At 57.7% G+C, this 67747-nt stretch overlaps 2 protein-coding genes and 1 long non-coding RNA gene across 9 annotated transcripts; 2 read left to right on the top strand and 1 right to left on the bottom strand.

Moving 5' to 3' along the window:
- Nucleotides 1–8723: 8723 nt before the first annotated feature.
- Nucleotides 8724–33127, top strand: CARD10 (caspase recruitment domain family member 10). 4 transcript variants are annotated; one of them, XM_042947742.1, is made up of 21 exons: nt 8724–8773; nt 8900–9151; nt 10048–10185; nt 11691–12016; nt 16136–16333; nt 17248–17403; nt 18260–18385; nt 19453–19644; nt 20852–20986; nt 21335–21450; nt 22027–22055; nt 22522–22645; nt 27259–27418; nt 27832–27943; nt 28379–28622; nt 28820–28889; nt 29931–30033; nt 31423–31581; nt 31677–31792; nt 32252–32364; nt 32482–33127. In XM_042947742.1, exons 1-21 carry the CDS (start codon nt 8767–8769, stop codon nt 32714–32716), a joined length of 3111 nt encoding a protein of 1036 aa, XP_042803676.1. In that variant the 5' UTR covers nt 8724–8766; the 3' UTR covers nt 32717–33127. The 4 variants fall into 4 exon arrangements, with proteins under 4 accessions (XP_042803676.1, XP_042803672.1, XP_042803675.1 ...); XM_042947738.1 differs by having other exon boundaries at nt 8738–8773; nt 32255–32364; XM_042947741.1 differs by lacking the exon at nt 32482–33127 and adding an exon at nt 31995–32135 and having other exon boundaries at nt 8738–8773; nt 32252–32326.
- Nucleotides 15563–16342, bottom strand: LOC122225102. Its single transcript, XR_006205118.1, has 3 exons — nt 16259–16342; nt 15769–15929; nt 15563–15602 (listed from the first exon to the last, which is right to left on the bottom strand). It is a non-coding gene; the product is annotated as an uncharacterized LOC122225102 (long non-coding RNA).
- Nucleotides 33128–36783: 3656 nt separating the features above from the next.
- Nucleotides 36784–64346, top strand: MFNG (MFNG O-fucosylpeptide 3-beta-N-acetylglucosaminyltransferase). Of its 4 annotated transcripts, none has more exons than XM_042947737.1 (8): nt 36784–37247; nt 42397–42445; nt 42765–42867; nt 43290–43443; nt 45642–45727; nt 47403–47568; nt 56397–56489; nt 63789–64346. In XM_042947737.1, exons 1-8 carry the CDS (start codon nt 36993–36995, stop codon nt 64041–64043), a joined length of 1161 nt encoding a protein of 386 aa, XP_042803671.1. In that variant the 5' UTR covers nt 36784–36992; the 3' UTR covers nt 64044–64346. The 4 variants fall into 4 exon arrangements, with proteins under 4 accessions (XP_042803671.1, XP_042803670.1, XP_042803668.1 ...); XM_042947736.1 differs by lacking the exons at nt 56397–56489; nt 63789–64346 and adding exons at nt 49145–49230; nt 51110–51268; XM_042947734.1 differs by lacking the exon at nt 56397–56489 and having other exon boundaries at nt 63789–64343.
- The last annotated feature ends 3401 nt before the right edge of the window (nt 64347–67747 follow it).

Raw genomic sequence — 67747 nt, 5'->3', positions numbered from 1 at the left:
TGGAAAGTTCAGAGAGTTTCCACGTGTTTCTTACATGCGGAGCTCCCCCCACTGTCAACATCCCGGTTTATCGAGCAACTTGACACATTGTTACCCAAAGTCCGCGGTTTACATTAGGGTTTGCTCATGGTGTTGAACGGTCTATGGGCTTGGACGAATGTGAGCTGATATGTGTCCGCTATCACGTACCCCACAGAACAGTCCTCACTGTCGTAAAAATCCTCTGTGCTCGTCTATTCACCCCTCCTTCCCCTGCCCCCATCCCAGGAAACCACGGATCTTTTTTGCCGTCCCCACAGTTTTGCTTTTTTCCAGAATGCCGTAGACTTAGAATCCTATAGTATGTAGTCTTTGGTTTCTTTCATCTAGTAATATACATTCGTGTTTTTCATGGCTCGATGGCTCGTTTGTGTTTGGCATTGAACAATATTCCATTGTGTGGCTATGCCACGGTTTATTTACTCATTGACTTACCGAAGGGCGTTTTGGTTGCTTCCAAGTTTTGGCAACGGTGAATGGAGCTGCCGCAGACGTCCATGCTCAGGTTTTCGTGTGGACTCACATTTTCAACTCCTCTCGGTAAATACCCAGGAGTGCGCCCGCTGGGTCTTATGGGAAAATTGTGTTTCATTTTCCTAGAAACGGCCAAACTGTGTTCCCAAGTAGCTGTAGCGTTTCCGCGTTCCCACCAACCAACTGCGAAAGAGCGTTCCTGTTGCTCTACGTTCTCATCAACGTTTGGTGTTGTCAGTGTTTTGGATTTTGGCCCTTCTAATGGGTGGGTGATCTCATTATTGTTTTAATGTGCCGTTCCGTGCTATATGCTGAGCATCTTTTAAAAAAATTTTTTTTAACGTTTATTTATTTTTGAGAGACAGAGAGAGATTGAGAGCAGGGGAGGGACAGAGAGAGAGAGGGAGACACAGAATCGGAAGCGGGCTCCAGGCTCCGAGCTGCTGGGGCAGAGCCCGACGTGGGCTCGAACTCATGGACCGTGAGATCATGATCTGAGCTGAAGTTGGACGCTCAACCGACTGAGCCACCCAGGCGCCCTGATGCGCATCTTTTAAAAAAAAATAGTTTTACTTCTTGTTTGTTTTTAAATATCTTGGAGTAATTAATATCCGTATTAATTAATTAATATCATATCAATCCATATCCACATCCATATTAATTAATTAAGCAATTAATAGCCAACATCAGTATATATAGCTCTACTCCACCTTTAATTTTTTTAAATGTTTATTTATTATTTAAAAAATTATTTTGAGTTTATGTATTTATTTTGAGAGAGAGAGAGAGACAGAGCACGAGTGGGGTAGGGGCTGAGAGAGAGGGAGACAGAATCCCAAGCAGGCTCTGCACCGTCAGCAGAGATCCTGATGTGGGGCTCGAACTCACCAACCATGAGATCATGACCCCAGCCACAGTTGGACATTCAGCTGACTGAGCCATGCAGGTGCCCCAAGTTTATTTATTTACTTAAATATTTATTTATTTATTTTGAGAGAGAGAGACAGAGGGCGCGTGAGCAGGGGGAGGGGCAGAGAGAGAGGGAGAGAGAGAGAGAGAGAATCCCAAGCAGGCTCCGTGTCTGCGCTAAGCCTGATGTGGGACTCGATCTCGTGAACCGTGAGATCATGACCTGAGCTGAAATCAAGGGTCAGATGCTTAACCGATTGAGCCACCCAGATACCCCAAGTTAATTAATTTTTTTTTTTTTTAGTAACCTCTACACCCCACCTGGGGCTCGAACTCATGACCTAGAGATCAGTGTCTGTGTCTGTTCAGATCTTTTGTCCCTCCTCCCCCCCTCTTTTTTTTTTTAGTTTTCATTTGAATAATCTCTACACCCAACGTGGGCTGTAACTCGTGACCCCAAGATCAAGAGTCCACCGACCGAGCTGACCAGGTGTCCCTGCCCCCCCTTTTTAAGCTGGGCTGTCTGTTTTCTTTTTGTTGAGTTTTAAGAGTTTTGTATAGTTTGGATGCCAGACTTTTATCGGATATGCCTTTAGGACTATTTTCTCCCAGTTTGTGGCTTGTCTTCTGATTCTCTTGAGGTTGTCTTTTGCAGAACACACGTTTTAAATTTTAACGAAGTAACACCTTGGAGTAATCACTTCTCTCATGGATTGTACCTTTGGTGTTGTATCTAAAAAGTCATCACCGAACCCAAGGCTGTCTAGATTTTCTCCTATCCTATCCTCTGGGCGTCTAATGGCTTCAGTTTAAAAATGTTTTATATTTGTGGCAAGTGGACAGAAATGTAAGGTGATTTTGTATACTGACCCCATATTAGTGACTTTGCTAAATTCACATAAAGTTGTTGAGAGATGTGTTGAAGTCTCTTTCCATGACTGTAGTTCGTCTGGTCCTCCTGTTAGTGCCATTAAGGTTTTTTTTCTTTCTCTTTTTGAGTTGGTTTTTTATTTTGAGAGAGGGAGAGAGAGAGAGAGAGCGAGCGAGTGTAGCGGGGGAGGGGCAGAGAGAGAGAGAGGGAGAGAGAGAATCTCAAGCGGACTCTGCATTGTCAGCACAGAGCCGGATGCAGGGCTCGATCCCACAAACCGTGAGATCATGACCTGAGCCGCAGTCGGACGCTCAACCGACTGAGCCACCCAGGGGCCCCTGTGTTCTTATGTTTAAATCGTATTTATTGTAGGTATGTTTGTATGTCCTTATTTATAGCGCGAGCAGGGGAGGGGCAGAGACAGACAGGGAGAGAGAGAATCCCAAGCAGGCGCTGTGCTGTCCTTGCAGAGCCCAACGCTGGGCTCGATCCCCAAATCAAGAGCGGGACACTCAATAGGTTGAACCATCCAGGCGCCCTGAAATTGTGTCTCTTGTAAGCAGCATGTCTTTGGGTGGGTTATTTGTATCCAGTCGGCCATTCTCATCTCTCCCTTGGAATATTTGGAGTGATGGGAAAAAAAAAAAAAAAACCTACATATTTCAATTTAATCAGAATGAACCGACTCTTTGAGGTGGAAGATGGAATGACCCTTGCCCTTGAACCCGCTTCCCTCCTTCCTGCTTCCCAGTTAATGTTGTTTATATTATTTTTGCTCTGTTGGCGTTTATAACACTTGAATTTTGTGTGTGTGTGTGTGTGTGTGTTTCCGCCGTAACCTCTTCCCTTGTTTAGTTTTAATTCTATACTGAAGTGCATTTCAGGCTGGCCCCAGTCCCCACAGCTTCTCCATTTCTGAGCTCATTTCTTTAGCGACGTCCCTGGGGTGGCTAGGGTCGCGATTGTCTGCAGCGTTTGCTTTCGCTTTACGTCCCCTTTCATTTGTCTTAGGAACTGGCTCGTGGTGAGACTTCACTCGAAAAAGTGGTTTCCACTTCACCTCCAGGGGGTTGGCTAGAATTCAACTTACTGCCGCCTGTGTTGGTGGGGATGTGGAACTCACTCGTGTGGCAAGACTGCCTGGCGGGTGGCCGGGGCCGAACAGAGGCCCCCCCCCCCCCCCCCCCCCCCCCCCCCCCCCCCCCGTGACCGAGCAAGCCCAACCTCGAGTAGGAATCCGGCAGAAGCGCCTGGATGCCTGTAGCGCGAGAAGTGGCCCCGAATGTCCACAGCAGCAGCCGTCGGACAGCGCCCCCAACGGGATCTACCGCGATGCGCGCTCGAAGGTATAGTCCCCCGAGGGAATTCTCTTCCGGAGCAAGAACAATCTACAGGCGCACGTGCCCGCATGGAAGGTTCTCTCTGACACGCGGTGACTGAAAGACTCCAGGGACTAAAGAGCGGACGCCGGGTGCTTCCATTCGCGTGAAGGACAAAAATCGTTGGAACGAATCCCCGGTGATGAACGACGGAAGAGTTGTTGCCTCTGGAGGTGGTCTTGGCCGGGCCATTGGAAACGCTCCGTCTCTTGGTTTGGGTCGTGGTCACCTGGGTGAACACTTGAGGAAAAAATCGACTGAGCGTTTGCTCAGGATCTGTGCCCCTTAGTGTGTTTTATGCCTCAGTAAGTAATCTCTGCCTCCATCGTGGGCTTTGAACTCACAACCCTGGGACCAAGAGCCGGATGCTCCTCTGAATGTTACCAGTCCTTCGTCGAGAGGTGCAGTCCGTGCTCTGTGCCCGTCCCCCCCACCGCCCCGTACCTGGGTGAACTTACGACTGCTCTGACCAGCGGAGGGTGACCGAAGGGACACTGGCTGACTTCCAAGGCTAGGTCGTAACGTGTGATGGTTTCCCCTGACTCTCTTTAGACATGCGTCTTTGGAACCACCATGTAGGAAGCTGGCTGTCCCGAAGCCACCGTGCCGTGGAGACAGACTGTGCAGGGAGACCGCAGGTGGAGGCGCCCGAGGGGCCCCAGCCATCCAGCCTCTACCACCCTTTCATGGGTCCCAGCTGATGCCACGTGAGCAGAGACCAGCTATAGGTTCGCCAACTAAACAAGCTGGCTGCTGTTTATGTGGGGGTGGGTTGATATGCGCCAATAGGCGACTGGAACACCCAGTGACTTCATTCCCCAGGGCTCCCTCCAGGCCCTCTCTGCTCCACTCATGCCAGCTGCACCCGGGCACACTCAGTTCCTTGCTGCGGGAGCCAGCTCCCCAGTCTGTGCGCACAAATCTGCTCCACTCTCCCAGGCTCAGCCTCTGCCCTGCCTCCTCCGGGAAGCCTTCCTCTCTGCAGCGTTGAAAAGCAAGCTGATGATAATGGGGGGGAGGTGGGGGGTATATGGGAAATCTCCGTACCTTCCACTCAGTTAAAAATTTATTTTTCCTAATGTTTTATTTATTTTTGAGACAGAGCATGAGAGGGGAGGGGGGCAGAGAGAGAGGGAGACACAGAATCCCAAGCGGGCTCCAGGCTCCGAGCCGTCGGTGCAGAGCCCAACGCGGGGCTCGAACCCGCAAACCGCGAGATCATGACCTCAGCCGAAGCTTGACGCTTAACCGACCGAGCCACCCAGGTGCCCCAACCTTCCACTCAGTTTTACTGTGAACCTAAAACTGGTCTAAAAAACAAAATCCATTTTTTAAATGTTTATTTCTTTTTTTTTTGAGAGAGAGGGGGGAGTGAGGGAGAGAGAGAGAAAATCCCAAGCAGGCCCCACCCTCGGCACAGAGCCCAACATGGGGCTGGAGCTCATGACCGGGAGATCATGAGCCGAAATCAAGAGTCAGACACTCACCCGATTGAGCCACCCAGGCGCCCCTAAAACAAAGTCTATGAAAAAGAAACTCGGGGCGCCTGGGTGGCTCAGTCGGTTAAGCGTTCAACTTCGACTCAGGTCACGATCTCACGGTTTGTGGGTTCGAGCCCCGCGTCGGGCTCTGTGCCGACAGCTCGGAGCCTGGAGCCCGCTTCGGATTCTGTGTCTCCCTCTCTCTCTGCTCCTCCCCTGCTCATACTCTGTCTGTCTCTCTCTCTCAAAAATAAATATTTAAAAAAATTAAAAAAAAAAAAAAAAACCCAAGCAAACTCAAGCTGACTCCAGAGCTAGACCGTGTCTAGGTTATATTCCCAGATCCCCTACTCCCCGTTGGGTGCCCTTAGGCAAGTTACTTAGCTTAGAGCCTCAGTTTCTCCATCCATCAAATGGGGTGGTAGGAGTGGCTTACTTCCCAGGTCGGTGGTGAGGGCTGATCTATGGAAAGCACTCAGAAGGACCCCAGCACGCAAGAAGCCTTCCACTATGTTGGCGAGTATGGGAGGCGGAGACAGAAAGATGACGGGCAGGGCCTCCTTTCCTCAGGGTGGACAGGGAAACCTCTCTGAGGAGGGAGCATGTGAGCAGAGAATTGAAGGGTATGGAGGAGAAGGGAGGGAGAGCGTTCCGGGAGGAGGAGGAGTACTCCAGAGAGACTAGCGCGGAAGTTTCTTTGGAGCTCAAGTGTGCACGCACTGAAGCCAGGAGGGGCGTGTCGGTGGGGTGGCCGGGCGGGGGGCAGCATATCCGCTGGGGTCGCGGGTTTCCCCAGAAGACAGACCTTTGTGGATTGCAACAGCCGCTACTCTAGTGAACACCTGTTACGTGCAGGGCACGGGATGCGTTAACTCATTGCACCCTCAGAATAGCCCTACTTGATAGGTACTATTATCCTGGCCATTTCACGGGTAAGGAGCCTGAGGCACCGAGAAAGGGGTTCGAGGGGGGCCTGGCTGGCTCAGTCGGTGGAGTGGCCGGCTCTTGATCTTGGGGTCGTGAGTTTGAGCCTCACGTTGGGCATAGAGATTACTTTATTATTTTTAAAAAAATGTTTAAATATTTATTTTTGTTTATTTATTTTTGAGAGAGAGAGAGAGACAGAGCACGAGCAGGGGAGCGGCAGAGAGCGCGGGGGAGACACAGAACCGGAAGCAGGCTCCAGGCTCTGAGCTGTCCGCACAGAGCCCCGTGCGGGGCTCGAACCCACGAACCGTGAGATCGTGACCTGAGCCGAAGTCGGGCTCTCAACCGACTGAGCCACCCAGGTGCCCCGAGATTCCTTTAAAGTAAAAAAAAGGGGGCTTTTGAAGGCAGGTAGTCAGCTTCCAGGGTCCGCGCCATGGGACGGGTTCCTTTTGTTCAGGCCGGCCCCACCACCGCATGGGTAGGGAAAATGAGGCCAGGAAAGGAGGTTCCAGCTCCCCGGAGCCCAGTAACGAATGAGGGGCAGAGCACGGGTTTCAGCTGGGTTTCCTCGTCCACACGGAGGCTGCTCCTTCTCCCCAGGGCGTGCTGACGTCATCGGTTTCCTGGTTGGGATGGGACAGTCTGCCCATAGCCTTACCTGAGCTCGGCTTCCTCATGCTGGGAGAGCGACAGGCCTCCCCTCTGGGTTTGCGTGAGATGGAATGAGTTCAGATCGCTGCACAGGGTCAGGGCTCCCTGGGTGAAGCCAGTGGGATGATTATTCACCAGCCTTCTGGGCAGGACCGCCCACTCACCTCATCTCTACCCCTGGGGGTTCTGAGTCACAGGGACTTTGGTGAGCAGGACCGATGGCTTGGAATGGCGCAAGTTGCAGCAAGCGAGGGGAACGAAGGGCCCTTGGGAACGTAAAGTGAGATTTCCCGCCCCTGGGCCTTTGCACCGGCTGTTCCTTCTGCACAACCGCCCTTTCTGGTCATGCCTCTTCCTCAGTTTTAGTTTTTCCCTATTCTTAGTGCTGCAAGCAATTTAATTTGCGGTGGTTAGCCCAGGGCACCGAACAGGGCTGCTTGCTCCAAGAGCCTGGGGAGGCACCTGTGCTGGCAGGTGGCGGGGTCTCCCGCAGGGCAGGGCAGACTCCCCCCCTTCCCCCCAGGCTTCGCACGGCACCACCGGGATCACCCACGTGGCTCCCTATGTTTTCGCTGTTTCCTCACCTGGGAAATGGGGATAATAGGAGAAGCGACCTTGCGAGGTCGTTGATTTAAGGAGCTCGAGTCTGGAAAACGAGGGGACACAAATACGTTCCATACATAATAAGAGCTCAAAACCGTTTGCTCTTGTTGCCACTGAGTGCCAGCTTCGTGCCAAACACTTTACAAAAATTCTGTTATTCACGGGTTTATTACCTCTGCTTCTCAGTCCCGCCCGGGATGATGACTTCCCCGAAGGGTCAGGGTTGGGATTTGCCCCCTCCTGGTCTTCCCTCCCAGCAGGCACCACGGGCAATTTCTAATTCGTGGAGAGATGATGGCACATGTGTCAGTAGATATGGGTATCGACTTTATCTTGGTAAGTGACCATGAGTTTCCCAAGGCGGGAGGGGGGGAGGATGGCCGCAGTGTTTCTCAAATTTACTTGACTTTGACCGCAGAACCACTCCCAGGCGTTTCTGAATCCAGCCTCTGGAGGCACACCCTTTGGGAAACATGGGGCCCCTGGCCCCCCGTGTTCTTCGATGAGACTTCATGCCTGGGACGGGCGTTAGTAGTGGTGTCCTGAGAGTTCAGACTCCCATCTCTGAGGCGGCCTTGACCTCTGTCCTTTGGTGCCCACCCAGGGGCTGCCCTGCAGCTTGAGGGAAGGTGCCAGAGCTGGCAGTCTCTTTGGGGACACTGAGGTACAAGAGGGGAAGCGCTTGCCCGCTTGGGCAGGAGGCGGTCAGAGAGGGACCCTGGTGGGAACCAGGAGGGAGTGCTCCCAGGCGGTGCTCCGGCACCGAGGGCCTCGGTGGCCCCACTCTAGACCCGGGAGGGCTCTGGGGCTGGGGGGCGGGGTTCTGTCGGCCCGCGAGCCCTCGCCCCACGCTTCACGGCCATGGCCACGGAGCACACAGGGATTGGGACTCGGCGCGCGGCGTCCGGACGGACAGAGCGGGTGCGCGGTGGAGGCTGGGTGGGACCGTGGCGCCGTGGGAGCCCCGGGAGAGTATCCGCCGTGTGCGGGCCCGCGTGGCCGCGGTGCGGGCTGCGAGCCAGGGGCGGCCGGTGCGGCGCGCCGCGGGGAAGGTGTGTCGCGGCGTGGGCGGGGGGTGGGGGGGGGGTGGTGAGCGTGCGACGCCCGCCCCCGCCCCGCCCGGAGGCCGGGCAGGTGTGGGCGGGCCGCCCGGACCCCGCCGAGCCGGGGCCGGGAGCGCCGGCGGGAAACAGGAAGCGGGGGGGAGGCGCGCGGCCGGAGGGCCGGGAGGCAGGGCGTGCGGGCGGACGTGCGGGTGGCTGGCGGGCCGGACGCTCGGGCCCGGGCCGGGGCGGCGATGTGGGGGGGCCCGGGCAGCCCCGGCGGCCGCGGGGACGGGGGCGGGGCCCGGGGCGCCGCGGACGCCGCCCCCCTGCGCCGGCGGAGCCGCCGCCCGAGCGCGGAGCCGGGAGCCCGAGGCGGCTGCGGCATGCGGGGTGAGTCCCGGGGGCGCGGGGCGGGCGGGCCGGGCGCCGGCGACGCCCCCGAGGCGGGGATCGGCCGGCGCACCCCGGCCCGTGGGCGACCCTGCTGATCGGCCCCCTCGCGCCTCCGGCCCGCAGACCCCGAGGACGCGGCCATGCCGGGCGGGGCCGAGGCTGGCGAGGCGGAGGACGAGGCCGGGGCCGGCTCGGGGTCCGAGGCGGAGGAGGACGCTCTGTGGGAGCGGATCGAGGGCGTCCGGCACCGGCTGACCCGCGCCCTCAACCCGGCCAAGCTGACGCCGTATCTGCGCCAGTGCCGGGTCATCGACGAGCAGGACGAGGAGGAGGTGCTGAGCACCTACCGCTTCCCGTGCCGCGTCAACCGCACCGGTGAGCCGCGGGGGGCGCGTGGGGTCGGGCCTCTCCCCCGGGGCTGACTGTCCTCCGAGCGCGAGCGCGGCGCACGGAGCCTTGGAGCCGGAGGCCAGGGGTTCTGGTGCCTCCCCCCACCCCCATCCCGCCTCCGCCTGAACCACCATCACGACCCAGCGGATCTTGGTGCCCAGACGGGCATCTGGGTTTTGTCTGCCTTGCAGTTGCCTCCCGCTTCCTGGGCCCACTCTGGAGCAGGGAACTTGGATTGTGGTTGTCAGCCGCAGTCTCGATCTGGGACCTAGTGGATGGACGCGGCATCTTTCTTGTGCCCTTTGATCTCTTGGGTTGTCTCTGCCCTCTCCTGCCCCTGTGCCACGCATTCCTTGGAGAGTTATTTCGCCCTAAGTGCTCAAGACCCGTCACAGCTTTGTGAGGGTGCCCTCTCCCGCAGGGTTGTGTCCTTGAACCAGAGCTGGCAAAGGGATGAGGGTCTAATGGTGGCATTTCAGGCCTTGGCCGGTGGGAGAAATACAGTGTATTACTTTGCGTTTGGGGAGGGAGGGGACTCCTCTGTGCCATTGAAAAGGCAGGGAGTGTTCGCTGGCCCTGTATCTGTGTGTGTGTGGGGGGGGGGTGGGGGGGTGGGGTGGGGGTAGGCCGGGGGTTGGGAAGCTGTTGCAGCACAGGTACCCTGGCGGGAGGGTCCTGGCTTTCCTGCCTGTGGCAGACAGGCTCTCCCCACCGATGTGTCGAGACAGGCCCCTGTGTGTGTCACTGACTCAAAAATCTGGGGAAATAAAAAGTCTGGGGAACGTGGGCCCTGGAGCATTGGGGAGGGAAAGGGGAGGAAGTGGCTAGGCACTGGGGAAAGTCCTGACCTTGACCCCTGGGTATCCCCTGCCACTCCCCAGGGCGCCTGATGGACATCTTGCGCTGCCGCGGCAAGAGGGGATATGAGGCCTTTCTGGAAGCCTTGGAGTTCTACTACCCCGAGCACTTCACGCTGCTCACGGGCCGGGAACCTGCCCAGCGCTGCTCCATGATCCTCGGTGAGTTGAGTCCACAACAGGTGCTGGTGCCTCGGACACCAGTACAGAGTTTCCTTACTCCATCCCTGTCGGGAGGCACTCTCATTATTCCTGTTGAACAGATGGGGAAACTGAGGCATGGGGCGACCTGAAGCAGTTTGCCCAAGTTGGGATTCAAATCCGTTTAGTCTGAACTCAAAGCCTGAATACTTTAATTTTTTTGAGAGAGACAGCGTGCGAGTGGGGAAGGGTCAGAGAGAGAGGGAGAGAGAGGGAGAGAGAGGGAATCCCAAGCAGGCTCTGTGCAGTCAGTGCACGGAGCCTGACACGGGACTTGAGCTCCTGAAACCATCGGATTGTGACCTGAGCCGAAGTTGGATGCTTGACTGACTGAGCCACCCGGGTGCCCCCGGGAGGGTCTTTTCTGTGTGCACGTTTGTGCACACGGGTGTCTCAGGAGGAGAGGATCTGGGAAGGAAAATTTCTCAGAGACTCCTATGTATTTTAAGTGTTAAATCAACGTTCATCCCGCCACCAGTGTATGAGTGCACGTTTTGCTCTAGTGTCACGAATCCTGGGGATCATGTGAAAACACTCTGGCCAATTCTGATGTGTCAGAAATAATACCTTATTATTTTAAACTTGTACTTCATTGAGACATGTAGTTCACAGCTTACTAGTTAGTAAACCTTGGGCAAATCACCTGACCTTTCTGTGCTTTGGTGTTTTTGTCTTTATTTTATTTTATTATTTTTTTTAATGTTTATTTATTTTTGAGACAGAGAAAGAGAGAGCATGAACAGGGGAGGGTCAGAGAGAGGGAGATACAGAATCTGAAGCAGGCTCCAGGCTCCGAGCGGTCAGCACAGAGCCCGACGCGGGGCTCGAACTCACGGAGTGTGAGATCGTGACCTGAGCCGAAGTCGGATGCTTAACCGACCAGGCGCCCCAGTGTTTTTGTCTTTAAAGTGGATGTAATAGCAGTACCTACCTCATGATGTTGTCATGCAGTTAACTAAATTAATTTCTTTAGCACAAAGAATGAAGCTAAATGTTAGTAGCTGTTACTGTCACCATTATGATTATTATTGCTGCTGAGTTGGAGCTTATTTTCCTTTGTTTATGAACCGATTTTGTTTTGGAACTCGCCTATTCATAGTTGTCCCTCATGTATTTGTTTGCTTTTTCTTATTGATTTGTAGGAGCTCTTTATATATCGTGGCTCCCAGTTCTCTGTTATATTTGTTATACTTTCTCCCGTTCTGCGGTCTGTCTTTTAACTTCTTTGTTACATCTTTCACTGTTCAGATCTTCAACAGACTTTTGTACGGACTTGTCCAATTTCTCTTTCCTAGGGTCTAGATTCTGTACCTTCTTCAGGAAGGCCTTCTCCACTCCAAAATTAGCAAACTACACGCCCGAATTTCCACCTAGTGCTTTTGTGGTTTGGGTTTTTCTGTGCAGGCTGCCATCCCGCTGCATTTTTATCTGCTCGCCCTGACTTTTCTCTCCCCCGTCCCTGGCAGATGAGGAGGGGCCCGAGGGCCTGACCCAGTTCCTGATGACGGAGGTGCGACGGCTGCGGGAGGCTCGCAAGAGCCAGCTGCAGCGGGAACAACAACTGCAAGCTCGGGGTCGGATGCTGGAGGAGGAGCGCGCAGGACTGGAGCAGCGGCTGCGGGAGCAACAGCAGGCACAGGAGCGCTGCCAGCGGCTGCGGGAGGACTGGGAGGCGGGCAGCCTGGAGCTGCTGCGGCTCAAGGACGAGAACTACATGATCGCCATGCGCCTGGCCCAGCTCAGCGAGGAGAAGAACTCAGCCGTGCTGCGCAGCCGTGACTTGCAGCTGGCGGTAGGCCCTGGGGAGGTGGGCAGGGTAGAGGGGGGAAGGGGCAACCTTTGCAAAACACTGACGGCACTGCGGTACCCAGCGTGTGTCCCCGAGCCGCCGTGTGCCAGCCGTCGGACAACGGGGCAGGTCCCTCCACCGTCCTGTGCCTCCGTTTTCTCACCTGCGTCACGGGGATGTCGGTGGCGAGCGCTTCTTTCATTGGGTCATGGTGGTGGCTGTCAACCAGGGGTGATCTTGCCCTCCCCTGGAAACGTGTGGCTGCGTCCGGAAACGTTTTTGGGTGTCGCGACGAGGAGTGTGTTAGCGGAGCCCCGGGACGCTGCTAACCAGGACGGCCCCCACACCCGAGAATTATCTAGCCCCAGATATCAAGTGCCGAGGTGAAGAAGCCTTGGTTAATGACGGTTCCGTGATCGCTTCTCGGCCTTTTGGCTAAGATCAAGTGTAATGACGGTTCCGTGAGTTGAAGACCCAGGGTTCTAGACACATTGAGTGCCTGGTGCTGTTGGTGTTCCAACCCGTGTCGTCATCAGTCGCTGATGGCATATGAAGCGCTGCTCTGCGCCACGCAGTTTACACGCGTCGCGTCACGTGACCCCGCTGCGCGCGATTTCATTTTGAAACGTACACACTGAGGCTTGGCGCGTGGAGGCCCTTGCTCAAGGTCACCAAGCCCGGAAGCGGCACAGCCCGGCTTTGCACGGGTCCGCCTGGCACCGGGGCTGGCCTCCGGCCCCTAATGCTCTGCTTGCTGCCTGCTCCCGTCCAGGTGAGAGCTCACCAGTCCCCCCCTGAGCGGCGGGTGAGGGGGCTGAGACACCAAGCCTCGCTTTCTTGCTTTCTTCCTGGGGCTTAGCGGAGGGGGTAAAGCCGGTGTTTTATTGCTTCAGGAGTTGTCCAGAGGACTTCCTGAGTTCGTGCTCGTGGAGGCTTTAACAGGTGCCAACAGCACACGGTTCGCTCTCTCCCAACAGTCCTGTACGAGGTTCCCTGGGGTGGGTTCTGACTGTGTGATCTGAAGCCCCCCGATCTGTGAGCCTCAGCTGTCGCCGTGATGCTGCAGGTGGTGGGTACCCGGGGACGGAGGGTGGCAGGTGGGAGGTGCCGGTGCCTTATTGCACCAGAGCCCGTGGCCGTGCATGCTCGTGGGTGGACGTTTGGGGAAGAGAATCCTGATCGGAGGCATCGAGGCCACAGGTCGAAAGGCAGCCAGGCCCGCTTAAGGGTGCAGGTGGCCGATGGGAGGGTGTGAGGTGAGGTGGCTGGGAGGTGGTCGTCTGAGGGTCTGCTTGGTGTTTAGCACGAGATGGGCCAGCTGAGGCCTCTGACTGTCGGCAGATTGACGAAAGGCTGGCACTTGCAAGGCGCCCCCGGTTGCCTTATCCTGGCGGGAGGTCACGGACGAGGATGCCCTAGGAGTGGTTCGGCACCTCCAGTCTCCGGGCTCAGTCCTCAGCGTTGGCCCTGTACCAACTCCCTTACTTTTTCAGTTAACTCTCTTGGGACAGGGTGGGGGGCACGCCGCTCTTGTCCCCGTTTCTGGATGAGGAAACTGAGGCACGGAGAGGCTGGCTGGAGCATTTCCCAGGATCCGAGGAGTGAAGAGGGTGGCCTAGGCTCCCCCCACACTTCACTGTGTCTGCTTCCTCTGACATGGATGTGGGGTTTGCTGTGAGGTTTTCCTAGAAGAAAGTTCTGCTTCTCAGAGAGGAAAGTGTGACGGCCACCGGTCCAGCAGTCGTCAGGAGGGGCGTGGCCTGTGTCACCGTTGGGTTGGGTCCCCTGAAGTGGCAGACGTGTGCCTGCGACTGGGGCGGGGGGGGGGGGACGTCCTGTGTGTGCACAGCTGTCTGGGATCCCCTGGGGTGCGGTAGAGGGTTGGAGAAGAGGTTCAGTCCGTGTTATCTGCACGTTGGCTGGCCCCCTGGGGGGGGGCAGGTAATCTGCCACTTGCCAGATAGGGACTGCTTTTCCCTAGTTTAGGGGCCAGAGGGTCAGGGCTGAATTCCGATGAACAGATAAGATTTTCTTTAGACGTAGCTACCGTACATTTGCCTGAACTTTCTGGAGCTTTTCTGCCCCAGAATTAACAGAGGTGTTGCAGGTGGAAACGAACAGAACAGCTGAAGGTGCCTGTCTTGGCCGCTTGGGTCGCCTCCCCCTCCCTCCCCCCTCCCGGGGCAGGTGTGTGGCGGCCGTGATTTAATACTGTGTTTTATAAGGTGCAAATTTAATGAGCTGTTATTTCTGAACAACATCAACTTAAGGACCGAACACTGTAATTTTGTGCTAAGTGAGTTTGTACACCGGGATTAAATGTATCCCTGCTTCCTGGTGCTCGGGGAGGGGGTGGGGGGGGGGGAGACTCCCCAGGGCCCCGTCCTCTGAGCTCATCAGGGGCGCCTGCTGGCCGCGGGTCAGGCCGGAGGCCGCGGTGTGTGGCCGCAGTTCGCTGGAGAGGGTGTGACCACACTTGGCCCTTGGAACTAGCTGTCTTTCTCTGGCGGTTCACAAAGCGTGTTTTGTGAGGGGAAAGGAATGTGAGAGTCATGAATTTCTTTCTGAGTCCTTTGTGGAGGAGTACAGCTGCTTGACCCGGCATCCAGACCCTCATGGGGTGGGTGTGTGTGTGTGTGTGTGTGTGTGTGTGTGTGTGTCTGTGGGGGGGGGGGCGTGGCATTGCCTGGCGCTGGGGGGGGGGGGGGGGGGGGCGGGGCGGGGCTGCAAGCCATTTTCCAAGCGAGGCCGGGCACTCCCGGGGCACCAGACGTTGACACGCCTACGCGGGGGACCAGAGGTCATCGTGCCCTTACCCCAACAGTGACTTCCTTTTGCGGCTTGCCACCTGCTGCTGCTCTTGTCACCGTCCAGACGCCTCAGACCCCACGTGGAAAGGAGCTCTGGCCAAGTGCACCGATAATCCAGCAGGCTGCCCGTGCAGCCCTCTCTGCCGGGCCACCACTCGGCCGTCCGCCGCCCACCCCGGGCCGGCTTCTGGCTGCACACACTAAACTGGTGGCAGGTTGGGGCTCCAGGATTTTACTTAAAGCTGTGAAGACAGCCACTGTCACACCCCTGGCAGCTCTGGAGGCAGCCTCTGGTGGTTTGAAGGCTTCTACCCACCTACGGTCTTGTTGAATTCTTTTTTTTTTAATGGTTTTTTTTTTTTTTGAACTTTTTAAAAATGTATTTACTTTTAAGAGAGAGAGAGAGAGAGAGAGCGCGAGCATGGGCAGAGCAGAGAGGGAGACACAGAATCTGAAGCAGGCTCCAGGTTCTGAGCTGTCAGCACAGAGCCTGACGCGGGGCTCGAACCCACAACGGTGAGATCGTGATCTGAGCCGAAGTTGGGCGCTTAACCTACTGAGCCACCCAGGCGTCCCATGAATGTTTTAAATTTACTTTGAGAGGGAGAGAAAGAGAGAGCGAAGAGCGTGCGTGTGCCACACACACACAGAGACACACGCGGGGCTGTGCCAGTGGGGCAGGGGCAGAGAGAGGGAGAGAGAATCCCGAGCAGGCTCCACGCTGTCAGCAGGGTCTGGTGCGGGGCTCAAACTCAAGAACCGTGAGATCGTGACCTAAACTGAAATCAAGATCATGACTTAAACTGAGCCAGCCAGGTGCCTCCCCGCCCCCTGCCTGCCTCTCCCCCCCCCCCCCCCCCCCCCCCCCCCCCCGTCTTTGTGGAGTTTTACAGTGACTTTGGGAGGTAGGATGTGGAACAGGGGGATCAAAGGGGCCCATCTTACTGGTGAGGAGATTGAGGCACTGAGAGGGGCCACGACTTGCCCGGGTCATGCTGGGATGGAGGCAGCGCCGGGCCTGGACCCCGGCTCCCCCGATTGCTGGCGTGGCCCTCCTCCTCCGTCGTGCTGGCACTGGGCTGAATTGCCTGTGCTCTGTGTCCCAGCTGTGGGGCAGACGAGCCGGATGGAGGACACCCACCCGAAAGTCCTGGCAGCAGATTCCCCGGGGACAGCCCAGCCCAGCCCCAGCTGCTCAGGGAACCCCAGAGGCACCAGGAGTCAAGAGAGCAGAGCCTCTCCCCATGGCCTTGCCGGTGGCCCCTCCCTGGGCCTTGTCCCTCCTTGGGCTGACCCATGTCTTGGGCCCCAGGTGGATCAGCTCAAGCTCAAGGTGAGCCGGCTGGAGGAGGAGTGCACCCTATTGCGGAGGGCCAGGGGGCCGCTCCCCGGGTCCGAGGACAAGGAGAAGGACAAGGAGCCAGACGGTGTGGACCTGGTCTCGGAGCTGCGCGCGGAGAACCAGCGACTGACGGCGTCGCTCCAGGAGCTCCAGGAGGGTCTGCCGCAGGTGTGAGGGGTGGCGAGGGGGAGTGGGGGGGGGGGGGGGTCAGACCGCCTGCCGCTCACCCATCCTCCTGAGACCTGGAGAGCGAGGATTCTAGAACCAGAGGCGGAACCCCGGCTAGCCTCTTGTCTCCAGCTCCGAGCGGAGGGCTCTCAGCGCTGGGCCCTCCCCGGGTGTTTGGTCTGGGGCCCGTGGGTGACCCCAGGAGGTCTCCGAACTCCCTGAAACGGTGCACCTGATTTTGCGTGTGAACGTTTTTCTGGGGAGAGGCCCCCAGCTTTCCTCAGATTTGTAGAGGAGCCCGTGACCCTGGAAAGATTCAGACCCCTGAGGTCTGGATGGCCCTGGGGCTGGCTTGGGTGGCCCCCGGCCAGTCAGCAGGCCTGTTGCCTGGCCGGTGCTCCACACAGGAAGTGGGGGATGGGAGCCAGGACTCCCACAGGGTCGGGGTGCCCAGCTGGGGTGTGGCTCTGTGGGCTGGATCTCGGGCCCGTGGGCCACCTGCCTGGGCCGGGCTCAGCCCCCCGTGAGGAACCAGTGTCAGAGGGGTGGGGCTAGGCTTTGGAAAAGGCACCCATCTGCTGCCCTGGGCGGTCTGGCCGGGGGGCCGGAGCGAGAGCGAGCGGGCCTGGTTCTTGTTTAGGAATAAGATCCGGGCCAACTTGGGCAGGCACGTCCTCATTCACTTCATTTCCACCCCAGATGTTCCCTCGAGGGTGCGGGGCTGTGGGCCACACCTCCTGCACAGACTGGGACAGGGAGGTCCAGAGAGGTCAAGGCCCGTGGCCACGGTGGCAGAGCTAGTGGGGCGGGCCTGAGGGGGCGGGGGCGAGGGCTGTGTGTCCCCCTCCCTCCTGCCACAGTCAAGGTGGGCCCTGGGCCGGAGGCTGAGGCGGCCTCTGAACTATGACCCTCAGGAGGCCAGCAGGCTGGGGGCCCCAGGCTCGGAGCGCATCCTCCTGGACATCCTGGAGCATGACTGGCGGGAGGCACAGGACAGCAGGCAGGAGCTGTGTCAGAAGCTGCACGCCATACAGGGGGAGCTGCAGTGGGCCGAGGAGCTGCGGGACAAGGTAGCGTCTGCCTCACGCCCCACCCTACCCCTGCCCCGTCCCCGCCCGGTTCCCGCTTCCTCCTTGCTCACAGACCGGCTCCTGGGGAGAGCAGGGGGGAGGGCGGGCATCACCTTCTCTGACATCTACTGTGCGCCAGGTGCCTACCGGGCTAAGAAAGGCGCACTCGTCTGTTCTCAAATACTGAGGCCGTTAGCGAACAGAACAAAGGCTTCGGCTCCTGCGGAGGCTAAATCCTAGCAGGGGAGACCAACAGCACTCTGCTCACACGATCCCGGGTCCGTTACTTCACGTAGCAGAGGGTGATAAGTGCTGTGCATGAAGGAGAGCAGCAGGGGGAGGGGGCAGATTGCAGTTTAAATGGGGAGGCCGAGGGGCGCCTCGGTGGCTCAGTCGGTTGAGCGTCCGACTTCGGCTCAGGTCACGATCTCACAGTTTGAGGGTTCGAGCCCCGCGTCAGGCTCTGTGCTGATGGCTCAGAGCCTGGAGCCTGCTTCGGATTCTCTCTCTCTCTCTCTCTCTCTCTCTGCTCCTCCCCGACTCACGCTCTATCTATCTCAAAAATAAATAAACGTTAAAAAAAAAAAAAAAAGATAAATGGGGAGGCCGAGGTTGGCTGGGAAGGTACCATGGTTATGGTCGCCCCTGTTTTACAGGTTGGGCAACTGAGGCCCGGGGTGGTGAAGTCGGTCGGTGGCCCAGGCCACTCAGCCAAGGGAGGTGGGGCGCTTGTTATTGAGGCTCAGGCCTCTCTCCCTGGACCCGCCGGGCACCTGCTGGTGAGCTTGCCCGGGGGGGCCCCAGGCCTGTGGTCTGAGCCGGGCACGCCCCGCCCTGCCCCCTCCCGGCCCCGCAGTACTTGCAGGAGATGGAGGACCTGAGGCTGAAGCACCGCGCGCTGCAGAAGGACTGTGATCTGTACAAGCACCGCATGGCCACTGTCCTGGCCCAGCTGGAGGAGGTGGAGAAGGAGCGCGACCAGGTGAGGGCGGCCACCGCTGCTCCCACCCGGGAGACGGGGGAGTGGGCGGGGCCAGAACCGTAGCCGGAGACTTCCGCCCGGCCCGGAGCGCTGATTGGTTTAGGAGGGGCGAGTGGGCCGAGGTACCGGAAGCACTCAGATAGGCCAACCTTCCCCCCCCCACCCCGCACTCCCCAACACACCTGCCTCACCCCAGCTCCTGGTCGAGGAGAGGGGGTCCCGGCACCCATCGCCTCCGGAGCCCTTGTTCCCTTCACGTCGAGGGCAAGGCCCACACAGGGCGGTGCTTGCTAATATTTGCCGGTGAAGGAAATTCACCGAAGTTGTGGCTCGCGGGCCCTGGGTGCCATGGCCTTCACCTCCTGAGGCCACAGGGTGAGCTATTTCCTCCAGGTCACCGGCCCTCCTTGTACGGGGCTCCCCGCGCGGGGGGGAAGGGTGGGAGGTGCTGCCGTTGCACCAAGTTCGAATCCTACTAGAGGAGTGGAAGTCTACGTGTTAGAATGGGCCTCGGGGCCCCCTGCTGGGTCGGGGGAAGGTGCAGGTGACCCAGGTGGTCTGGAGGAGGGGGGGGGGGACCCAGGAATCTGCACCATCTCTGGCTCCCGCTCCTTTTGAGACATTGGGTGGCAGGTCCCGGCCATGGCCCAGCTCCCAGGGACCCTGGTCTTCCTGGTGGGGAAAAGCGCTTTGGGTGGAGTGGGCTGGGTTTGAACCCTGGTTCCCCCGGGAGCTGGGATGCTGTGAGTAAAGGCCGAGGCACACAGGACGTTTCCCAGAAGAGGCTTCCGTTGCTCTTGGGAAACAGTAAGAGCCTGGACCTGACTCTGGATCCCAGCTCTGTGCCCGCTGGCCGGGCTGTCTGTAAAATGAGGACAAAGAGAATCTCCACCGTGGAAAGCTGGTGCGAAGATTGAGCGGGCGGCCTGATACTTAGCACAGGGCCCGGCGCCCAGGAAGCGCTTGATAAACGTTAGCGGCTGGTCTTGTGCCGGCCCTGCCCGAGAGGGCAGGACGGTTGGGTCAGGGCGGCCCCTGCACCCTCCCTCTCTGGCCGCTCTCCCCAGGCCATCCAGAGCCGTGACCGGATCCAGCTGCAGTACTCACAGAGCCTCATCGAGAAGGACCAGTACCGCAAGCAGGTGCGGGGCCTGGAGGCCGAGCGCGACGAGCTGCTGACCGCGCTCACCAGCCTGGAGGGTGCCAAGGCCCTGCTGGAGGCGCAGCTGCAGCGGGTCCAGGGGGGCTCCTGCCTCAAGGTGAGCAGGGGGCAGGAGCACGAGAGTTCCGGTGGGAATGCTGGGATCCTGGCAGGAGCTCTTGGCCGGGGCTGGGAACAAGCAGGACCTGGTGGGAGACCTCAGTCTGGGGGGTGGGACCCCCTGGGATCCCTCAGCTGGGCTTGGGAAGATGCAGTTTCCAGGAGGCAATGTGTGGGTCCTGGCTGGAGCCCTCGCCCTGGGTCAAGAGCATGCCGGTCTTGGAGGGAGCTCTCGGGCAGGACGGAGAATATGCAGGCCTGGTGGAACTTTCGACTGGGGTGGGTGTGGGTCGGTGCGTCAGGGGACAGGAAAGGGTCTCCGAGTTTCTGGGGTTGCTCCTGGGGCACTAGGAATAGTTTGAAGTTAAAAAAAAAAAAGAAAAGAAAAGAAAAAAGAAGGGTTTCAAGTTTGCTTTTGGATATTCTTGGAGAAGCCCGGCTGCATGAGGCCCGAAGGCCGCTCAGAGACCAGCTAGTTCAGTTCCCTCACTGTATAGTCAGAGAGTGTCAGGGGCTTGCCCAGGTTCATACAGCCAGCCAGCACCCCTTGTCAACCAGATAGGAGTCCTTGGACCTCTGTTAGGAGCTCTGCCTTTTCCTCTCTTGGGTTTGCTTGAAGATGATCCCTTGGCCAAGCATTTGATGCATGGAGCCTGGAGGAATAGAACAAAGGAAGCATGAATCTGTCATTTGTCACTTTTTAAGATCCTCAGTGGCTTTTTTGCTCTTAGGTAAAGACCAGACCCCTTATCAGGCCCTGGAGGCCTGAAGGCTGGGCCCTTTCCTACCTCTAGCCTTGTTCTCTGGGTCACAGTCTTTTAATTCCTGGACTGTGTCACAGTCCTGCCTCGGGGCCTTTGCACATACCATTCCAGCTGCCTAGACCATCCTCCCCAACTTTATCTGCTTAACACCTACTTATCGTTGAGTCCTCAGCTCAAACCACACTTTCTCTGGAGAGCGCTCTGATGCCCCCAGGCTGGGTGGGCCCTTGGGAGTGCCTTCCCCACACTAGGCACCTTCCTTCCCTGGTCTCTTGGCAGTTTGGGGTTATTTCCTTAATCTGCCTGTGTGTTTATGGTCGGTCTCTGCTGGGCTGTGAGCTCCATGAGAGCAGGGATCCAGCTGTCTCATTCTCTGCCGGGTCCCCGGTGCTGGCCCTTGCCCTGCACCGCTCACCTCCTCCCTCCCCCTTCTGTTGCCAGGCTTGTGCCTCTTCCCATTCCCTGTGCTCCAACCTGAGCAGTACCTGGAGCCTCAGCGAGTTCCCCCCGCTGCTGGGAGGCCCGGAAGCAGCTGGGGAAGCAGCCGTCATGGGGGGATCTGAGCCCCACACCTCGGTAAGACACCTGCCCTCCCTGAGCGTGTCGGGGGTGGGGTGCGGATGCTGACAGCATTCGTGTAATGTCATTACCGACCTGTGGGTGCTTTCCAGTTCGCCGACAGTCCCATTTCTCATGTGAGGACACCGAGGCCCATGAAGGCCAAGTCCCCTACTTAAGCTCACCCAGAGCCAGCTCCGCGCTAGGCCTGGGTGCCAGGAGCCACGGGATCCCCACTGTACTCGTGCAGAGCCCACGCTTCCACCCCGGGCCCTACTTGTCATCTGGGGAACGGGCACAAAGTAGGTGCGTTGAGGTGGGGGAGGCGGATTGGAGGTGACCCAGGCCCTGTCGTGGCGTTGGCAGGAGGAGGCCACAGATAGCGAGAAGGAGATCAATCGGCTCTCCATCCTGCCCTTCCCCCCGAGCGCCGGTTCCATCCTCCGCCGGCAGCGTGAGGAGGACCCCGCACCCCCTAAGAGGTAAGCAGGATGGGGAGACAGCAGTAGAGGCTCAGGGAGATGCTGTTGCCGTTTCTGAAAACAGCCACGTCCCAGAATCCCTAGCGCCAGCACCAGCATCGGAGCTAGGTGGGCACCTCCCCTTACCGCCTTTAAATGGCCGGGGCTCTGGGGACCCCGGTCCGCAGAGTCATGGCCATGACCCAGGTCGGGGGCGGGGGGGGGGTGGGTGATGAAGTCACAGTCTGGTATGGGAGCAGATGTGGGAGCCACGAATGACAGAGGCAGAAAGCAGGGGTGAGATGAGGAGTGAGAAGTCCAGGGAGGCTTCCAGGAGGGGGTGGCGTTCAGGGACAGGCCAGGGCATTCTAGGGGGAGGGGCGTGGGGCAGAGGTCGGACTGTTAGCTTCTCGCCCTGTGAGTTTAGGGGAGCTGGTTGGCCCAAGTGCCCACTGCCTGGGACCCCTGCCTTGGCTGTAGCCTACCTGTGCTTGGGGGCGGCAGGACCTCTTGGTGGCCAGGCGGCAGGGGAGGAGGGACGGGGGCAGAATGCCCCCTGTGCCTCAGCTCCTGCCTCCCCTGCCCTCCTCCCCCCAGGTCCTTCAGCAGTATGTCGGACATCACAGGTAACGGCCCTCGGGGACTCCGTGGGGAGGGCTCATTGCCGGGGTGGCTTTTTGGCCCACCTGAGGTCTGTGCTGCCTGCTCTGCCCTTGCCTGCGCCCCCCTTCCTGAGGCCCCCCCCACCCCGCGCCCTGACCGGGCGGGGCGGCTGTGCCCCGGAGGCCCCTGGGGAGTTGGGCCACGCCGCTCACCCGTTGCCCAGGCCTGCTCCTCTCTCCTGGGCCTGGCTTCACTGTACCGGCTCCTCAGTCCCGGCCCTCCCTCCAACCCCTCCCAGGGAACCGAAGGGTCACCTTGGCCCCGGCCCAGCCCCGAGCCCAGTGGGTGCAGTGTGTTCCTGGGGTGTCAAACCTGCCAAGGTCCTGGGAAGGCCCTGGGCTCGAGCACCTCGCCCCCTTCTCACGGGCCCCGGCTTGCCCTGGTTGCTTGGTCTGGAGCCCCGGAACCTCCTCCTTTCTCCCCACCCAGGGAGTGTGACGCTTAAGCCCTGGTCTCCTGGTCTCTCCTCGTCCTCGTCCTCTGATAGCGTGTGGCCTTTTGGGAAGTCGGATGGCCTCCTGGCCAGAGGCTGTGGCCTGGATCTCCTCAACAGGTACTGCGGCTGCCTAGGGTGGTAGAGCTGGGCCAGGCAGGGCTGGGTGGGGGTGGCGTCAGACCCCTGGAGCAGGGCGAGGGGGTGGGAGGGATCAGTAGCTCAGCTTTAGCCTCAGGCAACCGTAGAATATTCGGGCTTGTAGACACCTGGGATTCAAATCCTGTCACTGCTGCTTATCGTCTGGGTGACGGGCTGGTCACTTCCCCTCTTGGCGCCTCCGTATTTCCTCATCTGCTGAAGGTGGTCAGTGATCTCTTCTGCGTGGGGGTGTTTGGGGGTTCAGGACTCGTGTCAGTAAAGCACCCTGCTTTGCCAGCTGTTAAGTAGGTGCTCAGTAAATGGTAGTCGTTACTCGTACCCCCCTCTGCTTGCCGTCCTCCCGGCGCTGAGCCCCCAGCAGGACCGAGCCTCCCGGCAAGGCTTCGTGCTGTGGGTGGGGTGGGAGCCCCGCCGCCGCCGCCGGGCTGGCCACAAGCCCGTGACAGGAGTCGTGAAGCAGACGGGCCCAGCATGCGTTGCGGTTCTGTCAGTGTTGGTTGTCGAGTGACCTCCCCGGTCGGGCTCGCGGATGGGTCCCAGGAGGGCGGGCGATAGATGAGTCGAGAATGTGCACTTCGAACTCCAAGTAGGGAGGGCAGCTGGGTGAGTGGGGAAGAGCAGAGGGCAGAGGCTGTCCAGGGATGGCCCGGAGCTTGGCGGTGACTGGAGCCGGAGGGGGAGGGGGCCAGGGCGGGCTTCATGAGTCAGGCTGGCCGTGTGAGTCAGGGGAGAGTGTGGACTTCGGCTTGTGCCTGCTGGGAAACATAGCAAGATGTGGCTGTTACTAAACGCGAGGCCAGCCGCTGGCTGCCTCACAGCGTTCTCTCCGTCCTGGGAGGCGGGTGTTATGATTACATCCCTGTTTTATAGAGGAGGAAGCTGAGGCTCAGAGAGGCTGAGCGACTTGCCTGAGGTCACACAGCTGGAAAGTGCCAGGGCTAAGACCCACAGTGACCTCAGCAGGTTTGCGTTTGGGGAAGGGGCCTGGGGAGCACTGAATGTCAACAGCCGCAACGCGGGGGTGCTGGATACAGAGGGCAGATCACCCGAGAAATGGGGACAGAGCAGGACCAGGGGCCCGAAGCAGCTTGACCAGGCCCAGGTCCAGGCCACTGCCCCCACTCTAGCCCTCCGGCAGCGGGGCCAGCACGACATTGTTTCTCCCGGTGCAGGACGTGCTTCTAGGGGAAGGGGTGGAGGCGCCTCCCTTCCTGCCTGCCTTGGCCCTTCCTCCAGCTCGGTTCAGCCTGCAGCAGGGGTCCTGGCTGCTGTCCAGGGGGCACCGGAGCAGGAGGTTCTGGCCCCGTCCCTGCCCCCCCCCTCCATGTGATCATGGGGCCACCTCTGCAGTTCCTGGGGAGGAGGGAGCTGAAGGGAGGACACGCACCGGGGCGGGGGCAGGGACGGGGGACTGAGACAGCAAGATGTGGACAGATGCGGGGGGGGTGGGGTAGGGAGAGCCTGGCTGGTGCGTGGGGTGGTGACTGCGCGCGTCCTGGGGCAGTGTCCCCGCACAGAGCACAGTGGGAAAGAACAAGACACTGGAGCCCTGTCACTTGCTACCGAGGGGCTTGGGGCAAGTCACTAAATTCCCCAGGGCCTCGGTTTCCTGCTCTGTAAAATGGGGTTGTCACGGGCTTCCGGTGTCCCCCTTAGGGTGTTTTGAACAGTGCCCGGCTCAGAGTGAGCGGTAGTGTTAGCCCTTTGCTGTTTTTATCGCTGCTGTTGCTCAGGTTCCCCGAGTAGCCCGGCAAGGCTGGTGTTTTTAGCCTCATGATACAGATGACCAGAAGGAGGCCCAGGGAGAGTCGGGAATTTGTCCCAAGGCCACTGGGCGGTGGAGTTGGGGATTCCGATGGACCTTCCTTCTGGTTAAGCTGCTTTCAGCTCCCGGTCATGGTGCGACCTCACCGTGCGCTGGGCCTTTGCAGCGGTCCGGCCTCCCCTGCCCTTCTGGGCTCCTAGGGCCTTGGGGGCAGGGCAGGGGTTGCTGGGGCGGGCTGAGGGCTGGACGGACAGACGGACAGGTGGGAGAGAGAGCGAGGAAGGGCCAGAGAATGCAAGTGGGGCGCTGAGGGGCGAGTGCTGGGTGAGGGTCACTAGGGGAGGGTCAGTGTGAGTCTCCCTGGCAGGGCCTGCCCCCCGGTCAGTCAGACTGTGTTGCTAGAGACCCAGGAGTCCAGAGATTGGACTGCCCCCCCTCCCCGGCCTTGTGTTCCTCTCTCTTCCCTCATCCACTTGTCTGCTGAGGCCTGGTGCTGAGAGGGACCCGACTGGACCTGGGAGCTGCCAGGCGGACTCTCCCCCCTTCCCCAGGGGGATTCTGGAGGCCCAGAGAGGTCACTGGGTCCCTCAGGAAGGTGGGCAAGGGTGTCCTGAAGGAGGCGGTGCCTGAGCCAGGTTGGCAGGGAGAGCCTGAAAACTTGGGGTGAGTGGCGGGGCTGGGGGTGGGGCTGGTGTGCCAAGGCAGGGGGTAGGGGGCAGGGGGCCGATCAGCTGGTACCAGGAAGGGCTGAGTGCAGGCTGCCTGCTGGGCTGCCTCCTGGGGGAGCCCTGATGCTCGGTTGTCTGTGGCTTTGAAACAGGTGGGGGAACTGCTGGCCACGGAGAGGTGACTTTTCTGAGTCACCCCTGGTAACAGTAGCTGTGTAACCTCTCTCGGGCACCTAGTTAACGTGGCACCGTTCTAAGAGCGTCCCACGCTTAATTCCCTGAGTCGTACGTACGATGAGGGAGGCGGAGGCCGATGGGGCTCTTGAGGACCACAGGCTAAGCAGCCAGGCCGTCTGGCCCCGGAGTCCCTGCACGTGCCACTTTTCTCAGAGTCCCCTGACCGTACCCCACCTGACAGAAACTCAGGACACGTGCCCGGAACAAAAGGGTCACGGGACGATAGTTGGGTTTACTCGAGGGGAGGCTGGTGTGCGTTTTCTATTCTGTTCCGATAAAACACTGCGTTGGCCGTGACCTTGTGAATTTCACAACCCTCTTAGGGGCCAGGCCTGCAGTTGGAGGTTTCCTGGAGGCCTCTGGTCTCCACCTCCCCTGCATCATCTTTATGTTGGTCCGACCCTCACACCCACGGTGGGAGACAGTGTCCTCATCGTCCTGGCTTTATGGATGTGGTGACAGAATCAAGCGGCCAGCTCGCTCGTCCACATCTAGGGCACAGTTAAGGCTGGGGTCTGGAGTGGGACTGTGTTTCTCCAGCCAGGGGGCAGCATGGCCAGACCCAGCTTTGGGCCTCCCATCTCTGCCCTGGCCCATCAACTCAGCCCGGACATTCCCAGGGCCGGGGGAGCCTACGAAGGTAGGCTGGCACCCGTGTCCGGTCACAGCCCTGTGGGCGTGGCTGTTTGTTTTGACTGAGAGGGTGGAAGCCGAGAAGGGCTCCTGGGGCCAAAGATTCCCCCCCTCCACATGCGCGCAGACGGTGTTAAAGTCCTTATAGCCTTGCCCACCCTGGGCGGACAGCAGGGGGCAGTGTGGCTGCGTGGGCAGCAGTTGCCAGGGTGGGTGGGGAGGCGGGCGATGGTGGGGGACGCTTGGGCCTCTCCCCTGCGGACTCTGGCCTCCCCTCTTCCCTAATCCTCCGGCCAGGGGGGCTCACAGAAGGGAATTTCAGACGGCTGTGTCTGCGCCGGCCGCAGGGCCTCACAGGTTCTCATCCAGGGACAGGAAGAACCCCGCCACGATGGGGATCTGGGTGACTCTTTGTCTTAACTGTCAGTGGTTTCCACTGCCCACAAGAGGAAGGCCAGACGCCTTCCTTGTGTGCCCTCCACAGGCTGGCTCCAGCTTGCCTCTTCTGGGAGCTGTTTCCCATGATGTTCAATTAGCTAATTAGGGCAAAGCGCTTAGCATGGTCTCTGGCACACGGGGAGCACTCGGTAAGCATTTGCTGCCGCTGTTATCACTGTTGTTATTAAATCCTTCCGCACATCCTGTATTCTGTCCTCCACACCTCTGCCCCTGCCAGCCCTTCAGCCTGGAGCACCACCTTCCTCTCTGTCTATTCCTGAAGCGCCTCTATTCGTCACCGCCGGGTAGCCCCGCTGCCTCTTCCTCTGGGAAGCCGCTCCCCTCGGTGCTCCCACGGCCGCCTGTAGCCATCTCTGGTCTGTGTTGTGTCCTAACGGTGACCTCCCCCGCTAAACTGTGAGCATAACGAGCTTTTACTTGTCGTCTGCCATGTGCCGGACGCTGTGTTTGGGGCTGGGGACCCAGAGCTGAGCACGATGGTGGGCTGGTCCTGAGGGTGTTCTTTCTGGGCAAGCGCAGAGGGTGCGATCCTGCAGGAAGCTTCGCCTCAACCTTGTGCGGGGGTCGGGGAGGGAGAGGTTGCTTTGGAACTGAGCTTTGAAGGATGAGCAGAATCTGCCAGGCAGAAGAGAGGGGGAAGGGCATTCCGGGCAGCAGGCACAGCGGGTGCAATGGCCCTGGGGTGAGTTGGGGGAGGGTTGGTGAGAGTCGTGGCTCGGTTGGGGAATTGCTGTGGTTCTCCTGGGAATGTCGCACTGAGTCGAAATATTGACTGAACTCTAATTCCTGGTTCCCTTCTCTCTTCCCAGGTCTCTGGCCATCCGAGTGTCTTGCCGGAGCCCCCCGGGGGGGCCTGAGCCCCAGGACAAGGGCCCAGACGGCCTGTCATTCCTTGGGGACAGCTGGTCTGGGGCCGTGGTGCGGAGGGTGCTCTCCGGGCCAGGGTCTGCCAGGGGGGAGCCGAGAGAGGTGAGACCCCCTCCCTCTGAGTTGGGGGAGGAGCCAGTGCATTAGCTGGGGCTGGATGCCCTCTGATTGGTGGATCTAGGTCACTGGGCGGAGTTTCTGGGGGTTGCCCCAAAGCAGAGGCAGGCTCAGAGATGTCACCCAGGTTGGCCTGCCTCAGCCAGCAGTAAATTAAATCTGACTGGGCAGGGGCTGGACGGATCCCCACCCTTAAGCATGGAAAAGAACAGACACCCTGGGGGAGGACGACGCCTGTTGATGGGGGAAGGATCTGATTGGCTAGGTGCCCTGTGAGGTGGGGTATCTGAATTACCGGGATATGTCACCACCACCCCAGTCTCCCTTCAGCCCCAGGGCTGCGGTGGCCTGGGAAGCTCACTTCCTTCCTTCCCTGCCTGCCTGGGTTTCTTTCCCAGCCAAGGGCAGAGGCTGCTGGCCTGGACGGGGCAGGCCTGGAAGGTGAGGCCCAGCAGAGAACCTTGCTCTGGAGCCAGGCGTCCACACTCCCCTTCCTGATGGACTTCAAGGGTAAGTCTGGCCGAGGGCCGAGGGACTGGGGACTCCTGGGTCCCAGAAGGTCAGAGCTGAGAGCCCACAAGAGGGCTTGTCCAGCCCGTGATGCAGGTGGGACAACTGAGGCCTGGCTGCAGCCTGGCTGTCAGCAGTGCCCTTCCCTCGCCCACTGTTGGCCCTTGCGGGCTGTCCTTTGTCTCCTCCTTAAGGAGCTTATCATGACAGGAGTCCAGAGACCCGGGTTCAAGGCCTGGTTCTGTTCCTAGTGGGCTTGGTAGCCTCGGGCAGGTCCCTGTCCTCTCTGGGCCTCAGACTCTCACTTTAAGAGGGGGGAGGTAGGGTTCTGGCAGCTCAGGCCTTGAAAGGGGCGTGATGGAGCCCGAGGCCGATCCCTGACTTACTTAATCCTCCTTTTGCCCTCCCTCCTGCCCCCGCCCTGCCCACGTCCAGCCTGTCAGTCCTTCCACGAGGCCCTAGATGCCTGGACAAAGGGGCTGAGCACTGAGCCCTTCTATATTCGAGCCAACCTCACCCTGCCCGAGCGTGCAGACCCTCATGCCCTCTGTGTGAAAGCCCAGGAGATCCTGCGGCTGGTGGACCCGGCATACAAGCGGCGGCAGGAGTGGTTCTGCACACGGGTCGACCCCCTTACGCTGCGGGACCTGGACCGGGGCACTGTGCCCAATTACCAGAGGTGACGCAGAACCGGGAGTCTGGGGGCGGGTCCCGCAGGGAGCCGGGACCAGGATAGGAGGCTTTTCCCCTCCCCCTGCAGTCCCTCACTATCCTCCGGGACAGGATAAGGGGGCTGGAGGAGAGGAGGTGAGGGGCTCCCTTTCTCCCTACAAATGCACCATGTGACCCCACCCCACCCCCATCCCTACCCCGCAGAGCCCAGCAGCTCCTAGAAGTTCAGGAGAAAGGGCTGCTCTCCAGCCGGCACCGAGGGCCCCGAAGTAACGTAAGCAATGCTGGGCGGGCTGGCAAGGGTCCGGGGAGAGGGCCTGCCAAGGGTGGGGTCCAAAGGGGGAGAGGCCAGGTTCCGTTGTCTGACAGCCCTGGGGGAGGAGAGGAGGGAGGCTCCCACCTCGCTCCTTCACCCGGACACGGTTGATCATCTCCTACATGCCCAGCAGACAGGACAACGGCAGGGCTCACTGTCCAGGGTAGTTGAGAGGATTAAACGAGGCAGCTCAGGAGCAGGCCTGGCCACGGCCAGCACTTGACAGAATGGCAATCACACCCCCTTTTCCAATCCCTGGGTAGGGGCTGGGCCGGGTGAGCCTCCCCCGGCCGCCCTACACACGGGCAAAGTGAGGCTCAGAGAAGTGAAATCACTCAGAAGGCCAGAGGGGCTGAGAACTCTGGAGCCAGACTGCCTGGGGTGGAATCCCAGCTCTGCCACGAGCCAGCCAGCCCACCGCGCCACCTTGGACAAGCACCTGACCCTCCCTTGAGGCTCTGTTTCCTCATCTGTAAAACTGGGGAAGTTACGTTGCCTGCCTCGTGGGTAGAAGGCTTCAGTGAGTTCGTGACATCTGGGGCTGAGTGTCTGTCACGTTCCCTGCTGGCCGCTGGTGTCATCGGTGCTGTCATTTGTCGGTGCCGTTTTTTTTTTTTCGTACCCAGGGTCATGTTGCTAATTCATTGGAAGAGGTTCCAAAGGTTGCCTCTCAGGCGACATTAGGTCGCTCTGGTCTCTGGGCCTCAGTTCCCCGTCTGTAGACCTAAGGCCCCTCTAGCTCTAACTGGCTCCCACAGGCTTGCTTCCCTGGGCCCATAGGGATGGTTACCCTCAGCTGCCTGGGGAGAGGGGGGCTGTGCTGGGCCGGGTGGGGGCAGAAGGCCTGGTGGGGAGGGGACCTCTCGGGCTGACCCAGGGGGCAGCCGGGCCTCCTCTGCCGGGGTGGGGGGGGTCCCATTCATCTCCTCCCCGCTGAGGGTGGGATGGAGGCTGGGCCCTCAGGTGCTCCTCTCTCCGTGCCCCCCTCTCCCCCGCCAGCTGAAGAAGCGAGCCCTGGACCAACTCCGGCTGGTGAAGCCCAAGCACGTGGGAGGTTCTGCCGGAGATTGTCCAGAGCAGCTGCTGATGGAACCCTGCTCAGGTGAGCACACAGCTGCAGAGGCGCGTCCCGTGCTGGTGTCTGGGAGGGTGCACGTCTGGGTGTCCTTTGGCCCTGGCGGTCCGTTCTGCCTGCAAGAGCCCGTTGAAGGGCTTCCGGTGGGGAGCAGGGCAGGGTGTCCGGGGCCTGAGACATGGGCTCCCCCTGGTGGGAGACGGGCCACTGGGGTTGAGGGAGCCAGTCGGGGGGAGGCACTGGTGTGCGAAGGTGACCGTGGGGGTGTAGGATCCCGGGGCTCACGCGGGCCCGGGTCTGTTCTTGTCTGGCGGAGCAGTTGTAGTGGTGTTTCTCACGTGTGTGTGCCGGCTGGTGCCAGCAAGATCCCCGAGCGGGTGTCTGAGAGGCAGTAGTGGGGAGGCCTTGGGTCAGATCGGGGAGAGGGGTTGGCGGAGCCCGGAGGAGGGAGTCGGCAGTTCCGAGGGGCAAGAAGACGGTGGTGAGGGAAGACTTCCCGGAAGGGAAGTTGCCTGAGGTGGGGTTTTCGGGGATGAAGAGGAGTTCGTTCCCGGCACAAGGCGCAGCCGTGCAAAGGCACAGAGGTATGGCTGTGTGTGACGCGCGTGCAGAACACCGGGTACAGCGAGTGCGAGCTGGACGCCAGGTCTGTCACAGAGTGTGCTTGGTCCAGGGGACACAGTGGTCCCTCCCCTTGGAGCATATGGCCCCGGGGGTGGGGGTCAGGGGGAGGCAGCTGCCCGCCAGTCAGATCATCGTACCCGTAAACATAATTTTGAAGCGTGACACGTGTAATAGAGGAGAGCTGGGTGCCTTGGAGCGCACGCCAGAGGCCCTGCACGTCTGGGGACCAGGGAAGGTGCAACCTGGGCTCTGAGGGGAGCGTGGGGTCTAACTGGGCCAAGAGCTGCCGGGCTGGGGCTCTGGCCTCCCCGAATCACGCAGAGGCCCTGTGCTTGGAGGCAGTCGGTCCGTGTGCTGGGGCACGTGACTCGCTGCCCCTCTAGGCTCTGACAGGGCTGGGTCACCCACGTGGGGGATGTGCCCTCTTTCCTGAGGGCCGCGGGAGGTCACTGGCACGTTGAAAGCAGGGGACTTACGGGATCTGACTGTAGGTTTAAAGCCTCTGTCTGGCTGTTGAGAGGAGAAGGACCTGGAATTGGGGCTGGGCAAAGGTGAGGCGGGCGGGGGATTGGGGGCAAAGCTCCTGCAGGGGGCTGATGTGTGTGTGTGTGTGTGTGTGTGTACATGCGTGCACGTGCACAAAGGAACAGCAGCAGGTCTTAGGGGAAAAAAAAGGGGGGGACTTGAGAAGAGCGGATGGGGTTTTGAGGCTCGAGGGGCTGGCCACCCTAGGACAGAGGAGCTGGGGCCCTGCCTGCACCCTCACCTCCTCTGCCCCCCGCCCTGCCGTAGAGCCAGAGCGGAGCCTCAAACCCTACAGCCTGGTGCGGCCGCTGCTGGTGTCCGCCCTGCGGCCTGTGGTGCTCTTGCCTGAGTGCCTGGCGCCCCGGCTCATCCGCAACCTGCTAGACCTGCCCAGCTCCCGGCTGGACTTCCAAGTGTGCCCGGCGGGTGAGCCTGGGTGCCCGGGGAGGGGAGGGCCGGGCGGCACCCACGGGCGGCCGGGCCCACGGGGCCCTTCACCCCTGCCTCTCGCCGCTCTGCAGAAAGCCTCTCTGGGGAGGAACAGTGCTCGTCCTCAGCACCGGGAGCCCCCAAGGCCCAGCCCGCCGCCCCTGGGCTGGGCAGCAGGATCCGCACCATCCAGGGGTCTGTCGGGAAGGTAGGTGCTGGGGCGGCGGGGAGCTGCCCCTCTGGGGTAGAGAGCCGGTCTGAGTGTGGGCTCTCTCGCAGAGCCGCCGGGCGAGTCCCGTCCCTTCCACGGGCCTGTCTCCTCCCCTGCGGGTGGGGGGGCCGGGGCGGTGGAACGCGGATCCCCTTTGAGGTGTTGGGCTGGTACACCCCACCTGTCCGTCCCATCCCAGACTCGCTGCTACCTTGGGGGCCGGCTGGGGGCTGTCAGACATGGGAGCGCCGGTGGGGTCCGCTCCATCCCGTCGATGGCGAGGCTGAGGTCCAGAGCGGGCACGTGACTTGTGTCCCCAGGTCTCCCACCTTCCCCCGGGGTACTTTCCTCGTTGCCAGGGCCCTTCTGGTGGGGGACACGGGACCCTGTAGGGGGCTGTGCCTGGAGGGCCTAGTGGGGGCAGGGAGTGAAATGTCGCCTCCGTGTCCTGAAAAGAAGCACTGCCTGTTGGAGCTGGGCGCACGGGGCGTGCGGGAGCTGGTCCAGCACGAGATCTACCCCATTGTCATCCACGTGGAGGTGACGGAGAAGAACGTCCGGGACGTCAGGTGAGGGAGGGTGAGGCCAGCGTTTCCTCCTCCTTGAGGAGGTCCCTGTCTCTCCGCCTCCGTCCGCCGCGGTGTCTGTCCCCTCCTCTGACCGCCGCCTGTCCCCTCTGCCGGCAGGGGTCTGCTGGGCCGGCCGGGCACCCGGGACTCAGAGCTGCTTCGGCAGTGCCGCAGCTCGGAGCAGGCGCTCTGGGAGCTGCCCTGCTCCTGGGTGCGGGTGCCGGCCCACGCGTGGGGCCACGCCGAGGAGCTAGCCAAGGTGGTGCGCGGCCGCATCCTGCAGGAGCAGGCCCGCCTCGTGTGGGTGGAGCAGGGCAGCGGCAGCAGCATCGGCGGGAGCAGCGAGGCCTGAGGGGCCCCTCCGGACGCCTGCTGCCTCCTGGCCCGCTTCAGAAGCCGTCGGCGGCGGGGACCCCGGTGTCCGCGGTGGAGCTGGGGCCCCGGCCCATCGCGAGCCCTCCTAGACCCTCGGACCCTCCCACAGTGGATCTGTGGGAGCCCTCAAGGCGGAGCCCCCCCCCCCCCCACTCGCTGCTCTGGGCCTCCCGAGTGCCCCCGTGTCCCCGCGATTCCACTCGCGGGCCCCACGCGCGGGCCCGCGTCCTCAGCCTATCGCTCACCCGGAGCTTCCGAGCTCTCACTCCTTCGCACAGGTTTACGCGCCCAGGTTCTCAAAGGCAGGCACCTGAGGACTCCTGGGTTCTCAGCCAGTTCTGCTCAAGGAGCCCCGAGCTCGTCCCGCGTGCCCCCGCCCGCCGCCGGCCCCCCCCCCCCCCCCCCCCCCGCCCCTCTCGCCTTTCTGCTGTGTACTTCCACGTGTGGGCGCCGCGGCGTCCCCGGCCCTCCGTGCCCCTCGCGTCTTCCCGTCACACGTGTGTCTGTGGTTCTCTCCCGTGTAAATGCCCCACCCCACCCCGTGACACTTGGGCACCGACACTCCTGTGTTCCTGGGGAGCACACCGAGGACCGTGTTCTCACAGCGCCAGCTCCCTGCGGTGACTCACCTCTCAGAGGCACCGGTGGGGAGAAGGGCCGCTGCTCCGTCACCAGAATGTATGGCTCGTTGAGTTCCGAGCGGGCCTTTTTCACTCAGAAGCTGCACATGATGTAACATTAAACGGTTTGTCATAGAAGCTGGTGGCCTTTTGCTTGCTTGCCTCCCTGGCCCCGGGGCCCCCTCTCCATGCTCCCGACTTGTCCCCACCCCCCGATCAGGCTGATAACCACCTCTCAGGCCCCTGCTTGCCCACGGGGAGGGTCAGATTTCGTTCCTGACTCATCCCAGAGCCGCCTGGCATCTGTGCTGGCATCACCTTACCTGCCCCCGAATGACCGGAGAAGGGCCCCACAGACGGGCCATCTCCATGCTCAGCCCTGCCCGTGTCTGATCATCAAAGGAGGGTCCCCTGGAGAGGGGACACCAAGGCTAGCAGGGTCCGGTCTTGGCTTAAGGGGCCCAGCTGCTGAGCGGAGGGGGCCAAGCGCCAACCCCCCCGTGCACAGTCAGGTCCCTGAGACAGTTGGACCAGAGAGGATGGTCTAAGCAGGATGACCACGGGGGCTGCCGCTTACGCCTAGGGTCTGGGATTCCTTTCTTCAAGAAGTACTTACTGGGCCTGTGTGCCAAAGTGCTGTCCTTGGTCATCCTATGACCGTCCTCTGTCACAGTGATGAACTTGGGTCGGCCCCTGGAGATTTCAGGGGGAATGTTTACTAGGTGGAAGGAGCCTCCAGAGCAGAGTCTCAGAGGCTGAAAATGCATTGAGTGTGGCCCCCTGGGGAGTGGTAGGAAACGAGGCTGGGAAGTCCAAGTTCAGAGGTAGGGGCTGCCTAAATCGTAGTGTCCTTTGAGGTCTGGCTCAGACACCGTCTCCATGAAGGCCGCTTGATTCTCCCAGGCCTTGGGACTTCTCTGTCCTGCCGTGTTCTCTGCCTTGTGGCAGGACGGTGGGTGCCTGTGGCTCCCTGGGTGTGGAGACTGGGTAATGATGCTCATTTGGGTCAAGGAACCTCCCCACTTCCTTGCTGTGTGTCTGGCCCAGTGCTTGGTCTATGGACATAAGAATCTGGGTGACGTTGCAGGATCTCAGTAAGGCAGCTGCCTTTGCCTGGTCTCATGTTAGGTGTCCTTCCACTGGGGTGGAGAAGCCCACTAACCCCTTAATCCTCACCGGGTCTTATTTTTGTCCCCACTTTATAAATGATGAAATTAAAGTTCAGAGAGGTGAAGCAACTTGACCGAAGTCACATGGCTAGTAAATAGCCCCGTCAGGATTTGAACCTTGGTCTGTGTGGCCCAAAGCCTGGGATCAATCCCCCGGAGATGCTGTTCTGGGAAGATGGGCCACGAAAGGGGCTTGGCATGGGGCCAGCCCACAGGAGGGTGATTCCAAAGGGTTGGTTTTCTTTTCCTCTCCCTCAACAGCCACAGTGCAGGTGTGGGTCACAGCAGGCCCAGGCTAATTCACCAACCATCTGGTACTTTCTTGTGTTTAACGAATATTTCTTGAGCTCCTACTATGTGCCAGGCACTATTCTAGGCAGTGAGGATTCACTGAAGAAAAAAGAATTCCCTGTATATACTCATGAGAAAGACAATAGAGAAGTAGAATATACAGGGTGTTGGGAGATGAAAAGTGCTGTGGAGGGAACATAGCAAAACAGGATAGGTCTGGGGGGCTATGAATGAGGGGAGAGAAAATATTGTAATTAAAAAAATTTTTTTTAACATTCATTTTTTTTTTGAGAGAGAGCATGAGCAGGGGAGGGGCAGAGAGAGAGGCAGACACAGATTCCAAAGCAGGCTCCAGGCTCTGAGCTGTCAGCACAGAGCCCGACACGGGGCTTGAACCCATGAACCGTGAAACCATGACCTAAGCCGAAGGTGGACACTTAACTGACCGAGCCACCCAGGAGCCCCAAATATTGCAATATTTTTTAATGTTTATTTATTTTTGAGAGAGAAAGAGCACGACTAGGAGGGGGGCAGAGAGAAAGGGAGACACAGAATCTGAAGCAGGTTCCAGGCTCTGAGCTGTCAGCACACAGCCTGACGTGGGGCTTGAACTCACAAGCCGTGAGATCATGACCCAAGCTGAAGTTGGACGCTTAACCGACTGAGGCACCCAGGTGCCCCCTCAAACATTGCAATTTTTAAAAAAATGTTTATTATTTTGAGAGAGAAAACACATATGTGTGCAAGCAGAGGGGCAGAGAGAGAAAGAGAGAGAGAGAATCCCAAGCAGGCTCCACACTCAGCACGGAGCCCGACGCAGGGCTTGAACTCACGAACCGTGAGATCATGAGGTCATGATCTGAAATCAAGGGACGCTTAAGTGACTGAGCCACTCAGGTGCCCTGACGTCGCAGTTTTTTAAAAAGTGGCCTGGGAATGCCTCATAGAGAACATGACATTTGTGTCAAGAAATGAAGGAGGTGAGGGAGCGAGACATGCAGACCTCTAGGGAAAGGTCCAGGCAGGAACAGCACGTGCAAAGGTCCTGAGGTAGGTGTGCACCTGGACTGGCCAGAAGCCCAGTGGGTCTGGAGGGGACGGAACAAGGGGAGAGTAGTAGGAGGTGGGGTTGGGGCCTGCAGGCTGCCGTATGATCTTTGGCTTGTGTTCTGAGGGAGATGGGGACTCCGTCAGAGGAAGGATGAGACGTGAGTGGCCTTGTGTCCAGCATGATGGAAAAGGTGGCTGGAGAAGGCCCTCTGTCCACAGCTGGCCAGGAGAAGGGCGGCAATACAGACTGCTGAGTGAGATGGGGTGCGGCGGACTACGGAGGAGAGATATGCTTCGAGGCCTCCTGTGGCCCAGACGAGGCCCAGAGACCTGGGTTCCACTGGCTCTGTGGCTGAGCTGCTAGATCCTTCCACGCCTTTTGTGCTCAGCGATCAACTGGGAATAACTATCCTAGCGCCGGCGGCGTGAGGAGCAAAGGAACTGAGCCACCTACCGTAGGTGCCCCGGAGACGGGGAAGGGGGCAGCAGGGAAGGCTTTGTGGCGGAGGGGACCCTTCCTTGAGCCGAGCCTTGACGTCCCAACGGCATGAAGCTTGGCCAGAGGAACCTGGGTGACGACGGGGAGGATGGGGGAGAGCACGCAGGAGGAGGTGCATACAGCCAGAGGACACGCCGGGAGGCTGGCGAGCGGGAGCCCCGAAAATAACGGGTGTTGAAGGGGCTCAGCCGACGGTCTCCGGGGAGTGGGGAGGCTGGGGCGGCCCCTCCCTTCCACGGGGCGTGGAGGGTTTGTTGTCGCCCCCGCCCCCACTAGAGCAGCTGGCCGGGCCGGGGGCTGTCCCTTCCGCGGTGCCTGTGTCGTTTCCAGCCGCCTCGGGGACTCCCCAGGGCCGGCCCCGCCCCTCGGGCTGCGCTGGAGGCAGGGGCGGGGCCCGGCCCGAGCGCCGGGGCGGGAGCGCGGCGGGAGCAGGTGGAGTGGCCGCGGCGGCGGCGCTGCCATGGCTCCGCGTCCCGGCCCAGAGCACCAGCCCCCACCTCGGCCCTCCTCGCCTGCCCCTGGGGCCCACCAGACTTTGGCCTTTGCCGGCGCCCCAGCCTAACCAGCCTCCCCTCGCTGTCCGGTTGGGATTTGGGGGCTGAGCCGTCTGGGGTCCCGGGGCCAATGCAGTGCCGCCTCCTCCGGGGCCTGGCGGGAGCCCTCCTCACCCTTCTGTGCACGGGGCTCCTCTCCCTGCGGTACCACTCGAGCCTGTCCCCCGACGGCGCGCGGGAGGCCGCCGCGCTGGGCCCGCCAAGCCCTCTGTCCCCCGAGCTGCAGTTGCGCGATGTCTTCATCACGGTCAAGACGACCCGAGCCTTCCACCGCTCGCGCCTGGAGCTGCTGCTGGACACGTGGGTCTCCAGGACCAGGGAACAGGTGACAAGTGGGCAACTGTAGGCCCCCAGAGTGGCCCCTGACCCGAGGGACTCGTGGAAGCCTTTCCATTGGGCTGGGGTCCCCGGCAGCCTCCAGGGAGAAGCTGCCTGCCCACCTGCCCTGTCTGGACTCCACTCGCGGCTCCTCCTTCCTCCCAGGATCAAGGGCTCCTGCGGCCCCTGCCTGTGCCCCTCACTGGCTCTGGAGCCAGGTGGTCCTCATGCCCACTCCTCAGTCCCTCCTGGGGCAGGGTGGGGGGTGTCCCTCTGTTCCCTGGCTGTTCTGGCACAGGCTTTGCTCCTGCCCACCTTGGCCCAGCCCCGCGATGGGGACAATGCGGGGGGCGGGGTGGGGGTGGGGTGTTGGGCGGCTGGGGTAGAGGCCTCTGAGAGTCCTGACTCTGACATGTGCCCAGGCCAGGCTGCACCCAGTCCAGGCCCCGGGTGCTGTCCTACCGCCCTGGCTGGGAGAGTGGAGGACAGGGGCTGAGCTGCCGAGGACACGGGAAGGTCTAGGTGGGGCCTGTTTGGGAGGGAGAGGGGCGGGGGGCATCCTTTCAGAATTGCCGACGACCCCTGTCCCCTTGCCTCTGCTGCCCAGGGTGTGTCCAGGGCAGCGGGCCCTCATCTCCTGTGCTCCTTTCCTGTGGGGCAGTTTCTGAGGGAGGGAGGGAGAGAGGGAGGTGTGCTGTGGGGGTGGTGGTTGAGGCTGCCGTGGGGGAGAGGTCAGAGCGGGGGCCAGCTGTGGGATCGTGTGTGTGTGTGTGTGTGTGTGTGTGTGTGTGTGTGTGGCGGGGACATGTGGCTTATGTCTTTCCGGGCACAAGCTGAGTCCCTTCTGGCTCTTGCCCTCCCCAGACCTGGTGCCCTCCCCAAGCAAGGTCAGTGATTTGGGGTTGTTGGGGAACCATCTCTGGGAGAGGTGGAGGGGCACATTTACACACACACACACACACACACACACATACACACACACACACACACTGTCCCTACGGCGGGCGGCTGGCTCAGTGGGAGGAAGTGACTGAGCCTTGGGAGGGGGTTGGGGGCTCCCGGGACACTGAAGAGCCGGGAAGGTGATGTCTGCAAGAGCCCAGGGCCTTCTGGGGAGAGGGCACCCCCACCCCTGACTTCCTGGCCGTGATGTCCTGGCACCCTATTTAAACCTTTCTCCACTGGGACCCCAGCACCCAGGTTCTTCCCTGGGGCGCCCCCACACACAGCTTCTCCTCTTGGGGAGAGTCTGGTTCCTCCTGCGGAAGCCGCTGAGCCTGGCCCTCCCCGCAGACCTTCCTGTTTATGGTGCTGTGTCTGTGTGTACCCGGGAGCGTGCCTCACGTGGTCTGAGGCCCTTTCCTGCCTTGTCTTGATCGCCATGGTGGTGCCCTTGCCCCGGATGAGGAAACTGAGGCCAGAGGGAGGAAGTGCTTGTCCGCAGCACCCTGAAGGCCTGGGGGCGCAGAGCCCTGGTCCCACCTCCCGGTTGGGACCCTTCCTTCTCTGTTGAGACCCGGGATCTCAGAGCTGCCTGGTCACTGGGCCCCAGGAGAGGGTCCTTGGGTGCCCAGCCTGGGTGGCTGGCCCTGGCAGGACCAGGTCTGCAAAGAGAGGAAGCAGCTGCCCACTCCCTGCCTCGAGCTCAATCCCAGATGCCAACTAGGCAGCCAGAGGGAGTACCTGCCGGGTAGCTCGGCAGCCAAGGGGCTGCACATGCCTCACTCCGTTTAACCCTCACAACAGCCCCCGAGGGGCAGGCACTGAGGGTCCTGTTTTATAGGCCAGGAAACTGAGCACAGTTAAACAGAGGTAGGAGATGAGTTCACTCATCACACTCTCATCTTCCGCCCCCAGCACGAGGGCAGAGGCTAGAAACCTCGTCCTTTGAGGCAGAGTTGAAAAAAGGCAGGATGCTCAAATTGAGGAAGAGGAAGGGAGACCGGGGGACACCCTGCCATCCCACTGCCTCTGGGTCCTCTTCGTCTCCACCCTTTGAGCTCTTTGGCTTATCCGTCTCTGTGATCTTGGCCAAGGCTCTCTCCCTCTCAGGCCTCAGTTTCCCCGTCTGCACAGGACAGGAGGGTCTCGGAGCCTCTCTCAGCTCTGCCAGCAGGAGCAGGCCTGAGCTGGTTAACTCTCCAGGGCTGGGCGCCCGCCCCAGCTGGTTAAGGGCGGCCGGGTGGCAGGTGGGCCTTTGTGGCAGCTCGCGTGCGGCCTTTGTCCCGGGGAGAGGGGGTGGGCTGGGGGAGGCCCTTTTTTGTGATCCATGGGGAGCCTTTCCCTTCCCCACAGTCCCCTTGAGGGCGGTGGGTGGGGGTGGGGGGAGCACTGTGGGCCCCACATCTCCCCTCCCCTGCAGCAGATGGCCCCCAGCCGCCCCCTCCCCTGACCCCAGCAGGCTGACTGTCCTTTTGTTTTCCTGTGAGGTTTTAACCATTGTCAGAGTCTCCTCCTTAAACAAATTAAATGCAACCCTTGGCCCAGAGGAAACTCTGCCCACTGCTCTGTGCCAATCTCCGGGTTCCCAGGGACGGGAACACGGGCCTCATGCGCCCCGCCCAGCCCCCCGGCCCTGCTGCGGGACCCTCTCCTTCCCCCTCCCCCCACCGATTCCGGCTTATTCATCCATCGGCAAACATCCCTGACCCATTTGGCCCATGCTCCCAACTCGAGAGAGTTCCACTATCTGGTGGAAAGTTTGCCAAGGAGCAGGGCAAGAAAAGCCTGATTTATTTTACTGGCTCTCTGGGGGCTGTGTGGAAAACAGGCTCCCGGTGGGGGCAGGACCGAGCAGGGAGACCAGGGGAAAGGTGACTGCAGCCAAGCAGGCAGGAGTGGGCTGGGCCGCTGGGTGGCCGTGGAGGCTGGTGAGGAGAGGTCGCATCCTGGGTAATTTGTAGGTTGGGTGAGCAGAATTTGCTGACACGACTGGATGTGGGGTGTGAAGGAAAGAGAGGAGGCATGGTGACCCCAAGGTGCTGGGTCCCAGCCAGATGGGGAGGGCCCAGAGGAACACAGGTGGGTGGGGGGGGGCTCCGGCACTGAGTGTGAGGCACCTGCTAGCCCCCCCCCCCCGAGAGGTCTTGGATGAGGTGGGATTTCATGGTTTCTTGATGGTGTTTAAAGCCAAGAGGCTCGATAGCATCCCCGAGGCAGCGGATGGGATAGAGAAGGGGACCAGCACCGACACTTTCTGCGGGGATATCCAGGGACCTACAGTGTCAGCTAAATCTGAAAAGGTGGGGGCCAGACCCGAGGGAGAAGGGCTCAGAAGGTGGATGCCACCCAGGCCTCCCGGAGGTGAGCCAATGCCGGGACAGGGGGGCGTAAATCAGACCAGGCCCGTGCCCTTCAGCGTGTCACTGTCTGGTGGGAGAGACCAAAGGGTAGATTTCCATAACCGAGGGGCTGCTGTTACCATAAGGAGGGACAGGAGGCTGAGGGGCACATGGGAGGGGTGTCGGGCAAGAAGAGGGCACAGTATATGCAAAGGCTCAGAAGGGTGTGCGTGTATGTGGCACATTTGGGGAACTGAAAGGCCTTTGAATTTAAGAGAAGAGGTGGGGCAGGAAGTGATGAGATAGGCTGCATCAGGCACAGGGACTGGGTGGCCCCTCATGGCCGCACTTAGGACGCTGGCCTTTATCCCAGGGGCAGTAGGGAGCCACAGAAGGTACTAGGTAGGGTGGTGGGTAGGGGGTATTATCTGGTTTTGGTCCTGACAGGAAAAGAGATCTGACGGTCTTGCAATAACCCGTTGAAAGATAATAGTGGCTCAGAACAAGGGCCACGGGTCCTGGGGAGATAGGACTGGTTCCCTCCTGCCTCTTCCTGTGCCCAACCCTGGCTTCTGGCCTCCTGTGCCTCAGTTCCCCCCTGAGATAAGAAGCTGAGCCTGACTTCATTGCCAACTCTTTCTCGTTCTTTCTCACGCTATTTCACTTTGCCCTCACAGCTACCACTACTCCCCATTTTCCGGCTGGGTAAACTGAGGCTCAAAGCCGGCGCTGATCTGATCTGAAGGGCTGGTTCCTGGAAAGCAGGGAGGTGTTTGTGGCTGAGCGGGGAGGGGCGTTGCGGTCAGAGGCCCTAAGTCTGGAGGGAGGGCAGGGCTAGCGTGGCCAGAGTGACAGATGGGGGTGTCGAGGCCCTTTGAACGGGTGAGATGCTTTCTCCTTGGTCCTCACTTGGAAAGAGTTCAAAGTTGTCAGGACCCTGGGCAGGGCCACCTAAGCGTCAGAGGAGGCCCTCGCTGTGCTGGGCGGGTGAGGGGACCTGCTGGAGCAGGGAGAGGCGCTCGTGCTCTGCTCGGTGTGGAATGGGGGTCAGACCAGTCCCCGGCCGCCGGTCTCTGTCTTGCCATCAGCTGCCCGTGGAGGGTTTGTCTCTGCAGCTCATTCGGTTTGTGTTCAGTTTCTTTGGGGGTTGAGCGGCTTCTACCTGCCTGGGAGGTGGGGAGGAGAGGTCCAAGGCCTGTGGGCTCGAATCCCAGCTCAGCAGTCGCCAACTGTCCGACCTTAGTCTGTCACTTAGCCTCAGTTTCGCCATCTGCGAGGGAGACAGATCACAACACCTGTCTTGAGGTTAAGTGAGGTCCTCAGGGACCAGGAGCGTGCAAGCTGCTGGTGGGGCGCCTCGCCAGTCTGGGAGAGAGCTGGACTGGATCACGATGTAAAATTTCTGAGCTGCGCAAGGGCCCTGTGGCCGCCCAGAGAGCTTCCGTGGCTCTGAAAGCCGTGACTGTCTCCCCAAGCAGTGCGGTGTCCCCGTGCGTGGGTCTGCACAGAGTCTGTCTCCTGTCAAAGCGTCTAGGGTTGTGTAAGTGTGGTTAGGGAGGGGCCACGTGGGACTGCAGTGTGTGCATGTGTGTGAGATAGAAGACGATGTGACTCTGGTAGGGTCCCCGTGGGTGCTGGTGTGCACCATGAAGTCGTGTGGCTTTGACAGCTGGGTTGTGTGTGTTGGGGGGGGGGGGTGCGTAGCCGAGAAAGTCATGTTGTCTTAAAGGCACGTGTGATGGTGGGAGGGGGTGTGTCTGTCACTGATGGAGGACAGGGGTGTGGACAGGTGTTTTAGCAGGGGCTTGGCTGTGAGCGACCCCCGGGGCCTGCCCTTGGCTGACTCTAGTCCTGACTCCCCTTTCTCCTTCTTAGACCTTTGTCTTCACCGACAGCCCAGATGAAGGCCTCCAGGAGAGACTGGGTAATTCTGGGTGGGGTGGGGGCCCCTCAGCTGTTACCAGGGAAAGGTGGGGTGGCTGTCCCCTGGCCCGGGGCCCTCAGGAAACAGGGCTGCCCACCCTTAGCATGTGGGGATCCCCCTTTGCCCAGGATGAGGGGCAGGCTTCTTTGTTGGAGACGGGTATGGGTTTGGGGAGGGTCACCTCTCCCGGGCCTCAGTTTCCCCGTGTGTAGAATGAGAATGCTCCAGGCTGTCTGAGGTCTTGCTCTGTATTCTCACAGGGTGCGGGGCTGTGGGAAGGACCTGGGCAGGGTCCTCTGACTCGTCCCCGCTTCTCCAGGGTCCCACCTCGTGGTCACCAACTGCTCTGCTGAGCACAGCCACCCCGCCCTGTCCTGCAAGATGGCTGCTGAGTTCGACACCTTCTTGGCCAGCGGGCTGAGGTGAGTGTGCCGGGTCTCTGGGGACAGGTGTGGCCTGTGCCTCAGGCTGGCTCCTGAATAGGGTTTTGTGTCAAGAAAGTGAAGTTTGGCTGGGTCTTGTGAATTTCATCACGTAGGGCCTCCTGGGGTCTGTCTCTGGGCAGACTGTCTGTGGGTTCAAGTCGTGCCCTTTACCGGCTGTGGGATCTTGGGCAAGTGTCTTAACCTTGCTGAGTCTTGGTCCCCACGCGTTAAGCGGGCACACTTTTCTCGGGAGCTCACACGAGATGCTGTCTGGCTCAGACCGTGTGCCTTAAATGTCAGCTACTCTCCCTGATTTTGTTGACTTATTATGGGGGGGGGCTCAAGGGGAGCCTGGTTGGCCAGCAGCCCTTGGGAACCCTCCTCCAAGCTTAGCATCCCCCCCTCTTGGATCCCCACAGGTGGTTCTGCCATGTGGATGACGACAACTACGTGAACCCAAGGGCACTGCTGAAGCTGCTAAAAACCTTCCCACAGACCCGCGACGTCTACCTAGGCCGGCCCAGCCTGAACCGGCCTATCCGCGCTTCGGAGCCCAGGCCGCACAACCGCACGGTGCGTCCCTCCCTTCCTCCTTGTGCAGCGGAGGCCACGGGTGTGGGCTGCAGCCAGGCCGGGGGCGGGGGGATGGGCAAGGGCAGGCAGGGCAGGGCTCGGAGCCCCTGGTATCGTCATGTATTGTACCAGCTGTTCAAGTGCCCAGTGCTGCTGGGCCAGCTGGCCGATTGCGCTGCCCGCAGCCCCTGAGCCCCTCCCCTGCGCACCCCTCCTGTCCACAGACTAAAGAGGTGACACCTGGCCCAACGGGGTCCCCAGCTTCAGCTCCAGACCTAGATGGGCACTAACGAGGACTGTCAGATTTGGGGAAAAAACCAAGCCCCGAACCAGGATGAAAGTTACATTTGACTTTCAGATAAATAGGGACGCATTTTTTTAGTAGCCGTGCGTAGCATGGTTCTCTCCGGGTCCCCAGGCCCCGCCAGGCCCCTAGGGGGCTCCCTTGGCCCCAGGGAAAAGGCTAGTCAGGGGGTCCCCCTCCCTGGAGGCAGCGTGTGGAGCAGGAGCCCCAGGCTGTAGGGCTCTCTGCCTCCCCGGCTCACCATCTGCTTCATCAGGGAAACCAAGAGCAGGAAACACAAAACCTTAATTATCAGCGGCTAATGGGGCCTCTGAGCCCTAATTAAATCCTCCCGGGCCCTAAGGGTGTGTGTGTGTGTGTGTGTGTGTGTGTGTGTGTGTGTGTGTGAGAGTCGGCTCCGGGTGCCCCAGGAGGCCCCCGCACCACCACACGCTTGGATGGAGGGGTTGAGAACTCTGCTCTGGAGCCCGACTCCCTGGGTCCACGGGCCACCTGTGCCGCCTCCTGGTTTCGTGACCTTCGTTGAAGTCGTCCCGCCTTTCTGTGCCTCAGTTTCCTCACCGGTGAAACGGGCGATCAGCGTCCCCACCTGACAGGGCGGTTGTGAGCAAGATAAGAAACAATTTAGCGAGGTCACCCATCCAAGTGCTTGGGATGGGACCCGACATGTGATGACACTAGTGAGTGTTAGCGACCAGCTCGGCCTTCCTCTCTGAGCCTCGTGCTTCCCGAGCAGGGTCAGTACTGCTGGGCCCGCCCAGGCCCCGACTCCAGGACGTGCACGAATATTCTTCTCGCACAGACTCCTAGGCGGGATTCCCTAGACTCCGCCCCAAAGTGTCCCAGCCTGTTCGGATTCTGGGGTACCCTCTGGGTTGTGGGGGGGAGGGCAGCAGAATCGGGCAAGAGCTCCGGCTTGGGCTCAGTCCCAGCTCGGGGACCTCGGTTCTCTGCACCTCACTTCTCTGCGCCTCGTCGGCTCATCTGCAGCACAGGACCCCATATATCCGTGCGCAGGGTTAAGGCACGTATACAGTGACCTGCTGTTGTTACTTTAATTATCTGGGAGCAGAAGCCCTGAGCCCACAGTTCACCAAACAAGCATCAATTGGACACCTACTGTGTGCCAGGTCCTTAAGAACCTGTTTACCCTGCTTTATCTAAGAGGGCGGCATTTCCAGAAGTAGCTCGTTGAGGTGGTCAGGAGGAGGGCACAGGGCCAGGAGAACCCTTGGGTTTCACAACCGGGGCAGATGCACTCACAGGTGACAAATCTGCGATCCAGAGGGGAGCGGTGACTTTCTCAAGGTTACACGGCTGTGCGGCGGAGGAGGCCGAGGCCCCAGACTCAGGCTTCCCGACTTCCTGCCCAGGGTTCTCACTGCTGCATCAAGAGGGATAACCCCCACCCAATGCCGCATGCATCAATTAAGCACCAACTGTGTACTCGGGAGAGGGTAACCTCAGGGAACTTGTTAGTCACGAGCGGGTGTAGCCGAGAGGGTACGGTGCTTGCCGAAAGCCTTAGAGAAGCTCAGGAGTTCTGGCTTCACAAATCCCCACAGAGGAGGTGGGGGCAGAGAGTGGTTTACACCCCAAAGGTACACTCATGATTCCTGAGATTGCGATGTCAAGGGGTTTGCTGGCCCCGGGGGCTCGCGGGCCCGTCTGTCCTTCTCTCTTTCCTCCACGGGAGGCCCCCTTCTCTCCTCGTGCAGAAAAGCTTTCTCCCTCCCAGGAGCTGTAAGTGGCGAGGCCAGTGCCCCTGGCCGGTGATCGTGGTGTCGCTCCCAAGCCTGGAGCCATGCTGGTTGGGGGTGAGGGGTGGTCTGGCCGTTGCCCCCACCCCCCAGGCTCACCCTGAACCTTGGCCCTCCCCTACCTCTCCCCCCAGAGGCTGGTACAGTTCTGGTTTGCCACTGGGGGCGCTGGCTTTTGCATCAACCGCAAACTGGCTTTGAAGATGGCCCCGTGGGCCAGGTAAGCAAAGCCCCAAGGTGGGGCGGGGGGAGGGGGCAGGGGGAGGAGGGGAGGGCCTGGTGCGGGCGGCCTTTGCAGCAGGAAGGGCTCGGGAGTGAGCCCCTGAGGAACTGTCTGGCATTCATGCTGTGTGACGGAGTTACACAGTTAGTGGTGAGCAAGCCACCTGCCTTCCTGCCCTCAGGGATACACTCACAGGCGAGTTGTGTCATCTCTGGGAGCCTCCGTGCCCCCCTCTGTAAAACCTAATAATTTAATAGCTAAGGGCTGTTGTGGGGGCTAAATGGGGAAATGTTTGGGTCGGCACCTGGTCTGAGCCAGGCAAGTATCAAGTCCCACGTGCAGCCCTCTTCTTCCGGGTAAACGTCACAGGGGAGGTGAAGGCCAAGTTTAGGGGCATTCAGAGGAAGGAAGATGTAGGGCGCCTTCTGCCTGGAGACGGGAGGAGGGCTTCCTGGAAGAGGTGGTGTTTGGACTGGGATAGCCCTAGAGGCCCCCAGAGTGGGTTTTTGGTGAGTACGTGGCAAAGGCCTGGCCTCTCGAGGTCTGCTTGGAGAGGCTGCTGAGAGAGGCTCTGAGCCAGGCCTGTGCTTCCCCAAGAGTAATCACAGCCCCTGGGAGGAAGGTGTGTTAGCCTCCTTTCCACAGCTGAGGAGACTGAGGCTGTGAGAGGCCGAATAAGTGACTAGTCCAAGGTCACTCAGCTGCTGGCTCTGGCTCCAAGGTCTGCACAACCCTGGCCTGCTCTGATCTGGATGGGCGGGGTCAGAGCGGTCCTCCAAGTGCGGGGGGGGGGGTGGGGGTAACTCAGGTCCCGGTTAGAGGTGGTAATGCTGTCCTCGGGGCATGCCGACGGCAGCTATGTACTCGTGACCAGGGGTCATCCCTGTGCCTGGTGCCCCCATCTGGGCTTCTGCCCACCTTTACGGGGTATTTGTGTGAATTGGGAAAGGTACCCCCTCCGGGCAGGTGCAACCCTCGGGCACGGGCTGGGATGGGGAGGGAAGGCTGGACCCTGTGCAGTGGGGCAGGCTGGCCCCTGGGGGAGCTCGTGGGGTATGCAGTCAGGTGGTGCCCTTAACCTGGGACACTGCTCCTCCCCTCCTCGACATCTGGCTGACTCCAGAATACCCTGTGCGACTCCGTTTAAAGACTGCCACTGTCAGAGTGACATAAAAAGCAGAGCAAAAGACTGCCACCTCCTCTGGGAAGCCCACCTTACCCTCCCGGTGTCTCCCAGGCCTCATGCTTCCCTCTTAGTGCCAGTCTTAGTCTGGAACGACCTGTCCCCCCGTCTCCCTTCAGAAGAGGGCAGCAAGCATTTCTTTCTCATCTCTGTATCCGCAGCCCTAGCATGGCACCTGGCACCAGCCAGATCCTTAAGCTCAACAAAGAATGAATGAATGAGTGAATGAATATAAAGAAAAGAAGGGACACATTTAGAAGGGGCTTCTTCTTACCACTCTTCCTCTTAATCTACACAATGGCCCAGTGAGGGCAGGGCCGTTATCACGCCCATTTCACAGAAGAGGACACTGAGGCTCCCCAGGTTGGTGGCTTGCCCAAGGTCACCCAGTGCACAGGAGGCAGATGAGGGAGGGCCTTCTGGGAGGCAGGGAGAGCTCTAGGTGCTGAGGGCCTGGGCCGGTGGCCACAGCACGGCTCTGTCTCTCAGTGGCTCCCGCTTCGTGGAAACAGCCGCGCTCATCCGGCTGCCCGACGACTGCACCGTGGGCTACATTGTCGAGTGCAAGCTGGGGGGCCACCTGCAGCCCAGCCCCCTCTTCCACTCCCACCTGGAGACCCTGCAGCTGCTGGGGGCCGCCCAGCTCCCAGAGCAGGTGAGCCGGCCTCGGGGCAGTGGGGGAAGGGTGCGGGTGGGGCTGTCCCCTACTGATGGGGAAACCGAGGCCCACGGTGGCAAAGGACCCTCAGAAGGGCACACAGCGACTCAGCCCTGTCCACCTCCAACCCTCAAGGGTTAACGTTTGTGATGCTCAAGTTCTTTGCTCTGGTCCTTGAATGCCAGCTGGAAGGACCTGCACGGAGCAGAAGAAGCTTGCCTTCAGCTTCAGACCGCTCCCCTCGCTGCCCGCTCCCCCTTGTCCCTCTGCCCCTTCTTCAAACTTCCATCTTCCCGCATCCCTCCGAAGGGGCCAGGCCTGCCCTTTGCCACGTTGCCTGTTGGTCGTCCCCCCTTCATCAGAGGTTGCCTGCCCGCAGCCCCCTGCTTTCTTTCTCACCCAGACGTGGCTGGGAAAGCCCCTGGGGTCCTCCGCCCAACAGCTCGAGTCAGAGTCCTTTGGTGGCAGAGGACAGAAACGCAACCCAGGCTGGTCAAACAAACGAGTACGCTTATGGGCTCGTGTCCCCGAGAAGCCGTGGGCTGGCTTGCCAGGCGGGGCTGAGTCTGCCTGCTCACGCTGTGCCCGCTGTCACCTGTCTTCCCGACACTGGGCTCACCCTCAGGCAGGCTCGCCCCTCATGCTGGCGGGGTGGCAGCCCCAGGGTTCCACCGCACCCGCCAGAGGAGAGCTCCCCCTTCCGCCCAGTCCCGGGGCTGGTGTTCATCAGTTGGAAGGCCTGCTTGGGTCACACCTGTCTCCTACCAGGGCCAAGACTTAGTGTTGATTCTGCCGGCAGGGTTGGTCCCAATGGGACTGCAGGGCCTGAAGCCAGGAAAAGGGGGACAGATTTGGGACAACCGAAACCAGGTACCCTAACGGTTGGGATTTCCAGAATATTCACTGTGCCAGGCACCAGGCCGGTGGCTTTATCTGCTGTAACTCTCTGGTTCCTTACAACGTTCACACGAGGCCGGTACTGACATTCCCATTCTGTAGGTAGGAAAACTGAGGCCAGAGAGCTGAACTAACCATGGCACGGGGCATGAAGGGGATTTGAGCCCTGCCTGGATGGCCCCTAAGCCTTACAGTCTTTAACCGCTGCGCTCTGCTGTCCCTCGACAAGGGGCATCATCTCATGTCCTCACTGCGAGTAGAGTGACCTGAAGCTCCTGGAGGAGAGGGAGGGCCACGGCCCCGCCGTGAGTCTCAGGCAACCTCTGTCCACGCATGGAATTTGCTGGAACTCACTTCCCTTGTCGCGACTCAGTTTCCTAGTCTGTAGGCAAGGGACTCATTCCAGCCTCACAGGTAGGGTGGACTGTTGGGCACCCAAATGGAGTCCGGGCATGGCCGTGCCCTCCAAGCTTGAAGAGCCTTGTGGAGTGGGGTGGGCTCCTCAGCGAAGCTCTCAGGGCTAAGGGTGGGGTTTCAGGTACAGAGGCAGGCTCTGCGTGCCCCTCATGATGCCTTATGTGCCTTCCCTGCTTCTGCGCAAACACTGCCCCCTTGTGGGGTCCCCTGAGGGACACCCGGCCAACCTGCACTTCCGGCTCCGCTTTTCTCTGCCCAGGTCACCCTCAGCTATGGCGTCTTTGAGGGGAAGCTCAATGTCATTAAGCTAGAAGGCCCCTTCTCCCCTGAGGAGGACCCTTCCAGGTGAGTCCGGGGGCCCAAAGTGTAGGATTGGAAGACAGGGAGCTGAAACCAGGCGTCCAAAGATGGGAGAGCCCGAAGGGAAGGAGGGCCCTGGCGGCTGAGAGCAGAGAACCGGGAGCCGAGGGGATGCATTTCAGTCCCTGCTCTGCCCCAGGGTCGCTGCGTGACCTTGGGCAAATACCTTGCTTTCTCTGGGCCTCGGTCTCCCCATTTGTAACACAGGGAGGCAGCGTGTTGTGGATCTGAAGGGCTCTCCCCGTCCTGATCCTCTGGGATTCTTCAGGAGCCCCTGGAAGACTGAAATGTCTTCGCCGAGCAGAGGAGATGCTCTAATGGAAGAACTTCAGGCCCCGATGGGAAATTTTTATTTGAGCTTTTGTAGGCTCTTTGTTTCCTTGATACTCTTCCGTGGTTCTCTTCAGTGGGTAGATGGTTGGAAAGAGGGCTAAAATGCCCCCGAGGCACCTTCCGGTTCTGCTCTCAAACAGGCCACAGGAACATTAGGCCTGGCAGAGCACAGCCTGTGACTCGACGTGCTGGGAGGGCGGGCCTGCTCAAGGAAGCCGGTGTGGCTGACACGCAGAAGAAGGGGGAGAGAGTTGCCAATGTGGTCGGTTGGAGATGGGGCAGAGGATTCCCCAAGGCCTTGTAGGCTCGGTCTTGACTTTGGATTGACCTGAAATGGAACCCTTGGGGGAACCAGGCTGCCTGGCTCTGAACTTGTGCAGAGCGGTCTGCGTGGAGCAGAGGGCTCACAACCGTTCAAGGGCCCTGGGGCCAGGGCTGCATCGAACAAGTTGGCCATTACAAAGAGGCAGAGTTTGGCTCAACATAGGGAAAAAATTCAGATTTCTAAGATGAAGGGAGCTGCCCTCTAATGGGGGTGGGCTCCTCATCAGTGAGGGTGTACGTGCTGTGGCTATACTATCAAGAGGTTTAAGAATGGATGTTCAGTTCTCTCTAAGCCTGAAGATTCTAGAATCCAAAGGTTCCTGCCTAAAAGAGCTGGAGCTGACTGTGGACTCAGGTACATGTGATCGGATAGTCTAGCCTCGGCTGGGGTCTCCTCATGGCATCTCTGGCCCTTGAAGTCTCTCTAAACAGTTGGTTTTCAGTAGGGGCCGTCCCCCCAGGGACATCTGGCAATGTCTGGAGACATTACAAAAAACATTTTTTTAATGTTTATTTATTTTTGAGAGAGAGAGAGAGCAAGCATGAGCAGGGGAGGGGCAGAGAGAGAGAGGGAGACACGGAATCCGAAGCAGGCTCCAGGCTCTGAGCTGTCAGCATGGAGCCTGATGCGGGGCTTGAACTCACGAGTCTTGAGAGCATGACCTGAGCTGTAGTCGGACGCTTAACCGTCTGAGCCACCCAGGCGCCCCAAGGAGACATTAAAAAAAATTGTTTTCAATGTTTATTTATTTTTGAGAGAGACACAGAGAGAGAGAGAACGGGGGAGGGGCAGAGAGAGAGAGGGAGACACGGAATCCGAAGTAGGTTCCAGGCTCTGAGCTGTCAGTGCAGAGCCTGATGTGGGGCTCAAACCCACAGACCGCGAGATCATGACCTGAGCCGAAGTCGGACGCTCAACCAACCGAGACACCCAGGCGCCCCTCCAAGGAGACAGTTTTGATTGTTATGAGTCAGGGAGATTCTACTGGCTTCTAGCGGGTAGAGCCCAGGGGTGCTGCAAAACATCCTACCATGCACAGACCGCCCCACAACAAAGAATTATCTGGCCCTAAATTTTAATAGTGCCGTGGTGGAGAAGTTCCTCTCCAAACCATCTCTGAGACGTGTACCCCCACCCCCCCAGGAGCCCGTGGACTGAGCGTGGGGGTCAGGGTGACCATCTTGCCCATTTCTGGTCTCTCCACAGGTTTCGTTCCCTCCACTGTCTCCTCTACCCAGATACTCCTTGGTGCCCACAGCTGGTGGCCAGATGAACCCTGAACTGCTGGGCAAAGATTGGGCTGAGGCCTCTGGTTATCCTTCGCCTCCCCAGGCAGCCCTGGGGACCTGTGGCAAGTGCCCTTTGGTGGACAGTCCCTGGCATGGCCTCTGAGCGGTGGGCCAGCCCAGGGTTGGATGGTGGCTGGCAGTGAAGGCATGCTAGGCCCCCGGGAAGTGGATTGGACAGCCCGGGGAACAGGTGCACCAGGTGAGGGCCAGAGAGGCCCCAGGGACTGGGCTTCTGTGGGTCTTGAGTGGCTGGATTGAATAAGCATGGGGGAGGGGGGGCCCTTGAGCTGGGCTGGGGCTCAGGGGTCCTAACCCTCTAGAGAATTACCTGGGCCCCTGGTGGGGTCTGGCCTTCCACCCCCAGCTCTGGTCTCTGTCGTTCCCCCTGGGGCCAAGCACTGGGCCGGCCTACTCCCGGCTCCCTCGGCTGGATTCCCAGCCACGGAGGGGACCCAGGTGGAATAGTGGCAGAATCCAGGGTCTGTGGCAGATACGGGTGTTGCCGACCAGTCTCCAGCTCCTTGCTCCCACCCCTTGCTAACAGATCCCATTTTGTCTGGAGAATCAGCCTGCCCAGACTCAGATCCTGGCTCATGATGGACCCCAGCCGGTCGTGATGATCTTTTTGGTCATTTTCCCAGCCTCCCTTGCTCAGTCTATTAGTGTGAACTAAACGAAGCCAATAGGGAGGCTTCTGGAAGGGCTTCTGGGGAAGACCAGGCCCGTATCCCCTCTTCCTGCTGTGAATGTGGGTGCGATGTCTAGATCTGGAGTGGCTGCCTCGTTATCACGAAGGAAAGGCCATGACAATCATGCACGCTTGTCCCTTTTGGCATCTGGTTCTGTAAGAAAATTAAACCCTTATTTGTTTAAACCTCTCTTGGTCTAGTTTCCTGTTAGATCTGCAGCCACTGTGTTCCTGGCTGGGGCGGGGTCTTTGCTCTGCCTGTCACAGTGGGGATGGTGGTGTTGGTTTGGGTCCTGAGCTACATGTCTCTGCTCTGCCCTTGCCGGCTGCGTGACCACTTGGTCTCTCTGGCCTGTTTGCCCATTTAATAGATAAGAAAAGGAATACCTTCTTCATGGATTGATATCTGCGTGAAATGCACAGAGCCGGGCGCGGGGAAGAAAGGGCTCAGTGAACAGTGAACGGTGACCGTTACTAGCGTGTGCTTGGGTCACGGTCAGCCGGGGCGTGTGAGGGTGTGCATGGGCGTGCGAGGGTGTGCGTGCGGCACGTCCCCTCTCTACACAGGTCTGTGCAGAAGGACACGTGTGTGCCATGAGGTGCTGGTGTGCCGGGGACTGCTCCTTCTCTCTGCCCTCAGAGCCTGGGTTGGGGGTAGCCAGAGAATTGGGAGAGGCAGAGAGGAGACTCAGCTGAGGGAGTCAGCCTCTGGTGTCAGATAAAGGGACAGTTTGACAGCCACGGTAGGAGATAAATCAATGCGAGCACCCTTAGGATTGCAGGTCCCAAAGAGGTTGCATGAATGAACGAAAGCGATCACAGTGAAATTTCAGGAATGCCAGCGCAAAGGTTGGGGAGGCTTAAGGATGCGAGGCCTCTTCTCCCCGCGCATCATTCCGGGTGATATCGGGCCACCATGGGGCTCTGGGCTGGGGGCAGGTGGGAAGACAGAGGAGAGATCCTGAGGCATGGAGGGGCCTTGAGCCAGACAGCCAGGGCTGGGGGCTCCTTGGAGCACACCCTCCAGCCCTTGAAGAACCTTGTCCTTGATGCAACTCCGTCTGGGGTCTTTGGAACCACTGCACGCCAGTTCAGTGCCTCAGCCCTGGTTTCCACGGAGGAGCTTGAGGCCCAGAGAGGGACTGCCATGTGCTTGTGGTCACACAGCAGGTCAAGTGCAGAGTCGGGCTGCTTGGGCTCTTCCAAGGCCTCCTTTCTTTCTGGGCTAACCCAATGCTGGGTTTGTGGGACGTGAACCGAGTAGGGGTGGCCCTGGCCCTGCAGCCCTGGTGGGGGATGGAGGGATGTGCTCCGCAGCTGTTGTCCTCTCCACCCTGTGTGTGGAAGGCTGCCGGTCGGCCTGCTTTTAGAAGCAGCAGCAGATTTGCGGGTTGTTCCCAGATCCTGGGGGTCGGTGGAGGGAACAGGGCTCGGGCCATCTGCTGCCTCCATTGTCCCAGAATAGCTGTGCTAGGGAGGGGGAGCAGAGTCAGCAAGGATCAGAATTGGGATGGAGGAAGGGGGTGGGTGTCTGGATTTAACCCTTTGTATGTCTGTGTGGGAGAGTATAAAGCTGCCTGCACTCTGGACTAAGGTGGCCCGCGTGGGCCCCACGGGCAGGATGGGCAGTGGGGGAGAGGGGCAAGGTTGGACCACCCTGTACTGGTCTTGGGCAAGTATCATTCCCATTTTGTAGATTAGGAAACTGAGGCCCAGAGAGGAAGAAGGCCGTGGGTCCAGGTCCCAGGGCTTAGAGGTGCCAGAAGCAAGGTTTGGAGCAAAGTGCGGGACAACTCTGGAGACTCCTCTCCTTTCCGTCTCTGGCTCTGTGCCTTGGGCAGGTGACTTCACTAGTCACTGGCCTCACCGGTGGGATTGACACAGTGACTTTTACATTGAGTGCGGAGCGGTTTTGAGAGGCTGCAGAGAAAGCTCCTCGCTCAAGTAATGCCTGCTCAAGAAACAGCAGCTCCCCGCCCTGAGTTCGGTTGTTCTCGGCTGTGAAAGGGGACGGCAGGGGTGCTGGACCGGCCATCCCCTCCACTCCGCCATCCGGGTCTGGGCCACTGTCAGTCTCGCCTGTGTTACCGCAGTGGCCTCCTCGTTTCCCCTGGTGGATGCCCAGGTGGTTTCACCCAGGTGGGTGATCAGCCTGGTGACGCTCATCATTTTTAGTATCACCCCAAGGGGGAAAATCTGACCTTCAGTGCTCCTGATAATGATGCCATAGGAAAGAAACAACACCACCCAGGAAGTCGGCTGGCCCAAATAATTGACCCTACACCAGCCAACCTTCTGGATCTAAATACCAGTTTGCAGGAAATCGGGGGACAGTGGAACGTGTTAAATGACACCACGAGGGTTCAGCCCACCACAAAGGGGATTCTTCTCCAGGATGGACTTTGTTTCTTCGAGTAAAGATGGAATCAAAGGCAGAAGGAAGGACTGTTACGGATGATAAGAGATTGAAAAGGCATAGGAACCAAATGCAACGCATAGACTTTGTTAAGATCGTGGTTCAAATAAATGGACACTAAAAGGGTGTTTTTTTAAAAAAAATTTTTTTTTAATGTTTATTTTTGAGAGAGAGGCAGACAGACAGTGAGCTGGGGAGGGGCAGAGAAAGAGGAGGAGATACAGAATCCGAAGCAGGCTCCGGGCTCTGAGCTGTCAGCACAGAGCCTGAGGCGGGGCTCGAACTCACGGACTGTGTGTGAGATCATGACCTGAGCCGAAGTCGGCTGTTTAACTGACTGAGCCACCCAGGTGCCCCTAAAAAGGTGTTTTTGCGAAAAGTGAGGAAACTTGGACATGGGCTTTGTAGTAGATGGTATTAAGAAATTGTTAATTTTATTAGGTATGATCATGATATTGAGGTTCTTTTTTTTTAAAGTTTGTTTAAGTGATCTCTACACCCAACGTGGGGCTTGAACTCATGACCCCAAGATCAAGAGTTGCATGCTCTTCCAACGGAGCCAGCCAGGTGCCCTGAGGTTCTTTTTTATTTATTTATTTATTTGTTTATTTATTTATTTATTTATTTATTTATTTATTTATTTATTTTTTAACGTTTTATTTATTTTTGAGACAGAGAGAGACAGAGCATGAATGGGGGAGGGGCAGAGAGAGAGGGAGACACAGAACCGGAAGCAGGCTCCAGGCTCTGAGCCATCAGCCCAGAGCCCGACGCGGGGCTCGAACTCACGGACCGTGAGGTCGTGACCTGAGCTGAAGTTGGCCGCTTAACCGACTGAGCCACCCAGGCGCCCCTCTTTTTTATTTTTTTAAATAAGAAATGTTCTAATATGTAAGAGATACATTCTGAAATATTTATGTGTGAAATGATGTAATGTTGGGAATTTTCTTTAAATTTTTTTTTAACATTTATTTATTTTTGAGACAGAGAGAGACAGAGCATGAACGGGGGAGGGGCAGAGAGAGAGGGAGACACAGAATCGGAAACAGGCTCCAGGCTCTGAGCCATCAGCCCAGAGCCCGACGCGGGGCTCGAACTCATGGACCGTGAGGTCGTGACCTGAGCTGAAGTCGGACGCTCAACCGACTGAGCCACCCAGGCGCCCCGGGAATTTTCTTTAAAAGAGAGCTTGAGGGGAAGAAGGAAATAAGAATGGCTAAATAGGGGTGGTCTTTGAAGTTGTGTGATGGGAACGTGGGGGTTCGTTATACTATTCATTTTACTTTGGGGTGTGTTTGAAACTTTCCATAATAGAAAGTAAAATAAAGTGGGTCTGTGGATGTTCCATTTGTTGGCTCTGGACCTCCCCCTTCTCTTTCCCCCTTCCTTTCCCCCTCCCCCATGTCCCACATTCAGGGCCAGATAACATCTGTTCTCATCAGACACAGCCGTCCTGGTTCCACTTCCTGTTCTCCCCAAACACCCAGAGAAAGGAGAGGCAGACCTTGACCGGAAGCTGGCCCTGCCTGAATTGCATTTGGCCCATTGCCTGGTTTCCCCAAGGCCGACCCTGATTTCTTTTGGTTCTGAGCACCTGTTCCAGCTGCTGTGTAACCCAGTGGCTTTCTCCCTGAGCACAGCCATTGGGCACATTCCCCCACCCACTTACCCCTCCTCCTAGCCACCCATCCAATAAGAATTTACTGCTCACCTCCTCTAGGTGAGTAGGGGGAGGCATCCCTGTGTTAGAGGTTACACAGGGGAATCAGGTGCAAGCCCAACCCTTGAGAGGGAGCTCAGATCCTAGTTGGGACGTATTGAAACCATGGCACATCATGTAACGATGAGGAAACAAGACCATGGAGCACAAGGAGGAAGGACTCAGATCTGGGGAGCCTACAGGGCAACAGGGGTCAAGAAGACTTGATGTGCGAGGTGATGGTGGATCTGGGTCTCGAGCCATGAGGAGATCAGAAGGAGGAGAATGTATCACACACCGCCTTTGCAGATAGGGCTAGGGAGACCCCAAGGAAGGACACAAATGTTGGTTATGGTTATGGGGACTACTGTTTTCAGGTGACTCCTTATCACACCTTGCAGGCTAAAGGTGAGGTATGGACCTACCACAGTGTCCACATAAGACAGAGGGAGTACTTTCCATCCTTGCCTCCATCATCTCCTCCGGAATGCTTTGTAAGTTTCTCCCAGAGCAGAGACTCTGCTGGGTGCATTTCTGTGCCTCACAGTATCTAGTGCAGCACTGGGCACATAGCAGATACTTCATCAGGACCAACGACCGTTTCAGCGAGTCAACTTTAGCCGGTATCAGAACGGCTGCATTAGAATCATGGGTACTTGGTACAATGGGATTCCAGGGCCCCATCTTAGATCCTCAGAATCCCAGTCTCCAAAGAAGGGGCTCGGGTATCTGTACGTTCACCTGGTTCCCCAGGAGGCTGTAAGTTGCCGCTGGGCTAAAGAACGAGATGGGACCCGAGGTGAGTTCAGCACCATGGACAGAAACCTCGCTCTCCCCTCCGTCTATTCTTCCTGGGACTAGCTGGGGCAGAGCATTCTACGTGTGTATGTGTGGGGGCTCATGGTCTAACCCAGATGCGGAAGAGGCGACACCTGTGGCCTTGGCCTCCTTGTCACGCAACCCTCATATGTGCTTCAGCAGTGAGTTTCAGGGCAAGCGCTGGTCCTGCTGTCAGAGACAGCTCTGACTGCGCAGAGAGGGGTCATAGAATACGTATCCCCTCCATTTCTTGTATAAGATGTAAATGACCCCCATACTGTGCAAGCAGCAAAGCATGGAGCCTGAGCCTGTGTGAACAAATGAATCCCCCAAACATGGTTTGAGTGCCTACTGTGTTCAAGGGCTGTGCTGGTAGCCAAGGGGCACGTAGGGATGAGCAAGATGTAGCTGCCACCCCAAGGAACCCACAGCTTGTCAAACATGGTTCATTGATTGTTAGAAAGGAGAGTGGCCTTGAAGATAACCTTGAAGATAACGCCCTGATAACAAGTCAGCAAGTGTGTGTACTGGAGAGGCAACCAGGGGAGTGGAAAGGACAGACATCTAGTAGCAGAGGCTTTCTGGGTCTAAGACCTGCCCCTGGCACAGGCTAGCTGCGTGGTCTTGTACATGCTGCTTAGTTACCAGAGCCTCAGTTTCCCAATCTGAGAAATGGGAGTGATGACACCTCCCCCTCCCCCATCCCAGGGCATTTACAAGGAAAGTGCTCACTCAGTCCAAGGCCCATGACACAGCTCAAGCACCACTGATTTGCTGACAGACTCCAAATTTATGCCAGGCATGATGTCACATACCATGAGCTAGGTGGATGCGAGCTGGCATCCAAGGATCTTATACTGGGGGTGTAGGGCAGAGGGGGTACTTCTTATCTTTCTGGCCCCAAGGTGGACTCCATTTCCAGCCTCCCTTGCAGTGAGAGCAGCCATGTGACTGACTTGGGCTGATGGATGTCCTCTACTTGTAACACCCTCCCACACAAGAGGTCTCTGTTCTCACTGCTGGCTGGCTAGGGAGGACCATGGGTTAGGGGAGGGCAGAACATGGAGATGGGAGGAACCCAGGTCCCAGGATCTCCCCGTGGAGGCCTGTCCACCAAAAGGGCTGCACTGAATTGTCAGAAGAACCAGAAATGAACTTGTGTTGAGTCGAGCTCTTGGGTTTGGGATGCTTATTACAGTGCTTAGCGGACCCTGACTAATACAGGGAGATAAAATAAACAGGTAAGCAAACAAGCAAGAGTTCCAGAACATGATGGTGTGATGAGGGACATACACAGGGATGGAAGAGTGGGGCACACACTATCCCTTTGTTTTTAACTTCTTCTAAGTTTACCTAATAAACCTTTTGCCCTTCAATGGTCCTGATCAGAAATTCTCTTGCTTTGGCCGTATAACTTCCATCTCAAGCTTCTCAAAACCCCACCTTGTGTGATACGTACATCACTCATATAACTTCTCCATCTTCTGTATTTTATTTCAAGGGCCTGCTGGCCAGGTTTGTCTTTGTTTAATGTTTTATTTTATGAGAGAGAGAGAGAGAGCAATTTGGGGAAAGGGGCAGAGGGAGAGAGAATCTTAAGCAGGCTCCACACTCAGCATGGAGCCCGACGCAGGGCTCAATCTTATGACCCTGGGATCACGACCTGAGCTGAAATCAAGAGTCGGACGCTCAACCAACGGAGCCATCCAGGTGCCCTGACCAAGTTTATTTTGAGTTTGGCCCTACCGAGTTGGAAACATATCCCTTCATACCATGTAGTTCCAGCAAACTTTGTCTTTCCCACCCATATCCTCGCCTTCTGGGGTAAAGATCCCAGCCCGAGTGTGTTCCTAGTCGGCTATGTCTCTGCAGCCCCTTGACTTCCCCGACTTCGTTCAGTATTCAGGTGAAAGTATCCTTGCACCTTTAATGGCTTTATAGATGCGGCATACAGACCATGAGAGAGAAAATACCCAATTTACCAGCTGGTTGGCATGAGGCATTTTATGCAGTCTAAATCTGTCGTATTTGTATCTGATTATTTTTAAATTAAATCGAAATAAACTCTAATACATAAGGAATATGTTTACTGTTCCATTTACTCAGCACTGCATAACAAAGTACCCCCAGCACTTAGTGGCTTAAAACAGCGACAGCACTTACTTCGCTCACGGATCTGCAGTTTGAACAGGATTCGCGGGACAGCTTGTCTCCGCTCCACTTGGTGCCAACCGGGGCGGCTCAGGGCTGAGGCTAGGGTCACCTGAAGGCTCTCTCACATGGCTCACACCTGCTGGCCTTGTCCTCTATCTCTGTGAGGTCTCTCTGGCCTGACCTCACTGCGTAGCTGGGCTTCGTACAGGTTGGCTCGGGGCTCCCAGACAGGACCGCTAGGTAGATGCTGCTTTGCCTCTTACGACCTGGCCTAGGAAGTCGGGCAACATCGCTTCATTAGAAGCCAGTGACCAAGGCTGAGCCCTAATCAAAGAGGAGGAGTTAGGTCCCTGCACCCCTTTACAAAAATGCCATCATCAATGGAAAACATTGTGTTAAAACCTACGTCACATAAAATTTGGCCTTTTAACCGTTTTAGTTTCTTATTTTTTTTTACATTTTGTTTTAGAGAGAGGGTGGGGGAGAGGGGCAGAGGGAAAGAGAGAGAGCAGAGCCCACGACGGCGGGATCGTGGACCCGAGTGGAAATCGAGAGTCGGGGGCTCAGCTGACGAAGTCCCCCAGGTGCCCGTTAACCAGTTCAAATGTACGATTCAGTGACGTTCATCACGTTCACAACGTTGCGCGACCGTCACCAAAATTTTTTCATGTTTAAGTATAATGTGTTCAACGCTCATCCGTGCCGCAGCATGTATCAGACCGCCTTCCCTTTTACGGCTTCAGACTATTCTACTGTCGGTGTATGTCATTTTGTTTATTCATCCGTCCACCGACACTTGGGACTCTTTTCATCTTTTGGCTGCTGTGAATACAGGTAATGTTTGAACACAGGTGTCCAAATATCTGTTTGCATCCCTGCCTTGAATTCTTTTGGGAATATGCTCGGGGTGGAATGGCTGGATCGTATGGTAATTCTACATTTAATCTTCTGGAGGAACTGCCATACTGTTTCCACGGTAGCTGTGGAATTTTCCATTCCCACTTGCAATTCACAAGTGTTTCATTTTCTCCACACCCTCGTCAACACTTGTTACTTCCTTCCTTCCTTCCTTCCTTCCTTCCTTCCTTCCTTCCTTCCTTCCTCCTTCCTCCTTCCTTCCTCCTCCTTCCTTCCTTCCTTCCTTCCTTCCTCCTTTCTTTCTTTCTTTCTTTCTTTCTTTCTTTCTTTCTTTCTTTCTTTCTTTCTTTCTTTCTTTCTCTCTTCTTTCTTTCTTTCTCTCTCTCTTTTCTTTCTTTCTTTGTCTTTTCTTTCTTTGCCTCTCTCTTCTTTCTCTCTTCTTTCTTTCTCTCTTTTCTTTCTTTCTTTGCCTTTTCTTTCTTTCTCTCCTTTCTTTCTCTTTTCTTTCTCTCTTTTCTTTCTTTTTCTTTCTTTCTCTCTCTTTTCTTTCTTCCTCTCTTTCTTTCTCTCTTTCTTTCTTTCTTTCTTTCTCTCTTTTCTTCCTTTCTTCCTTTCTCTCTCTGTCTTCTTTCTTTCTCTCTCTTCTTTCTTTCTTTCTTTCTCTTTCTTTTTTTCTTTCTTTCTTCTTTCTTTCTCTCTCTTTTCTTTCTTTCTTTCTCTCTTCCTTCTTTCTTTGTCTTTTCTTTCTTTGTCTCTCTCCTTTCTTTCTTTCTTTCTCTCTTTTCTTTCTTTCTTTCTCTTGTCTTTCTTTCTTTCTTCTTTCTCTCTTTTCTTTCTTTCTTTTTCTTTCTTTCTCTCTCTTTTCTTTCTTCCTCTCTCTTCTTTCTTTCTCTCTTTTCTTTCTTTCTTTTTCTTTCTTTCTCTCTCTTCTTTCTTTCTCTCTTCTTTCTTTCTTTGTCTTTTCTTTGTCTCTCTCTTTTCTTTCTTTCTCTCTTCTTTCTTTCTTTCTCTCTCTTTTCTTCCTTTCTCTCTCTTCTTTCTTTCTCTCTCTTCTTTCTTTCTTTCTTTCGCTAATAGTCCTCCAAATGGGTGGGAGGTGGTAGCTCATTGTGGTTTTGATCTACATTTCCCTAATGGTTAGTGATGCTGAGCATCTTTTCATGTGTTTATTAGCCATTGTACATCTTCTTTGGAGAAATGTCTTCTCAAGTCCTTTGCCCCATTTTTAATTGGGTTATTTTTTGTTGCTGACGAGTCTTCATTCTTTTTTACAGCCACGTAGTGTTTCAAAGCACGGCTATCCAGGTTTTTATTAACTGGCCCTCTGTTGATGGATATTCAGGTTGTCCCCAGTCACGTGCTCTGCAAATGACTGCTACAGTGAATTATCTTGTACACATGTTATTATGTTCAGGTGTTGAGGATTTTGGAGGATAATTTCCTAGCAGCAGGACTGGTGAATTAGAGAGAAGGTGCATTTATCATTTAGATAGATACTCTCCAATTGTCCTTGAGAGAGGATGTACCGATTTATATTCCCTGTAGCCATGTAAGAGAGCAAAGGCACAGCTTTAAAACTAACACGTATGTTTTCAGCCTTGTGCCAAAGATTTCTTCTTCCTTGGGGATGCTAATCTGACATTTCCTAATACCGATTAAAACATTGGCCCAACACCGCACTCTGTTAAGGGATTTGCAACTTAATTGCATTTGTTCATAAAAGGGAATTAATATCGAATAACTTGCCATCAACAGGACTAATTTTTGACCCCGTGCTATGACAAATCTATTCACATTTTATGTTTTACAAATCCGTTCAAAGTTCAAAAAAAGGATAGGGGGTATCTGAATACCATTAAACTGATATAAAAAGTTAGACTCAAATCTCAATGTGTATGTCAATCTTTGCAAATAATACAGAATTTATTTCTCTCAATTCTTTCCCAGAGGAATAGCCATGAAAATTCACGACTGGAAATTCTTTTTTCTTATTAATAGTATCTAACAAGATAACAACTCACACATCAAATATGAACTCAACCTGCATTTTCTAGACTATGTGTAGCTTTGGAAGGCTTTTTACAAAGCCCACCCCAAACCACTCGCTCCTTCAACTTCTACTCAACAAAGTAACTGAAAATTGTTATGAAGAAACCAGGATCCAGTTAAAACAGATAAACAGATTATAATTACATTAACTACCTTACATTGATAATTAACTAGTCACAGTTTTCAATAAGGGTTTTTTTTTTTCTGTTTAAGGGGAGAAACTTCCAATAAATGAAAATTTCAATAAGTGAAGAGCTAACGTGTCAATAAACTTAGGACAGAAAATTCTCTGTGTTCTGAACAGCAATTAATGTAACACTGACTGATAGTAAAGACACATGCTAAATAAAATATGATATGCAGGGTGAATAAATGAGAAATAATTAGCCATTATGTTACAATCATAGTAAATGCACATCAACTTTACACATTGTGTTAATTAGAAGTACTTTACATAAATATAAGCTCACTTCTCTTCCCTTGAGTGATAGCGTCAAGTTCCTTGGGGCCGACCGTTCACCCAGCGAGTGGATCCCAGGTCGCCAAATGTGGCTTGCTTCCTCTGATGGTGGCAGTTTCACGCTCTCCAATGGCAGTGAAGTCAGGCTGCTCCTTAATACGGTGCCCCAACTGAGTGCCCAAACACACGGGCTCCCTCCTCAGCCACCTGACGGTCAGAGACACATACCTGCCCAGAGATGCTTTTTAAAGCAGGTGATTCCAACATACAGCCGAGTTTGGGACCCATATACTGCTCTATAAGACCATCCACAGTCTGCCTGGCCGTGTCTCCATTCATTAATTTATTACACTAGCATTAATCAAACACCTCTTTGCTGGGTCCTGAGGATACCCACATGTTTAAAGTTCTTTTTTTTTTTTTTTTTTGCATTGGCCCTTTTGTACCTAAAGACATCTGTTTTATATTTGTTTGTTTGTTTATGGTTTTTTAGAGAGAGAGCACGGCTGGGGAGAGGGGTAGAGGGAGAGAGACAGAGAGAGAGAGAGAGAGAAAGAGAGGGAGAGAATCTTAAGCAGGCTCCGTGCTGCATGGAACCCAGTGCGGGGTTTGATCTCGCGACCCTAGGATCGTGACCTGAACTGAAATCAAAGGTTGGACGCTCAACCGACCGAACACCCAGGCGCTCCGAAAATACACTTGATACAATTAATCCGATGGGCCAGATATATAATAAGTAACACACGTAGAAAGAAGTACATCGCTTTTAAAGGAGTTAATCAATATTATCTAAACATCAGCTTGCTTACTGATAGTGATATTCGCACTATCTTTTAGGAAACAACGAATTCATTTATTCACTCATCCGCTTATTCTTTTTTTCATCCATCCCACTGATGCTGAACATCTTTCCTGCCCTCTTTCTTGACTGTGCCTGGTGTCCACCTGTCACCCAGGGGCCTTCGTGCTGCCAGCTGCTGGAACAGGGATGGAGCCATCCGCAACTTCCTCGGGCCTCGGGTCTTTGTGCTTCTTCCACAGATTCCCAGTCTTCCCTTCGCCCCGACAGGCAGGCAGTCCGGGAGGTGTGGGTGGGGAGTGAGGCTAGCTAGACCCCTGGCTGGAGTCCCAGTGGGCGGTACAGGCTATCACCACCAGGGGGCACTCCTGCATCACTGCTGGCTTCTTGCCCAGGCCAGGCTCAGGGCAAGGTGGGCCAGGCAGGAAGGTTAAGATGCCTGGGTGGGGGGAGCTGCCATGGGGGGACCAGGCCAGGCTTGGGAAAGGCCTAATAAGGGGGCATGAAAATGGACCACCCGCGCTCAGATGCTGAGAAAACCCGCACTGCTCCCTGCCAGGGAGGAAAAGCACACGGCACATTGACCGGGCTCGGCAAACCGTGACCAGCTGGGGACAGCAGCCATCGGTGAAATAATTCTGTCGTTTGCTGCAGGGCAAGGTCACCCCCGTGCAGATGCCAAGCCCACCGCGAGCCCCAGACAGCATGCCCGTGTACCTCAACCCTTTGCCGATTATTTTCAGGGAGAGGAGAAGAGCAGAGAACGGGACGGAAAGCCATCGGGGACCTCTCCCGGGGACTGGGGCCACCCTGATCCCCGCCTTCAGCCGGGAAGATCTGGCCTGTGGCCTGGACGCACTCTGCAACTGTTCTTCCCCATCCCTTGGGCCGCAGTCGCTTCTTCTATAAAATGGGACTGAAATCACCTCCGCCCCGTCTGCCTCTCTTGGGCGCACTGATGTGAAAGCTGCCGCAAACAGCAGAGAGCAGGTTGAAACGGAAACAAGAGAATCTCAAATGGAACTTGGCTCCCCCCTCCTGCCCCTCCCTTGCTTTGGAATTTGTGCAAATCTGTCATCTGTGTGAGTGAGTTGGTGCTTCACCCGTGTCTTGCCGGCCCTGGTAATTGGGTGTCGTGGTGGCTCCTGCCTTGCCCTCTGATGACTTTTCTCTAATTGCTCTAATCTCTGTTGTCACGCGCTCGCTGGAAAACGAGAGGAGCCGCCAGCGGCTCCCCAAGGGGGGGAGATGAGGGGGTGAGCCCTAGGCAGGGGGAGGGGAAGGTTGGGGCCCTGCACCTCCGTGCGTAGCCCTGTGGCGCAGCGGGGGGAGACGAGGGCAGACGTGGTTCTTATGCCTGGGTTCTTACAGTCCCAGGGCTAGGAGGGGGCGTTAATGGGGAAAGTGGGAGGGGGGGGTGAAAAGATTCCTGGGGGGCCTTGAGTGCTGGGAAAGGGGATGAGTGGGAAGGAGGACCCTGATTGGGCTTGGTTCCCAGGGAGAGGATATGGGGCTCCTGTGGAGGAGGGGAGCTGAGAACTTCTGGGGGTGCAATGCCTGACTAGGAGCAGGGATGGGGGGGCACCAGAGGTGGGGGGCGGGGAAAGATCTGGGTGGGAGCGGTCCTGTCTGTGCAGCTGCCTTGTTTCTGGGAGCACACAGACCAGAGCCTCCTCCCGGACAGGACGGTTCTGTGTGGCCTGTCCCCCTTTGTCACACCTTTGGGAGGACAGTTTGGTGCGCCCGTGTCTCGCGTGTTGCCTCTGACTGTGCGTCTGGGCATGACTGCGTGTGTGTGAGAGACAGAGACAGAGAGAGGCTGTGTGTTACTGGCAGCTGACTGGCTCTGTTGAAACCCCATCAGCCGCCAGCCCTGAAGACGTCCCTTGCTGAGCCTCTGGGAACCGAGCGCCTCGGGACAGAGGTGACTGGTGCAGCTGGGGGACGGGGGGTGCTAGCCTACATAGCCGCTTAAGCCCCTACTGCTGGGGTAAAGCGATTATCAGTGTGTGTGTGTGTGTGTGTGTGTGCGCGCGCGCGCGCCATGTGTAGGTGGGTGAGACTGAGCTCACAGCCTCTAGAGGCTGCAGGCTTCTCGCACTGCCCCGAGAAGATCCAAAAATTCGCCTGCGGCGTTGCCCTCCCTTTCCCTGCCGAGACTGCCTCCCCGACGCTGACCTGAGTACGTGCATTTACTCCAAGATGCTGTGCTTCTAAATGGCTTCTCCTCCTAGGGGTCCTCTGGCTCTAGTGTGGAATTTCAGTCAGTGTCGGAGGGGAGATCGTTTGGGACGGAGGGAGCTTCCTGACGCTGCCTCAGTGGCACGGACGCGTTGAAGTTTCTGCCCTGGCGCTTGGCAAGCGAATCGCCTACAATCACGCTTGGGTTTTGCTCGCGTAAACCCAAGCAAGAGGAAAAGGTCTGGGGTCCACCTCCTGGGCCAGGAGGCTCTTCCCGGGGGTTGATTCCAATAAGGGCAGTGAGTATGAAGCGGGGGGGGGGGGGGGGGGAATGAAATGTTCCAAAACTGGAGAGTAAGTTCAGTTTCGTGTTACAAGCAGATGCAAAGAAAGAGAGTTCTAGGGGCGCCTGGGCAGCTCTGTCGGTTGGGCGTCCGACTTCGGCTCAGGTCACGATCTCGCGGTCTGTGGGTTCGAGCCCCGCGTCGGGCTCTGTGCTGACAGCTCGGAGCCTGGAGCCCGCTTCGGATTCTGGGTCTCCCTCTCTCTCTGCCCCTCCCCGACTTGTGTTCTGTTTCTGTCTCTCAAAAACAAATACATGTAAAAAAAAAAAATTAAAAAAAAAAAGAAAGAAAGAAAGTTCTCAGCACGAACATGAGAACCGTGGCTGACAGTCTCGAGACCCTCCTATGCACCAGGCACCGCTCCAAGCTCTTCCCAGGTCGGGCTCTGTATTCCTCACCCTAGGGCGCCCATTTTACAGGCGAAGAAACCAAGGCACAAAGAGGGCCGCAGTTCGTGGAGCAGGGACCTGAACTCAGGCTGTCTGCTGCCCTTGCTGAGTTCCCAGCCCCCGGGCCCTGCATCGTAGGACAGTCATGTAGGGAGGTCACAGCGCGGCTGAACAGTGCCCCTTCTTGCGGGAGAACCGCAAGCCTCGGTTTCACCGGGGAGCTTCTTGCCAACTACTCCGCTTCATGTGGCAAAGCCAGAGGAAGACCATTTTAAAGGAGGATTTTATCCCATCCTGCGAGCGTTTCGTTTGTTGGTGTGTTTGCTCTTTGTGATGTGCAAACGTTCCTGCGCTCCAGGCCAGGAATTGCAACCTTGCAGGGCTTCTGTGTATCAGTTCAGGGTTGCTTCCTGTTGCGGATAACAGAGAGTGGAAGTCATGGTGGCTTGAACCAGACTGAGGCTTACTTCTGTTTCACACAGAGGACGTCAGGAGGTAGGAGAGTCCAGAGGTGGTGGGGGACCCAGCAGTGTCATCAGGGACCCAGGTTCCTTCTTTCTCTTAGTTTCACCAACTTTGGCACGCGGCTTCCGCCCTCAAAGTCGCCTCATGCTCCAAAGTGGCTGCTGGACCTCCATCGTCACATCTGCTCTCTGGGGTGGTGGGTATAGACTGGCTGAACGTTTCCCTCGGTCCCGCCTGACAACACATGTTTCCCTCACTGGCCTTGCCTCACCGCAGGGGAGGCTGGGAAGTGGAACCTTTCGGCCGGGCACGTTGCCACGTGAGTTCATGACTAACGTAAATGGGAGACAGGACACGAGAAGGGTACTTTGCCACCTCGGCCCCAGGGCACAGTAGTGTCCTATACACCCCAAAGTGAAGCCTGTGGCTTTTTTCAGGTGCTGTGACTGTTTCAGGCAAGACAGCTGGACAGGGTGAGGGGAAGGAGCCCTGCCTGCGAATGCTGGGACCCAGGCCCTTCGGGGCCTTGCTAGTTTGGGGGTTTTATCTCCCCCTCAGTGTCCTATGGTAGTTCCAGCTTTGGGGGAGGGGTTCTGCCAGGCAATGATGGCAGGGCAAGGGGGAGAGAGGAGAAGGCCGTCAAGCAGGGGCTCTGTGCCTTGCAGGTATGTTCTGGAAGGAACCATGATGACAGCAGTGACGGTACCATTTAGCACTGGGCTGGAGGTCTGGATGATCTACCTGGGAGGGCAGGATAGGAGTAGCCTGGAGTCTTGAGGATGTGGGTGGCCAGCAAATGGTAGCCTGTCTGGGAAGACCTCTTCACACTCCTCCAGGCCCATCCCCAGGCAGCCCAGGTCCAGGGATCAATTTCATGCACCCTACCCCACCAATTTCTGCCAGGCCCTGAGAGGGGGTCACAAGGGTTGTGACAATCCAAGAGAACATTTCGCCTCTATTTCACACGGATCCTCCCCACAGACTGGGGAGGTTATTGGAGATTCTTTCCTTTTCAGGGATGGGGAAACTGAGGCTGAGTCAAAGCCACGCTGTGGCAGAGCTGGGCTGGGTCCTGGGTCCTTTGAGTGCCAAAGGGGAGGGGGATGGTCTGAGTACATGTTTCAAATATAGTGTCTTTTCATTTCTTTTTTACTGTTGCTGAAAAAATATTGAGGTATAATTTGCATCTAGGAAAGGAAAGTGCGGGTTTTACATGTACAGTTCAGTGAATTTT

The sequence above is a fragment of the Panthera leo genome, chromosome B4 (assembly GCF_018350215.1).
Source record: "Panthera leo isolate Ple1 chromosome B4, P.leo_Ple1_pat1.1, whole genome shotgun sequence".
Classification (NCBI taxonomy): Eukaryota; Metazoa; Chordata; class Mammalia; order Carnivora; family Felidae; genus Panthera; species Panthera leo.
This window is presented reverse-complemented; position numbering and strand designations above follow the sequence as displayed.

Coding starts and splice junctions, on each gene's coding strand:
- CARD10 (XM_042947742.1), top strand. Junction 30,034..31,422: donor GCTGATGGAACCCTGCTCAG/GTGAGCACACAG, acceptor GCCCTGCCGTAG/AGCCAGAGCGGAGCCTCAAA. Junction 31,582..31,676: donor CTTCCAAGTGTGCCCGGCGG/GTGAGCCTGGGT, acceptor GCCGCTCTGCAG/AAAGCCTCTCTGGGGAGGAA.
- MFNG (XM_042947737.1), top strand. CDS start 36,993: ATGCAGTGCCGCCTCCTCCGGGGCCTGGCGGGAGCCCTCCTCACCCTT. Junction 42,446..42,764: donor AGGCCTCCAGGAGAGACTGG/GTAATTCTGGGT, acceptor CCGCTTCTCCAG/GGTCCCACCTCGTGGTCACC. Junction 45,728..47,402: donor AAGATGGCCCCGTGGGCCAG/GTAAGCAAAGCC, acceptor TCTGTCTCTCAG/TGGCTCCCGCTTCGTGGAAA.